At 41.7% G+C, this 70827-nt stretch overlaps 3 protein-coding genes and 2 long non-coding RNA genes across 8 annotated transcripts in view; 2 read left to right on the forward strand and 3 right to left on the reverse strand.

Moving 5' to 3' along the window:
* The first annotated feature begins 7475 nt into the window (after positions 1–7475).
* On the forward strand, positions 7476–16599 carry PHAX (phosphorylated adaptor for RNA export). 2 transcript variants are annotated; one of them, XM_057378254.1, is made up of 5 exons: positions 7476–7606; positions 9788–10404; positions 11700–11820; positions 13551–13634; positions 14654–16599. In XM_057378254.1, exons 1-5 carry the CDS (start codon positions 7505–7507, stop codon positions 14921–14923), a joined length of 1194 nt encoding a protein of 397 aa, XP_057234237.1. In that variant the 5' UTR covers positions 7476–7504; the 3' UTR covers positions 14924–16599. The 2 variants fall into 2 exon arrangements, with proteins under 2 accessions (XP_057234237.1, XP_057234238.1); XM_057378255.1 differs by having other exon boundaries at positions 7476–7600.
* A 903-nt stretch (positions 16600–17502) lies between these two features.
* Positions 17503–24917, reverse strand: LOC130580637 (uncharacterized). The gene is made up of 3 exons (XR_008966138.1): positions 24868–24917; positions 19910–20066; positions 17503–17563 (listed from the first exon to the last, which is right to left on the reverse strand). It is a non-coding gene; the product is annotated as an uncharacterized LOC130580637 (long non-coding RNA).
* A 4768-nt stretch (positions 24918–29685) lies between these two features.
* Positions 29686–33646, reverse strand: LOC130580635 (uncharacterized). Of its 3 annotated transcripts, XR_008966137.1 has the most exons (4): positions 32589–33646; positions 31561–31668; positions 31021–31107; positions 29686–30934 (listed from the first exon to the last, which is right to left on the reverse strand). It is a non-coding gene; the product is annotated as an uncharacterized LOC130580635 (long non-coding RNA). The 3 variants fall into 3 exon arrangements; XR_008966136.1 differs by lacking the exon at positions 31021–31107; XR_008966135.1 differs by having other exon boundaries at positions 29686–31107.
* A 315-nt stretch (positions 33647–33961) lies between these two features.
* Positions 33962–56924, forward strand: LMNB1 (lamin B1). The gene is made up of 11 exons (XM_057378253.1): positions 33962–34305; positions 42959–43115; positions 43944–44069; positions 45029–45199; positions 46536–46661; positions 49104–49324; positions 50495–50720; positions 53070–53174; positions 53589–53708; positions 54861–54974; positions 56197–56924. The coding sequence occupies exons 1-11, from the start codon at positions 33962–33964 to the stop codon at positions 56236–56238; spliced, it is 1752 nt and encodes a 583-aa protein (XP_057234236.1). The 3' UTR covers positions 56239–56924.
* A 6624-nt stretch (positions 56925–63548) lies between these two features.
* MARCHF3 (membrane associated ring-CH-type finger 3) overlaps positions 63549–70827 on the reverse strand; it is a 17457-nt gene continuing 10178 nt past the window's right edge. Inside the window, exons 3-4 of the mRNA XM_057378248.1 lie at positions 67059–67268; positions 63549–64257 (exon numbers count right to left, since the gene is read on the reverse strand). Coding sequence (XP_057234231.1) covers positions 64096–64257; positions 67059–67268 — 372 coding nt within the window. The 3' untranslated portion in view covers positions 63549–64095. The remainder of the gene's footprint in view (positions 64258–67058; positions 67269–70827) is intronic.

Below are 70827 nucleotides of genomic sequence, written 5' to 3' on the forward strand. Positions count from 1 at the left end.
TCGATCAATAGCTGAAGAACAAAATTCAATACAGAATGGTTTAATGGTTATCATACAAYCAGAGATGAATTAGATGTCATAGAACAAGAAAGATATTTTGGGAGAGTTGAGGGTCAAAGGCCTATGCACCCAAAAAAAATTGATTAATACACTGGAGGTGCAGCAAGGGAGCCCCTTCAGGGGTTTGTACACCCCAGAAAACTTAATCAATGGAAATTGTCTAACCAGGGCAGAAAATTTAATAAAGCACTGGATAAAACTTGGGTTATCCATTAAACAAGGATAGAGGATATGTTCTGGTAATAAATAACACAAATAACTGTACCATGATGCAATACATTGGGAGAGACTCTACAAAAAAATTTGTATTTTATAGTGTATATGACTGCTTGAAAATTGTTGGTTTTTCAAAAATATCTATGGCAAATAAATTTGAACTATTTTTCTGATTTTGACTCAAAATTGTTATTAGGAATGTTAATCTAACAGCTTTTTTCTCTTAGATTTAAAACTCTTTCGTTCAGACTTCTTACACAGCTGCCTCCTCTGTCTCCAGTCTCTGACAGAAGTAACACAAAAATTTATGAAGAGATGAACATATTTAAGGGAGCTGCACAAGCTTTCCTGCTCTTCAATTACTGGACAGAAACATTTGTATTCTGATAATCAAACTCTGTATGGCTCTGTAATGTATGCGAGGACATCACCCTGCTTGACCGCGAAATGTTCTTATTTCTCACTCACATATTTGAGCAGCTCATTTGTCAGAGTTCTCCGTGTTCCCATTTCAAGGCCAGCTCCAAGCAACATCTGCTGCTGTGAGCACACTGAACACTTGAGAGATCCAAGATCCTGACACAAATGAAGGTCATTTTCTTTTCCTTTTTTCAGCCACGGAACATGGCATTCTGTGCAGCAGGCTTTTTCTTCCAGAGGCCAACAAGAAAAAGAGAGTCAGGATAAACACCTACAGGCACAGGAACAGCCCTTCACCCCAAGRTGTCAGAAAGATCAGAGGAGGCGAGCTCAAGAACAATTGCAGGTGTGATTTCCTCAAAATGTTTTGCACTATAACTCACCTCAGGCTAGAAAGAAAACAGGTGAAGGGAAAAAAAAAAAAGCCAGACATTAGCTTATTTATTTATTCATATGCATTGCAAAATCATCTTTTCTTGTTTCATTTTATTTCAGAGCAGCAGTGAGTGCACAGTAAATCCCTTCAGGTTTTACCAAAAGAGTTTGAATGGGAATGGTTTAAGAGAGAAACCAAAACTTTCACCTCTGAATAGCTCTGATCAGTTAGGCTGGTTTTGTTAGTGAATATAAAGTAGACTTGATTGTCCATGCTTATGATGAAGAAAGAAGTTCTGTTTAGGTCAATATATTGTCATTAGAATTCATCTCAATTTAATAGAAAATTATTATCATCATCATCATCATTATTAGCCATTCATTATTGTTATTCATTATATTATTGTTCATTATTATTCATTATTATTATTCTTTATTATTCATTCTTTTTCATTGTCATTATTATCAAAAGCATTATTTCAGTATAAAGTAAGATGTGTATCTGGAAAACCCATAAGAACTTCTCTTATTCCCCCCCACTTCACTGCAAGAGCATTCTTAAAAAAGAAAAAAAAAAAAAGGATGTTGAAAGAGAATAGAAGGAAGCAAAATGAAAACTTTTCATTGTCACAAAAACTCTTACTTCAAGATCTTACAATCTACAGCAGTGAGATGCTGCTCTTTTATCCCAGTTAATTTTTTCTACATCCACTGTAACATGAGCTGTGAAATTCCTTCTCAATGAGAAAATCCTTTTCTTTTCACAGCTATGCATTTGACTGACAAAATTTAAACATATCCATTCATTCTCCAATGGCACTGGAATAGAAAATAATGGACATAATATTTTTCTTTCATGGGATGTAATATTTTACTTGCATGAAATTGTTAATTCTTCTGTTCCAGAGGGAGACAAAAGTCAACTACAGGCTCTTCTCAGAGACTCATCTCATCATGGAATAACTGGATATGACCTAATAAAAGTATGAAAATACATTTTGATATTTTGACAATGGCAAGCTCACAGAGCAGCTCAGTTACCTCCCTCAATGTCACAGCCCGGTGTCATCTTCTGACTTCAGTCAGATTTTGTGACTTGGACTGTCTGAAAAACTCCCAACAGTGAAGCACCAAAAGTCCAAATCAGTGTTTACTTTACCAGGAGCAATCCACACAAAACATTACAAAAATCTCCAAAGTTTTTGGGTTCACTTAATTGTTTTACAGTTACTGGAGCACTCTAAGAAAAAAATTAAATATTTTCGCAATTTACAATCCGTTTCCCATTGGACCTATTTCATCTAAATGTGGCACATCTGTGCTATCAACAATGACTCAGCTTTGGTGAGCATTGTTAAAAGTTCAGCTTAATGAGTTAATAATTGCCTATTTCTTTCCAAGTGCAAACATTTAATCCATCTTTTTTAATATGCTACAATGATTACAATAAATTAATGCCTGTCCAAGTCTTAGATAGAGTGACCAGGTTCATTTTGCCTTCCTGCTCACATATATTTATCAGCTAACAATTAACTTTTAATATCTGCTTTATTGAAACCAAAYACTTATTTGTGAGAGTACATTTGGAATGAAAACATTCTTCTCCAGAATTTCTGTCTGTTTCACAGAATTTTTCAATTAAATKCTTTTTTATGCAGCCTTTCAGGCCCCATTCACAAAGGATAACAATGATGTGAATAATAATACAAGATGCACTGGGAAGAAAATATTGAATGTAAATAGAAAAGCTGCCAATAGCTTAAATTAAATAGATTAAATAAATTTCTCAGTGAGATCAGGACTGAGATTGACTTCTGTGGTGGGTTGGCCTTTGCTGGGCCCCAGGTGCTCTATCACTTCCACAGGAARGAAAGGTGAAGAAAATAAAATGATCATGGGTTAAGATGGAGACAGAGATTACTTATCAACTGGCAAAACAGACTAGGCTTGGGGGAATAAATTTAGTTTACTGCCCATTAATTGTAACAGAATAGGATAGTCAGAAATTACAAAATAAGAATTAAAAACAAAACAAAAGCAAAGTATAAAACAAAAACACCCAACCAAACAAAAAAAAACACACACCAAAAGGCAAACAAGAAAAGCACACCCCCCAAAAAAACAAAAAAAAAACCAAAAAAAAAAAAAAAAACACACAAAAAAACCCCACAAAAACCTACACACACACAACAAAAAGTCCTTCCACATTAGAATACCTCTAACCTTCCATACCTACAAACCAGAAAATCTCCTCATGAAGCACTAGGAGATGGCTTCACATGCACTTCTCATGCCTCTGTGCATATTCATCTCTTTCAGTTTRTGACCCCTTTAAAGGATTTCACTTTCACCAGGATTTCACGGTTGCATGGTGCTAATGCATTGGAAGAGTTTAATTTTTACTAAGTGGCATCATAAAAGTCTTCTCTTAATGCAGCTCTTTGTCACTGATATTTCTAGGTTTGTACATTTGTATGCTTTTAAAGTGTTTTGATTAGTGCTATAAACCAAGAAGTACTTAATTAAACAAATCCTATTGGAAAAGAAACCACTGAGAATATTCTTGCTGTTGTGTTTCAAAGCCACACTGAGGATGTAACACCCTGGCATGCCGCCTACATCTCAGGAATTCATGGCTTTTAAAAACAGGTATTTGCAGTGCTGGAGTCAAAGTGGGAGGATGAATGCTGATGACAAATAACTGGGATTAGCTGGAAAGTGTCTGCACTTTTTTAGGTAAACTAAACTCATCTTTCATCCAGTGGAAGCACAGAGGACAAGCATCAGGTTACTGCACCCCTCCACGAGGTTCAGCTCCATGCCCAGGAGCAGAAATGTTCCTGAATAATGCCCTTTCCAAGAGAACATCCTTTGGGCTGGGACATACTGTGCTGCCAAACAGATTGTTTAGTCTTATCAACACCGATTGAACTCTTGCAAAAAAAAAAAAAAAAAAATCCTGGAGGAGTCAAGAGTCTTTTCTATTGTGAATTCAGCTGGCAATGAGGTAAAGAAGCCATGACGACCTTGGTTACTTTAATCAAAAGTACACCTCGAAATAAACAATTTCCATCTGTTTGACTTGCTCATTAGGGCAGGAAAAACAGAATGGATTTCACAAAAAAAATCAGCTAATTAAGTSACATTTTCTGAAACTGATGCACCTTATCCTACAGCTAACAAATGTAAAGCAACCACAGAGATTGTCACAAGGAATCCCAAACAAAGTCACTGCTGCAAGACAATCCACCAGAGCAGCGGGGGAGTAATTTCCCACAACTTATTCAACCTGGTTTAAATAATACTGCACATTTTGTTTCCATACACATGAAATGTCCTCAGTAGGACTCTGTTTACACAAAATAAACCTTCTACAGTCAGAGATGGATTTTCTGAACCTTATCTGGAACTATACTGATGAGGCTCCAGTCACACAAAACAGCAGCAACACAATAGAGAGTAGCTGCAGGCTGGCATAAACCAGGATTGTGCTTAGCTCCACTTGATTACATGATTTTTAAGCCTACTTGGAAGTGATATTTTGAAGGYGATACACTCATCCAAAGGGTGTTTATTAAGCTTTCTCTGTCAACTTAGTTGGTTTTGCTAAAGGGAAAACTGAAGGTGTGCAAAAAAATTCAAGGAGAACATGACTAATATTAGTGTTTATCCAAGAATATCTCTGTTGCCCAGCAGGGTCTTGCCTATAGTCCTTACTATGCTTGAAGGCAGAAAACAAAATGACATTTAAGAGCTGAGCCTGCATTAAAGGTGAAGATGAGAAGACATATTTCAATACAGAAAATTCATATAGGAAATCCATATACATGTTGTGACTCAACTGGCTTAGCTTTTTGCTTTTTTTTCTTTTTTTTGCTTTTTTTTCTTTTGGGGTTTTGGTTTTTTGAGTAAACGGTTCTGATATCTGATTTATCTTCTTAGTCCTGTTTCTGGCCTGCTTCTGGGCATTTTAAGAAGTTTACCTTCTGAAGATAAACACAGAGCTTGGTAGTGTTCTTGTGGGGTTTGTTCAGTGCCATATACAAGTTATGCTGACACAGAGAACTTGTCCATGGGAGTTACTGGAGTATTACATTTCCCCTGTTCCACAGTTCCACTTGACTTCAGCCCAGGAACTCCCTGTAACTCAGTGAAATTATTTAATTGCAAACATGATAAAACCAGCCTTTTTTGCAGAACAGARTGTTACTAGCAAGTGCTCTGCATCATTACACTCAAAGGGAAATGAGGTGAGAACAACACAGAAAGAAGCATGCTATGATTTATCTCTTCTTCATTAGATATCTTGAATAATTCTGAAGCACTGCAACAGGAGTGTCATGAGGGACCAAACAGGGAAGGGGCTTTGACTGTTCCTGGTCTTTCTTCAGCTTTGAGCCTTTTCTTCTTCCAAGGGTAGACAACAGGAAATTTAAGCCCGGGAATGAGATTTTTAAGGAAAGTAGCCATCCAAAGAAGCAGAAAAATGTCAAGAGGGGTYTTCAAAGGCCTGACTGGATAACTGATAATGAGGATGGCTAATTGATAAGTGATTTTCATTGCAGTTAACTGTCCAAGCAYTTAAAATCCAATTAGACCACAACAGGGATTTAGAATGAGGCACTACAGCACTGGTACTTTTCACATCTCAGGTAAGATGATCTAAAATACATAAAGGAAAAACTGTGTCCATGAATGGGCCTATTAATGGTGGGAGTGAAAAACTGCATCTCTTAAATACATTGGGTCTTCAAGCTCATGTCACCAAAACCCTAAATGCTTAGCTGTGATGTATCTCTTCTCAGAAAAATCACATCTGTGTTTGTTTTCCTGGAGTCAAATGCGTAAAGATGTTTCCAGTAGAAATTATTTATCATCTGTGCTGTTTTATTTTAATTAAAATCTACCTATCTAGTAGCTGATACATGGTGAAGAATTGTGAGGTATCTGCTTGGATTTTTTTTTTCCTCACTCAGTACTTAACAACACCTTGAGCCCTTTAGTAATTTGTCTAAACCATCCCCTTAAAGCTTGTTAGTTCCCAGATGTCCTTGAGCAGGAGATGGTAACTGGTATCTATTCTAGTGCAGGATCACAGGATGGCAGGGTTGGAAGGGCCTTCTGGAGATCATCCAGATCAATCCAACTCCCTACCCAGGAAGGGTCACCAAGAGCAGGTGACAGAGGAATGTGTCCAGGTGGGTTTGTGGTACTTCCAGAGGGGGAGACTCCCTGGGCAACTCTTCCAGGGCTCTGCCACCCTCAGTGGAAAGCTCTTCCTYATRTTGAGGTGSAATTTCTTGTGKTTTAGTTTATGGYCACTGCTCCTTGTCCTGTCTCTGGGCACCACTGAACAGAGTCTGGGACCATCCCCTTAGGAACTGCCTTGGAGTGATGCCTAGACAACTTGGGCCAAAGTTACAAGATGCTTTCATTAGCTTGATTTACAATATACCTATATGACCCAGATCATAGCTTTCCATACAGTGTMATAGCTAATACATGGTTAACTAGCTGCTAAGAGCTTGAATAGATAAAAAACTCGCCAGGCGGATGGTCTCAAAACAGACAAGCATAGCTATATTAAGAAGTAGCAGGATGTACTAAGGARAAAYTGGCAAATATAAAGCCAATTGGCCACAAAATGAAGAATTTAGACCAATYAGAGCCAKAAAAAACAAAGAACACCATGACTGCACATGCTCTGAAGGARAAGTGTGAAAARGTCAGMAGTGAGGAAGACCTTGAGCCTTCATCGAAGAAGACCCCCAGGATCRCCTAAATTGGGGCAGCACAAGCGCGTTTATAGAACTGCTACATAACCAATATGCTATTTAGTTCTGCGCCCATAAATAACAATGTTATTATACTGAGCAATACCTACTGTATAAATAAACCACAGCACTTAACAGAGGTGGGTGAGATAGGTGCAGAAATCCCCCTCACCTCCWGCGCTGCAATAAACAAACACCCGCTTTACAGACACGGGTCCATGGGGTTTTATTTCTCGCCTATCTTTTCGGGCATCAGAAGATATTTATACGCATTAAAGTACATCCTTAAAGCTTGTTGTCAGTTCCAGGATGTCCCTGACTGCGGGACGGTTCTGCTGCCTGTGCGATTGAAGAGAACGAACCTCTTTAATCTCCTGATCAGGCTTGAAAGCACACCGAGACGTCACCCCATGGAACACSCGGCTTTAAGGGAATCCCGCATCCCACACCCCGCAACGCTTCTGCCGAGCATCCCAGGCCCCACCATTCCCCCGGGACACTACACACGGCCGGTAATTCGCGCCCTCCTCCCACAACCAGCCATCCCACAGGGAAAGAGCCGGGAAGGAGGAGCCGCGGCCGGGCCAGCCCGCAGCATCCCCGCCCCGGACAGACGCGCTGTCCCGCCCCGCCACCGCGCTCCGCCCTTCCGCCGGGACATGGCGCAGGAGCTGCGGGACATGGACGGCGACTTGGAGGACGGCGAGCTGTCCGGCTCCGACTCGGACATGCCCGGCGCCGGCTCCCCCGGACAGGTGTGGGTGGGCAGCAGCCGGAGCGCTGGGCCGGGGGGCCCGGGGCGCGGGGCCGGGGCTGAGGGACGGAGAGGCCGCAGAGGCCGCGCCTGAGGAGCCTTTCCCGGCGTGGAGCGCTCCTGCGGGACTGAGCACTTCTCCCTGGGGTGGTGGCTTCTCCCTGTGGCTTCTCCCTGACCTTGTGGCTTCTCCCGGGGCCGGAGCCTCCCCGGGGAGCCGCTCGGAGCCGGGCACTTGGCGTGCGCGGGAACAATGGGGGCGGGGGTGGCAGCGGGGACCCGGGCGGTAATGGGGACGGTAATGGGGACGGTAATGAGGACGGTAATGAGGACGGTAATGGGGGCGGTAATGAGGACGGTAATGGGGGCGGTGGGGGCGGGAGCGGTAACGGGGACGGTGGCGGCAGCGGGGAAGGGAGCGGCAGTGGGGGCGAATCGCTGTGACCACGGGAGAGAGCCCTGAGCGCTGCCAGCCCCGGAGCCCTGCGGCTCGCCCGCGTCTCTCCGTGCCCGCATTGAGATGCCAGCGCTGTCYCCCSGGCTTTCCCCGTTGTGTCCCCCGTYGCCACCTGCAGAGCTGCCCCAGCCCTCCCGTGGGGCCAGCACTGCAGGGACCTGGAGCTGCTGGAGCCAGGCCAGAGGAAGCGCCAGGATGGTCAGAGGAATGGAGCAGCTCTGCTGGGAGGAAAGGCTGGGAGAGCTGGGATTGTTCAGTCTGGAGAGGAGAAGCTTTGGGTGATCTCACTGTGGCCTTGCAGKGCCTGAAGGAGCTGCAGGAAAGATGGAGAGAGACAATGGACAAGGGCTGCAGGGACAGGGAATGGTTTCAAACGGACAGAGGGCAGGGTTAGATCAGATATTAGGAAGGAATTGTTCCYTATGRGGGTGTTGAGGCCCTGGCAGGGTTGCCCAGAGAAGCTGTGGCTGCCCCATCCCTGGAAATGTACAACGCCAGGTTGGATGGGGCTTGAGCAACCTGAAGTAGTGGAAGGTGTCCCTGCCAGTGGCAGGGGATGGGCTTTAGGGGCCCTCCCAAACCAAACAAGTCTGTGATTCTTGGAGGATACGAGCTACTTTGTAAGGAATTTGTACTGAAAGTATGAGGTATTCATGGCCGTGTACAGGCAGGAAGATTTCAAACTAAGATCAGTGTGTGACATTGTATGTGTAAGGAATTTTATTTTTATCCAGTTATTTTGATCTTTGTTCTGAGAAATGAAGCATAAAATAAGTAAGTTTTTACAGAAGTGTTTGGTCTTTTTTTATTTATGCTGGTTTGGGGTTTTTTTGCAGTACACTCAGTATGTGTTTCATAACATCATATGTTGAATACTTCTCTTTTCTGTTCACTATTTGGAGAAAGAAGAAATAACACCCATGTTGACAAGAGCACTAAGGCTAAAGAAAGAATTTTCATTTCACCTAAAAGTGAAGAAACATCTTATTTTTAAAGATCATGGCACAGCATATAACTTTACGATAAGAAATCAGCTGAGGAATAACTGGAATTGACTAAAAGCATTTCTTGAGTATTTATATATCAATGGGATGATTTTTTTGGGGGAGGTGCTTAATTAATRAGCCGTAGTTAATCCATGGTGTCTGATTGATTTAAAAAAGAGAAAACAGGTAGTTCTGTAAGGTCCTGCTGTCCCCAGCTGGTCATGTGCTGTCCTGACTGAGCCAGGGTCACAGTGCACTCAAGTCTGAGCAACATCCCAGTTTTGTGTGTTTGGTTTTGGGGTATATTTTTGGTCATTTGGTCTTGTCATTGAGACTCCAGAGAGATTGCTAACTTCTCTGCTGTTAAACAAACCTCTGGTACGTTGCTGTGCTGTTTTGGTATTTCACTCTTAGAGCTGCTGTGCAATCTTGTGTCTTTGGCCACTTTGGGAATATTCACCATTTTTCCAGTCTCATAATAATTTTCACTCAGCAAAGTTTGCCTTAAGGAGAAAAGTGATTCCTGACTTTGTKTTTCTGTGTCAGCCATGGTGTCTTTCATGCACTCAAAATACAGGAGTTTCAAGGGAAGCTCCTGTCAGCTGTGGCCCAAGAGATGCGTCTGGAGGACTGCTCAGCCATATGGGTCAGAATTACTTATTTCAGCTGATCAATGACTTGATAGCTCTTCTAATTTTCATGAATAATTTAAGCTAATGGGCATCAATTTACTGTTTAATCCCAGAAGCCGCACACTGGCAGTGATTCATGCAGACCTTTCCAGAGCAGCATCTCATCCTGTGCTCCCAGCGTTCCCTACAGGACCACCAAGAGCGTGGATTCCAGCGAGGAGAGCGGCTCCGACTCTGACGATGACTGCCTGTGGAAGCGAAAGAGGCAGAAGTGCTTCAACTCCTTCCCTGCCAAACCTGAGCCTTTCCAGTTCAGCCAGAGCCACCAAAAACAGACTGACCTGCGTGGCAAGAAGGTCAACAACATCTGGGGTGCGGTGCTCCAGGAGCAGAACCAGGACGCGGTGGCCACTGAGCTTGGGATTCTGGGCATGGAAGGTTCTATTGACAGGAGCAGGCAGTCTGAGACTTACAACTACCTGCTGGCTAAAAGGCTGATGAAGGAAGCCCAGCAGAAGGAGGCAGAGACTTTAGACAAAGAGCTCGATGAGTACATGCACGATGACAAGAAGGCTTTGCCGGCAGAGGAGGGAAACGGGCACAGCTTCCTCAAACGGAAGCGGCCGGTGAGAGACAGACTGGGAGAAAGGCAAGAGATGAAATACAAGGGGCGGTATGAGATAACAGACGAAGACTCAGAGGAAAAAGTGGCAGATGAAATTGCRTATCGGTGAGTTTAATGATGGTACTTCTTCACTAAGTATTGGTGGATGATGGCAAGAAGAGGGGGTAAAGCTTCCCTGCTGCGAAATTTGTAARATGTCACACCAGATCACAAAAATTACAAGTGGCTCATGTGTTCCCAAAATCCTGGGATAAAAATGCATCATGATGGCTGGGGTCTTGCAGGAACATCCAGTTAATACTTTCTGTTTCTTTTAATTTTTATATTTTTAAAGATCCACCAGAATGGTTTGTTATTTGAGAACAGTGACAAGAAAAAATACTGCTTCTCATTATAGAGGTTTAGTAGTGGCTTTTTTTAGGAAATTCCCTGTGCTTGTYTAGAGTCAGACACAAATGCATACATGCTGTGGTCACCTTGAAAATCTAAGTTCTAAACCTTTGAAACTGTAGATAATAGTAGACAGTGCAGTGTTTTAGACTGAGTCAAACTGCCACTCTCTTCCAGTGGTACAGGGAAAGAAAATAACTTTAAACAGGGAGCAAGACTTCGGTTTACTATCAGTTAGCTTGACATTTTAATAAAACCTGGGTTTATTGGTCATAGTTGTTTTTTTATACGTGGTATTACTTCAAAATCTGGCAATACTAAGCAGTTAAGCATTTATTAATGCTGTTAACAGTTCTGGGTAGTTTATTATTTATTGTTTTGAAAACTTTGAACAGATCTCTTGCAATAAATATCTTTTTGTTGTATAGAGTTTTGTTGAAATAGGGCAGAGGCCTCTTTTTCCTAATTGTTCATAGTAGTGGTGGCATTGAGCTGTATCAGTAGAGTTCTAGTTATAGTGTATTATTTTTTCATGTTTGCTTTTTATAGGTTATCATAGTTCAGTCAACAAACTGATTTCTTTTTGTTATGTACGTTTCTCTGAATGGCACATGATACAGGGAAACTTTTACACTTCCCATTTTTTCCAGTTTCTGATTTAACTGTAAACAGTTAATTTTAATTGTTAAATGCACAAGAAGCTTTTATACTTTTGATTTCAGAGGTTTATGCAGTTTCATATTTAGGTTGGTATTTCACACATAAATAGAAGAAAAATAATCACTTGAGGCATTTTCATTGAAACAAGGTTTAAAAATGCAGGCTCTAGGGAAAAAAATACCTCTCAGAAGCTCAGTATTTTGAAATGTGCTTCAACAAACCATTAACACATTTGAATGCAGAGACTCTTCAGCACAAAATGAATTATTCATTGTGGAAGTTCCACAGTTAGTTATACTCAAGGAATTACCCTGACAATAAATGTGCCTTTTTTTTTTCCCTCCATCCAGACTTTGTGAGCCAAAGAAAGACTTAATTGCTCGAGTAGTGAAAATAATTGGGAAGAGAAAAGCCATCGAGCTGCTCATGGAAACAGCTGAAGTAGAACAGAATGGTGGACTGTTCATCGTGGTAAGGAAAACGTCATCCTGTGGGTTTGCCAGGGACAGGGAGGGCAACACAACTTTTTGCTTGTAGARTATTCACACAGTGCTGGATGTGTTCTCTCAGAGTTTTATGACCTTYCCTTGCCATGAAATTCCCTTAATAAACACTCATGTAACCTTCCAGAGGGATTTGAGCAGCGAGGTGGAATGAACCTGGAAATCACCCAGGCTCCTGTGCTGAGATTGGTGTCTGATTTGCAGGGATAACGCTGTGTCTGTTGCTGAGGTTTCCCTTGGGACCTTTCCCTCACAGACTTGAAACTGAAGGATTCTCAAACTTGAATAAAAACCAGCATTTCCCATACCCCATTTGTAGAGTAACTCCCAGAATGAAAACTGCTGGCTTTGTTAGAAAACCATTGGCTTATGTATCAGCAGAGCAAAATTGAGTAATGATTTCTGTTACAAATCATGGTCAAAAACCCTATACTCCATGGTCAATTTATCAATTTCTTGGTGGTTTTGTTTTTGTTCTTGTTAAACAATGAGCCTCCGTGCAAAAAAACACAGTGGATGAGAAAAGCTGTGGGTGAGAACCAGGAAATACTTTCATTTGATTACAATTTACGTCTTATAAACTCCATCATCTGGAAGCAGAGAGGAGGGGAAAAACAAGTAGAAACACAATCTCAAGAAAATCAACCAGAATAAATTAAAAGAATATAAACACCACCACCTCCCTCCCTCAAAAAAGGCAGCAAATTCCATCTAGCTAGTAGTTTTAGACGTGCTCTGTTGCCGTGAAAGGTGAGTTAATAAGTGTTTCCAGAGGAAGTGAAAGGACAGTTCCTGGTGGCACAGATTGCTTTGGGTGCAAATCAGACACTCTTTGAAAGGCAGAATCATAAAAGGCTCTATGAAGCAGCAGATGCTAAAAAAGCTGTTTCAAGAACCTACTTAAAACCTGACCTTCTCTGTTCTTGAAATTTTTAGATTGTGTAGTACATTATTTGTCAGAGGGGTGTCACATTCTGTACAGTACCATCCAGTTTTTACTGGAGTAAAAGTAGTGTTTTATACTAAAATTTCAATTGGGTATGATAATTAGTACTTAAAATTTACAGAGGTTTCAAAGTTGAGCCCTTTCCATGCTTTAGCATTACTGTATCACTGCTGCTGCACTGAAAACTGCTTGGGTCTAATATGTGGTGAAGAGAAATATTAAAATACAGGTTGTGTTTCATGTGCCTTCAGCAGAATTGCAGAATCCTGTAGATAACACAGACAAGTTGTAGCATGTCTRAGCACAATTTAAAAAAAAAAAATTGAGATCAACATTTTATTAAATTCATTTTAGACATTTTACTGGGCTGATGTATTAAGAATTACCTGAATATTTAACCTAGTGCATAACATGTTGCAGATAGCTGTGAGAGTAGTTAGAGTACTACTCAATTTTTGTTTCTTCACTACCAAAATCAGATTTAGTTTTAATTTTAGCAATTAYGTTCTGAAGGATTTTTTTTTGTTTCTTCATTATTCTTCTACCCAAATGTAGCATGCTTATTGACCTTCTTATTACTAATCCAGTCAAAAATAAGACATAGCCAGGATTATTTTCATGTGATATTTGACACAGCCAAACTTAAATTGGTTTTATTCTGTCTCAGCAGTGAGTGTTGCCTTAGAAGCTATCTTTTTTGTCAACACTTAGAATTAAGCTTGTTATTCCTAATTTCCTCTCTCCCTTTTAAGAATGGCACCAGGAGAAGAACACCTGGGGGCGTTTATTTAAACTTGCTGAAGAATACACCGAGCATCAAAGAAGAGCAAATCAAGGTAAAAATATCAAGAGTCCAAACATATATTTCYGTTTGGGTCTTTTTTTTCCTCCTAGAAAAGTCATGATTGAAGCTCTCTAGCTTCTAGCAAATTTAACTCTATTCCATTGAAGCCAGGCTTTCACATTCAAAATATGGGCAATAAAATGAAAGATTTTTGAGTTGCGATTAACTCTTAAGCAGAGAGAACTCACTTTTATGTGTTGCCAGTCACAAACAGCTGTTGAGGAAGATGAGATTGTAGAGTCTGCCAGAGGTAAATGTTAGATTTTCCTTAATTTATATATWTGTATTCCTTACAGCAGTTATCCATGTCATGTCTCTGCCTTTGGAGCTCTGTGTTGTTGTGCATGGATTGAATGCAGTTCTCTTAATAGAATATTTCTGTCCTATATAGCTCCAGCTGCAGCACCAGGCAGAATTTCTCATTAAGTCAGATCATGATCTGAGCCTAATCTGAATTGTCCACTGGCCTCTTCTGTGATGCTCTCTAATTCRGTTTTGTAAGCTTGTAAACATCATTTCTCTGAGATTGTTAAAAGTAAAAAAACCGCAACCTTTTCTTTTTTTTCTTTTTTTTTTTTTTGGTGGCATTTGCTACTTTAATAGCACTTTTCTGCAAAAAAAAAAGTATTTTATTTTGCTTGTAGGTGGCTACAGGTCACTGCAAACACTTCTAGTGTCTGGAAATGGGAAATAAGAAAGAAATCAATGTACATTCTGATTGTTTATGTTGAAAAAAAAATAAACTGGAAAAGAAAACCCCAACAACCTTTYATGGTTTACAGTGGTCACAAAAACTTTGAAAGATTACAAGATTGATCACTTTACACTATTACAAAAGAAATTTTCTGTTCTACCCCTCTTCCTTAAATGCAGTCTTTTCTCATAGTTCTGTTGTCAATTACAAGTAGTTAAATATTGGCCACCTTTTGTAACAATTCTTTTTTTGCAATTTCTTTAGGAAGTACTAATTAAATTAATATGCAATTTTTTATTCTCTTGTTTTCTTTAAAGGAAATATTCTATCTGGAAAATCAAAAGGAGTATGAAAACAAAAAAGCTGCCAAGAAGAGGAGGATACAAGTTCTGGGGAAGAAGATGAAAAAGGCCATCAAGGGGCTTAACCTGCAGGAATACGATGATGCATCTCGAGAGACTTTTGCCAGTGATACAAATGAGGCTCTGGCGTCCCTGGATGACCTACAGGAGGGGCACCACGAGGCAAAGATGGAACCTGAAGATACCATTGAAATCGATAATGCCCATGATTTGGAGATATTTTAGTCACTAATGTTCTTGATAACAGGGTCTCTTGAAAACATGTTAAGTGAGCCTTTCTTGTAATCCCGTGGCTTCTTGTTTTCAAAATAYGGGAAATACTTGATGCTGAAGAACAGGGTGTAATTCTTAGCTAAATTTAACAGCATGAAAGAACTTCTAATTGTCCTGTTACTTGTTTGCTGAGTCCTGAGAAACTGTTAAGATTTTTCTAGATAACAGCCCTGCCTCACTATGTYCCTTAGGAAGTGTTTCTAGTCACATGTTAGGTTTAGGAGTTAAGGCTATGTTTTAATCAAATACTTCTTATTTAATTTGCTGAAGCTCACAAAGCCATCAAATGAGCAATGCTCTTTACTACAGATGAACAGAAAAAACAGTATAAATTCAGTCTTGATGTAAAGATCATGTATTATCAATGTGGCAGTGTATTGACAAAACCAGCAGTATTTATAGGATAAAGACCTGTAAAAGCATATTGGCTCGCAAAATAAACTTAATTTTAGTGGTCAGCGACCTTTGAATAACAACCTTGTAAATAAGCAGTATTGAGCAATGCATATTTTAGATTTCTGCAGCAGTTTTATCCTTTGTATTTTAGTGGTGACTTGAGCTTCCTACCTGATTTGTCTAGACATTTTCCATGATAAGACACAGACCCCAGTTCCATGGATCTTTTTGTTTGAAGACAAACATAAAAAGCTTTGAGAGTAGTGAGATTGTAATGAGCTGTGTTCCCTTCAAGGGTCTGTAGACTACAGGTTTATCCCTGTAGACATGCAGGTATAAACCCTTTACCTTAAAGTTCTTATTTCTGTCCTCCTCATGTGTGCAGTGAGATAATGTGCAGCTTGCAGAAAATCTTGCAGAAGGAGTTATTCTGTGCTGACTCCTCCAGGGGATTTTTTTTTTTACTTGATGCAGAAGATTGTTGTCTAGTTTGTTAGTTCAGATGAAAACTAGTTTTATGTTGAATGTTGTTTTTGATATAGATGAACATGTGCAACACTGATACGTATGATGTCTAAAATACTTTGTAAGTTGTGGCTTTTTTTTGTGTTTGGACTGACCATTTAACACAACTTTTGCACACAAATTTTGTTCACCTTTAAGTCCTTGAGTTTCAGAAGTAAAGTGTATCACTAAAGCACACAATCAGTTTATAACATTGAGCAATTCATGACTGTCAAGAGGTGGCATTTAAAGGATTGCAGTTTTTGAAGAAACACTTCTTACTCATGCAGCACATTCCATTACCTGCCTTACTAAATATGAATTTTGACTTTACCACTTATATTCTGTTCATGTCAGAGSTCCTAATTGTTAAAAAGTTACTCATCAGATGTGCAGCATGCCTCTGCTGGTCGTAGTTACAGTTGCTCTTGCAGAAATAAGGAAATTTGTCATTTTTTCATTAATTTTCCTAACCATTGGTGGTCAGARTATACTGGTAACTCCTGTAAGTGAAACAGAGTTTTGTGCTGTTTAACTGCTTTGGGACTGTACCATTTGATCCTGGTTTTGGGATCTGCTTGGGGATATGTCTAAACCATTTTCTGGATAGAATCAGCAAATTGTAATGTTGGTTTAAATAATTTTTTATCGTTATGTAATTTGCACTGTGTATTTTTCTAATGTTAATATTTTTAACGTTGATTTCCCAGGCAAGGGGTACTGACATGATGTGTAAAGTGTTGTCTTTAACAAAAGGGTGATACATGAAGCTGCTGGAGAGGGCAGTGGGGATGGGGAGGGGTCTGGAGAGGGAGACTGTTCAGCTGGGGAATAGAAAACTGAGGGGAGACCTCAGTGGAGTCTTCAGCACCCTCACAAGGGCAAGAGGAGGGGCAGGTAGAGATCTTCTGACCAGTGACAGGGCTCCMGGGAATGGCCTGAAGGCTGATTCAGGGTTTTCAGGTTGAAGTTGGATTCAGGAAAGGTTCTTCCCCCAGAGGGTGGCTGGGTTCTGGGATGGGCTCCCCGGGGAAGTGGTGATGACAGTAATCCTGACAGAGTTCAGGGAGTGTTTGGACAATGTTCTCAGGGRTGCACTGAGTGGAATTGTTTGGGGTGCCTGTGCAGGGCCAGGAGCTGGACTGGATGATCCCTTCCAACTCAGCAGATTCTGTGGTTCAGGTACCTCACAGTGTCTCAATTGGTCATCCTTTACTTACCTTGTGTTTTTTTTATTTTCCCTGGCTTTCAACAGAGTCCGTCCAAAAGCAAGCCAGGTCAAAATGATGAGTASCCAAATCACTCCTGTTCCACCAGCAATTTCCCTCAAATCAAACAGGTTGTATTTAGCAGTGTCAGTTTTTGTGCCAGTTGAGACAGTTTTTCTGTCTCAGCTCCCACTTAATGAATTCCAGTCTGTCCTGGGCTGACCTTTGCAGAGAGAGCAGCCCTGTGGTTGACTGTRAGCTGGGTTTTGTCTGGGAACAGAKCTGTCTGGTTAATTTTGGTAGCTGATGTTCTGCAGACAAAAATGCAAGCACAAGGGTTGGGGTTTGTGCTCTTGGGTTTCTCTGGTGAGCAGGTGTGTTCRAGGCGTTATCTTTGCTGTAAATAAAGAATCTTGGCTGCTGGTACAAACATCATCCTCCGTCCCATGAACTGTAGCAGCATAATGTGCCACTTCTGCTGTGCCTGAAGCAGATGGTTAAAAAATGAGGGAAATGTGCTTTGGTCTAAAAACACAAAGCCTGTTTACAACCAAAGACCTTTTGCTACCATACATCCAGAATTCAAATTAGAAAATGATTCTTGGTACCACTGGAAAAAAATCATTATTGGTTCAGTTTTACAGTGGATCTTGAAAGCATCATTTGAAGTACAATTGCAATTTTACAGATTATCCTTCCCTTTCCAAGAAGATGATCTCATTAAGATGTTCTTAGGCCCTTTTGGCTTATTAACTGCTGTTTCCCAAAATTCCCAAGCAAGTGTGGAAATGACGCAGCTCAAGGTATAAAAGGTGATCAGAAAAGGAGATTTTATTAATTATGATATTTCCTGATATAGAGAAGATGAATTCCTTGTTTTTCTCAGAGTAAAGGTGGTGTAGACTGAGTAATAAAGACAATTCTTGAGTTTGTTGTAAAATTCTGAGGTTTTATCAGTCATAAATCTTCAGTATGACAACCTTCAATATTTTTCCCCTTAACTTAGGCAATCCTATGACTCAGAAGGGTTTGTCAGAGCCGATATTAAAAAAAAGAAAAAGTTTATTTCAGTGTACAGAGGAGAATTCATGGCTCCASTGAATACATGCTTACTTGATGCCCCACTCCTGCTCCTAATTCTTACTGATCAGCAGCAYCTCAGAGATCCAAGCCTTTTTCGGAACCACTGTAGGGCTTCGATGGATCTGGGAATATCCAGTCTTAGAGCTTTAGCATCACAGTTAAGGGATTTGGGAATGGGGCAGAGACAAAGACTGCATCTTTCTGGGCCACCTTGGGTTCAGCAGGCAGCTGGAAAACATGCGACCACCTTTGCAGCAGCTGCAGCCTCTGGGTGATTTGGGACCTAATGCATCCCATCTTATCTAAGACCTAGGAAGTTCTTGCAAGACAAAGCTTTATTTACAAATTACATAACTGAAGGTTTCTCATCCCTCCATCTRCAATACTGATAGATGCCACTTTGTCAGAGGTGTGGGAGGAGCACTTAACTGTGGTACATTTAATATTGCCTACTCATACATTTCCAGGATCATGAACATCTGKACCTGAATACTGGCAAAAATCAGGAATGTGTACCTGAAGTTACAACTCTCCACACAAGTTAGCTGTTCTAGATACTTTCCAGGTTGTTAGGGTTCTCGTTTCTTTTTTTTTGCTTGAGCAGAGAGATTGTTTTTCAGTTATGTAAAAAAAAAAAAAAAAGCGCAAAACCACAGTTTTGTATCTAAAAAAATACATACAGAAAAAAAAATTAAAAAGCTTATTATGTTGAAAACTTCCCCAGAAAGGAAGTTTTAACTGAAAACATATCAGTAATTCAGAATATCAGCATTCTTGTTTACAACATAATCCTTTGMAAGGTATTCTCATTTTCCTGCAGAGGTTGCACTTGCTTAGTTTGTCGTCTGAATTTTTCATTTGTTCTGTCATGTGGTTATTGGTGTTCAGCTGTTCCTTTTGTCCCCCAATTTACAGTACAGATATTTACAATAATTATTTTACATTTGCTGTTTAGTTACTACTGATGAGTTTTGTATTGAACATTTTCAGCCACAGGAATGCCTTTATTAGGCATKCAGAACTGGCTGAAATAGATTCTGGAATATCATTCTCTTAGAGCACCAGGAGAGACTGTGCATGGAGCTAAAATAAAAATATAAACGCCCTGGGAAATTTTGGTTGCTGATCTCCTCACACATTCCCCTGTTTCCAGATGCTGGGCAGCTGTGATTGCTTTTCCATGTGGAAAATTCATGAGCTGCTTTTTCTTCTGGAACAGAATAGTTTGTAATGTTTAAATGGAATACAAAATTGCACCACACTGTTTTGTGGACTATTTTCTTTATAAAGAAAAGTAATTTTTAAAAACCCCACCAACTCACCTTAATATTGACATGCTCTCCTTAGTAAAGCATATGACAACCTAAAATATTTAAGATTGAAGGTTTTGGTGGAAAACCAGAATGTCTGTGTTGATGTACAGGAGCTACGCAGCAGCCCAATCTTCCTGCTTTYCCCTAAACAGTCTCAAATCTAAAAAAAAATCCATTTATGTTTACTTAGGAAAATACATAAAATACATCTTGCACCCTTGTTGTTGCTCCCTGAAGTATTTTTGTCATGGTGGATGAAGATCTATGATTGATAAAACCTTTTTTACATTAGATGCTACTAATACTGATGCAATATTTCCATGCTTTGAGAAAATATAACACCTTTTCCTCTCAGCTTTTATTTGTTGGTTTTTTTGTTTTTTTTTTAATGCTGTTCCTCTGAACTGTTTTCTGGAAAATGCTTAATTTCTTACCTTATACTGATGTTCCCCAATGAGGCATTCACATTGAGTTTCTGTGCCAGAAGATCCTCAGTACCTCTTGAAAGAAGRCTTTTGCAAGCTTGGATGCCCCAGTTTAGCCAGAAGAGTAGATGAACATCCAAGCATCACAGCTGTAAAGTGCAATAATCTACAATTTTAAGAATGGTGGATGAAAAGATCAGCATGCCAAGCAAGCAGATAAAAAAAGGGGTTTTAGGATTCCCTTAACTGAAGATATATTTTCCTGGGTTCTGTCTGCCCTGACTGCCTGCCTTGGCTCTGAGGAACACTGCTCAGCAGCCAGCTCTGGCAGTGACTCCCTCCAGGAGTTTCCTGTAGATAGGTCTGAAAGCATTTATGGGATAAGGTATTTGCCAAGGGCCCAGGCCCCTCGGGACACTACTTCCTCTTTCCCTTCCGTCCTCTCTGCTGCAGGTTTGTTTATTCTCTTCACAAATGAAAAGAGGGAGTGAGATGTAGACCTGCTGCAACTTTCTCTGTACAGCAGCCCTGCAGAGAATGGAGGACTGTGTGCATGTGAGACAAGCCATAAAGTAATTCTAAGAGTCATCTCAGCAGTTACATGGGGAGTTAAACAAATGAGATTAAAGCAGGCATGAAAGAGGCTGTTCATGTAAGTAATATATCACTCTGATGGTATCTACAAAACCATAGTCCCTGCGCTAGAGATAACTAAGAGCGAAATCAACAGGTTCCTCCAGCAAGCCCTTAAAAAAGTGGGGAATAGAATAGAATAGAATAGAATAGAATAGAATAGAATAGAATAGAATAGAATAGAATAGAATAGAATAGAATAGAATAGAATAGAATAGAATANAATAGAATAGAATAGAATAGAATAGAATAGAATAGAATAGAATAGAATAGAATAGAATAGAATAGAATAGAATAGAATAGAATAGAATAGAATAGTTTCTGGTAGAAGGGAAATTAAAATCATCTAGTTCAACTGCCTAAGCACTCCAGAATGGAACAAAAGTTAAAACCTTTTATTAAGCTCATTGCCCAAATACTTCTTTTTAAGGCACAGTCAGGCATGAGGTATCCATCATCTCTGTAGGAACCCTCCTCCGAAGCAGCTTGGAACCATTCCCACCCATCCTGCAGCTGAATCCCAAGATCTGCAGCTCCCTCTCCACATCCCCTCCTCAGGAAGCTGCAGAGAGCCACAAGGTTGTCCCTCCAAACAGGACAAACCCAAAGTCCTCAGCTACTCCTTGTAGRACATTCCTGCCACCCCTTTCATCAGCTCAGCTGCCTGTCTCTGGATGCATTCAAGCACGTTCGTATGCTCCTTAAATTGTGCCCAGAACTGCGCTAAGAAATCTCCACAATGCTCCTTTGGCCTCTCTGGAGCTTTTAAGAGCTGCCAGTTTTAYGCAGGGAAACTTAAGTCTTCCAGCAGTGAACAGGAACTGATAATGCTGCTAAACTGCCTCTGTGAAATTCCTTGATATAAGTAATAAAGTAATAAAATAATTACTTTATTAGGGAATTAGTTTAAGTGGKTAAAGCAGAATTTGCTTCTCTGAAGATGTAATTACAGGCAATTTTCAAACAGGCAGACTTTCAGTGTGTTTCAGAAATTCCTAAAAATGACTGAAAATAGAGTCCTGTGCCTTGATAGTTACAGGTGAAGTAGGTAGATGTTAACGGCTCAATATGTTATTGAGCTTTTAGCCTCTAAATTGAGACCACCACACAAGTAGGATTTAATGAGCCTCTTTCAAAAGCCTAAAATTATCTATARACTGCAGGCCAGAGCTGGTTTTACTGGAGGAAACAAGGCTGTGCCGCAGCTTTCCTTTATTAAAATGTCTTTGATTTGCACTGGGTAGAAAAAAAAAAAAAAAAAAAAAAAACATTTCCATTGTAATGTAACCCAGTGATTGATTCTTGATGGCAGGAGTAATTAATTCTACTTGAAGTATTTCCCCACTACTCAGGGGAGGGGAAGAGGGCTTTAAGAGCAACAGGTGACAAAACGTCACCTGTAATTTACCTACTCCTTGCATGGCTATTTCTGCATGRCCACAACTCCTTCCAAAATATTGCTATTTAGCACTGTGATTGTCCCTAATTTCTCTTCCCCACACAAGAACAGCAAAGCGTTTGCCTCAGTTGTMACTAAGCATGATCAGACTTCACCAGCAGAATGCAGATAGCTAGGATATCCCAAATGTTTCAAAACTATCAGAGCAATGGTTTCTACCCTGTTTATTRTACAGTATTTTTGGAGAGTTAGACCTTGCAGGAGGTGGAGTTCAGCCTCACCTAGGAGTGAGTTTACTCTCCATTGCTGGGAAAAAAGGTGAAACATTATAAGTCTCTGAGCTAAGAGTATTTGGAAATTTTCAGAGGTCATTCAGGAGACCTGAGAGAAAGCGGCTGGGTTTTGTTAAACTGAAAGATACATAGGAAAGAATTGGGTTCAGTGACTGGTGCTTCAAAGATGTCGGAATGGGACCAAATTGAGCAGTTGCATCCATGAAGGAAATCMTCTGCAGGTGCTGGATAATGTCTGTGAATCAGGAATGTGAGGCAGCCAGAAGGAAACCTGGATCTGGTGTGCACTGCGYGGACAAGCTTCCCCAGAGGAGGAGTAAATAGAGGAAATAGCAGTCTGAYGTCTGAGAAGTTAGGGAGGTGTTATCAGCAGGACCTGGAGCCAAACTCAGCAAGCCCCTCATCCAAAGTGATCCTGGGGGCTCACTGAAATCCAGATAGAAGCACCGACCATATCCTTGCCTCAGCATGGGCAGGAAAATTATACATATATATATTTATATCCAAGACTAATTTTAAGAAATGCTGGCAAAGTGTGTCATCTCTCCCCTCCTCTAAGTGTCGCTCCTGCCCCAAGCATTTCCAAGAGAAGGACAGGCATGAAAATAGCTTCTTCTCAGGAGCTGGCTGTGGGGTTATTTGTGCAGGTTGAATGTGCTTATCTGGCACCAACAGTATTTACTTTTAAGAATAATGATAATATCAAAGATAACACGCTAGCATTGCTTTGTGTTTCTGAGCCACTCCTTTGAAGGCAGCTTTATGATGTTTGTAAAACTGTAATTTTCACCTTTAAAACTCAGTCAGGTAATTTTGTAAAAATTACCAGGGAAGGAGGAAGGAATAATGACTTTTATGTCCTAAACAATGCAAATGCWGCTTTCAAGTTCAAAGACTTACAGTAAATAAATCAATTGATCAATGAAGGTAAGTATGAATTAGACTTTTCAGGTATCTTTGGGTAGTATAGTCCTTTTCTACTTGGACTTGGCAGTTGATTCAAAGTGAAGCATGAATTTTATCATATTCAAAGTGAAGCATGAATAAAAAATAAATTACTTCCTTATTCTTTCTTAGTTGTTTCTGTACATCGTATTTCTCCAGCATAATATTTTTTCATATTGGTACACACAAGAGGAAGTGGCATTTTGCCAGGGCATATTTAGGGGAAATCACAGGCAAGAAAAATTAGCTACACCCTGAAAGGAAAGGCAGGGGAGGAAGAAACAGGTTTTGTTGCTTTAGGTCTCTAGCCCAGAACTCTGGAGAGGATATCTTGCAGGTCCACTATTGCCTATGTGCATGCATATTTTCAGAACTAAGTCATCTCTGCAAGATGTTCAAGCAATTTTTGGCATAARGCCTGAAATAATCATTCATTCAATGCCTTTAAACTTTTGGAACCAGCAGACTACTATTTGAGCCTTYGAGAAGTCTGGAAGATGATAAGCAGATGCTTAGAGTTCAAGAAAGAATAGGAGTTTTCTTTTGTMGACAGCACATCAATATCTTAGCTATTACCTTATTTGCATTACACTACTYTCCTTATAAGAACCTACAAGGAAGTGTTTTATCCTTTAAAAAGCTTTGCTATCAAAGTTGTTTTTCCCACTCRTAGGCTACAAGGCAGAGCACCTTTCATTCATGAGATAAGATTTCTGTCTGCTAATTCCAAAATGTTTTTTTATCAGTAAGAATATTAGTTCAAGTTCTTTTCCCATACCCTTAGAAGCATTTAACATTGTTTGCCATTTCAACAATGCTCAAGAGAAGCACAAAGTATTCATTTTTGCAAATGGGCACAGAATGAAGTAAAAGGCTTCTGTGAAATTCTGTCCTCTGCTGAGCAGAGCAGATCACATTAAAGTTGGCATGGATGAGCAGTCATTTATCCCTGGATGGAATTTGGCCCTTTGTGAGATGCCATTTGGAATTAATACCTAAATCTCTTAAACCATGAGGAACTAAGCTTTAGGATTCCAAAAATTCTTCGTTTGCAAGGCAGCCAATGATCACTGTAAAATTATTTCATTTATTATTGTAAAATAGTTTTATCATGATGCAAGTAGAAATATGACCCTGKAGAAAATGAGCAGAAGACCTGATACTTCTGGAGGTGTGACTTTACAATACTAATTCTCTGCTCATCCTGCTTAGGGAAATTTCTAAAGGTAACATGATTTTAAATGTAGTTTGTAGTAGTTAAAGAAAGGAGCACTGTAATGACCACGTGCACTCAGTATACACAGTGCAAACATGAAGCTGATTTGGGGAAATTAATGCAAACAGTGTCACTTTGGTGACAGCTAAAGTCCGAATTCCCCACAAAACACTCACAGACCCTGAAAGACTTCTATTTGGACCCTTATCTGACAGGGAAAAAAAAAAATACAGGAGCATGAATCTACAAGTATACTTATAAGGCTCATTGAAAACAGTTGCAGATTAAAAAAAAACAAACCTCAAAACCTCCATAAACAAAAGGATTCTCATTACAGAACAAATAATCCTATCTTTAGTCAGTGCTTTGTTAATTTAGCACTGAGGGGACTGGTAAAGTTTTACCCTCCCATCTCCACCGCAGGAGAGATCCCCAAGCTGAAAGATCAGATTTTATATAGCTGGACCTTSGTTTATCTCACCTTAATTCCTTATTTCATGGTGGGGCAGTAAGCTCATTTCTCAGGGAATTTTCTTGAAGGACACTAGAGGCAAACACACAACCTCCCTTTAGTCACTAAAGCCAAGCAGAAAGAAGCAACTTTTTATTTCTTGTAGTTAACTTTAGGATGTTCTTGCACCATTTATAACGGATGTAGAGAAACTTCAAGAAGTGTTATACCATGAGCAAAACTATTCTGTTAAAGGCAGTTATTAATAAAAATTATAAGGTGAGATCAGTCTTGCTGGAGTACTCAGGATCTGTACAATAAAACTCCACACCCTGGTATAARTTTGTCACACAATATCTGTGCAAAGATGTTATAATGTTGTTACTGGTAATTTAAAAGGTAAGAACCTGCCATAAGGTGCATTTTCCTCAAGAAGTAAGAAGCAGCATGTCAAAATAAAATAGAGCCACAGTTAAAAAACAGTTAATTTCAGGAAAAAAAATGTCAAAATAAAATAGAGCCACAGTTAAAAAACAGTTAATTTCAGGAAAAAAAAATAAAACTAAAAATAATTTTTCAAAAAAATTGTAAACCTTCTTAAACTTGCAGAACTGAAATTCTCCTATACTTGTAGTTACAAGAAATAATTCCCAGAGCTAGAACCTTATAATGAAATACATGTTGAAACTTCCTTCTCCAGTTTTGGCGAATCCTTGTATTTGTTCTCAAAGATTTTTTTTTTTTTTTCCTAAAAAGACTACTTGAGTTCTTGTACGGTTTTCTGGGGACCCATAACCCCTTTTGACTTAGGACCACAAATAGGTGGGCTATGAAAAGACACTGCTATAACAGTTTTGAAATCGTTGGTTTTTTCCTCTGCCAAGCAAGATCGAGGACAGTTTGACAGATACAGCTAAAGCAACACTTAAAAATGGAAGAGGTTTCAGCTAACAGCTTGAGGAGTCTGAGCAAGTCTCCCTTATTCTGAATCTTCAGAAAAGTCATTAAAAACACTGAATTTCCACCAGAGGGATACTGTAAGATAGTATTACAYAGCTAAGAAATCAAGTTTTCTTCTGCGCTTAGGAGGAAGACTAGCCTTTATTGCACTGAAATTGTTTTGTGGCTTATCTTTTATATATCATATTTTCCTTATCTCAGTGTTCTAGAGAAATCCCTTGACATCATTTCCTAACTCTGAAACAGCACAATTTGCACAAGGCTTTTTCATGAATRTGATTTTTAAAGAATAATTCTACAACCAAGATGCCAAACTTTTAAATCATAATYACTACCTTGCTGACAAGGTAGTAATAAGGCCTTTATACACCTCTGTGTCCTCAAAGTATTAAAACTGGTGTTTCCAATGCCTGCAACACCCTTAGAACAAACTCTAACACTCCTTATCTTTCCAGCCACATAAAAGACGCTATTGGTATAAAACTAAATATAAGGGCAGGTCTGCACCTGAAATCTGCTGGGTGTTTATATTTGCACCGTCACCCACAGCAACTCCTGCAGGAGCAGACAGACTGTCCATACTCTCAGGTTTGAGTGCTTCCACTGAAGGTCTGAGAAACCACCCTACCCCATCCTAATTCCAGCAGCTCCAGGTCCCTCCTGCGCTGGCCCCAGGGCTGGGGGAGTTCTGCAGGTGGGGTCTCACCTGAGTGGGRCAGAGGGGCAGAATCCCCCCTTCCCTGCTGCCCATGTGGAGCTCAGCCCAGGACACATTTGGCTTTTTGGGCTGTAAAATAAATAATTTGCTTTATTTCTGTAAACAGAGTTAGTTTGCCAGCCTTAATCCTGTGATTAACTCAATGAAACCTGCGTGATCCCTTAGACAAGAACTGCTGACCAGCCCTGAGGCTGGGGTGGGAATCTCCTGTCTGAGAAGGACTTCAGAAAGCCTGGGGATCCTTTCTGCCACTCGTGGTACAGCAGGAGGGTCTCCTGGTGCTTATAATGCCAAGGYTGTGGCTTGAATCCTGTATGYSCCATYGCCTGGACTCGKATGATCCTTCCAGGTCCCTTCCAAATCGGAGCATTCTGTGGGTCTGTGAAACCTTGTCTGAAGCTCACACCCTACCAGCCCCTTGCTCAGTGGCAGAACAGCCCTTGCAGGGAGCATCCTTTCCTCCACTGCTTCCTCAGGCTCCGCAGGATCACGGCATCTGAGCTGCCAAGATAGACACGGTGCCATCGACRTCCACCTTCAGGGCCCAAAGAAACAGAGCCGAGATCAATCCCTGCATCTGCAGAGCCCCTCCTGGCTGTCCTCAGGCCTCGCTCCGCACTCACCCGTGGAGATGGGAGTCAGCTTCTCCTCAGCCGGTGCCTCAGGTGCCCCAGGGCAGCCCTGGGCACAGCGCTCCGTGATTCCCCGCTCCAAGCGCGCTCCCGGCGGCTCCCACGCCCTGCCCTCGTCCCGGCTTCCAGCCCAGCGAACACGGGCTGTCCCCGGGGGTGACAGTGGGCGAGGTGGCCGCYGAGCCCGGCTCTGAGGGCAGAAGCAGCAGGAGGAGGCTGAGGCCCTGCCCGGGGCGACCCCCTGGGCTCGGGAGGGACGGGAGCCGGGCTGCCCGAGAGGGATCCTTCTCCAGAGTCTGGGACTGCTTCTCCCACACACTGAGGGTGTCCCTGACAAGGGCATGTCCTGCAGCATTCCTCGGATCTAGCGTCCAGAGAGTCTCAGGATTCCTCTGCCTGTGGGGAAGAAGCCCTCGGGGCTGTTAGGGCCACCTTTTATGTGGTTCCACAAAGATCAGCACGCTGTGGACGAGTTTCCAGGGGCACTCGAGAGCCAGTRTAACAGGCAGGGCAACCAGGCTCTCCACTGCTGACGCTGTGTTGGTGTGCTCCAAGATTTCTWGGCTGCAGTTCACAATTTATGGAATCTGGAGGGGCCACAGGTGAGGGTGGTGCTGTCCCTGGAGAGYAGCCTTGTCCTCGGCTGCCCTTCCCATCCCTCTGTGCTGCCTTCAGGTGGCTTCAGGTGCACCTGGGCTTGGGAAGGAGGCAGGGCTGGGCTCATGGACACAGGGCACTCTGTCTCGCTGGCGAGCAGGAGGATTGGAACTCTGCTGGGACACCAGTGTTCCCTGCTCAGGGACAGTAGGAACCCTACCCTCCGGGGACAGCCCTGCCCCTTTTCCACTGCGGTGGGTGTAAGTCCCTCCATGGRGGTGACAGAGGTGACACTGCAGCAGAGAGAGGAGAGGGCCAACCCCCTGTCCAGCAGTCCCGTGCAGGCAGAGGGGTGGGGGAGRTGTCTGTGTGAAATTTGGGGTTTCCCCAAACCCTCTGGACCCACCCCATAGCCATCCAGTCCAAGACCTACTGGAGAAGTTTGCTTTCCTCCCCAACTGCTATTTTTTKGGGGTACAAACACAATACCAATGGTTGTGCTGAATAATTATAAAACAGTAGATAATGACAATCTGCCAGATGTGGGAAAGTGAAAGTGAGACACTTTCACCCCAGAAAAAGCATTAAATTATTTTTTAGAGGAGCAGCTCTGGAAGTTAAACCTTTCAAAGCCCCCAGCTTTCCAGATGTCTATAAAAACAGAAGAGATGATCTCTGACTGGCAAGAGAGCACTGTATGTGAGAGACAAACAGGCTATTAAAGACTCATTTTCTGAAATTCTGTGCTGTACTTGTCCAGAGGACTGGAACACATCAGCTACACAAGCACTCACCTTAACTCAGAGAATCTGGGAAACTTACCATGCCTGCTGTTACCTGTCACATGCCAGATTAGACTTAGGGCAAGTGTTTAATTTTCTTTAAGGTGTTTAATTTTGCACTGACTCACACAACAGGTTTGCTTTCTTTTCCCCTGCCTGTAAGGGGACAAAGATCTGTTAACTGAGACTTGGAGTTGTGATTAATATGACAAATTCATATAATTAGCCTTTGGAAACAAAGCCGACAGTTTCAYAAAACTAATTACAAAATCTCAGAAGCTGGCAATAATTGATGTATTCTCTAAGAATGCATTTAATTCACTTACAAAGTGAATTAAAGTTGTCCTGTTACCAGCTAGAACAAAGCGSTCTCATGTACTACTAAGGTTAATACCTCTGTAACTTCATGGCAAAAACTTTTTTAACCAAAAATTACTACTTGWGTTTAAGCATAAGCCACCTATGCTAACAACTGAGTCCTTCAGCAAAGAGATCCTGTATTTATAGTTTGTTTYGTAGCCCGTTCTGCAGAAATGCAACTTTTCCAGTTTTGCAGTCTTTGTTAAAGTGAGCTTAATCAGACCTTCATGTGGAATTGTGTAATTGTGAGTTCCTACTTCTCCTTTACCTTCCCCAGCTTCTCTCTCTCTCTTTTGGGGTTTTGCAATCACTGTGGGGTGTGATTTCAACCACAGCCAACAGCCATATCACTGCATCTCCCCCGTGGGTAGCTCAGCAGTGTGGGTAGAAATTTTCTGGGCTGTTCTCAGCCAAAACCCAACGCCCACCCCATGTTTGCATTCCTTCAAACACACACTGAAGAGTGGTGGTTTAGATGACAAAAACCAGTGCAGTGCAGTTCTTGYGATGGTTCTCTTTGATTCTGCTGTTCCTGCTCTGCTTCCCCTGCCTCGATCTTGCAGTTGTCACGGGCACACACTACGTGTCCAAGTCCAAACTGTGCTTATTCATCCTATTGAGGCTTCTCCTGAAGAAAGAGGCCCCTCAGAACGCTGAGCATAGTTTTTGAAGAAAGTTTTCAGTGTGAAAGATTCAGCAGAAATGAAAAACAGTGTTTCCGTTGTACCTTAAACAAAAAAAAAATTGCTGATTTTTTAAATTTTAAATTTCATTTTTTAATTTTCATTTTTATGCTCACTTATCTCAAACAATATTGATGGCTCTGTTTGAATCCTCTTAAGACACAGTGCTAAATTAAAATTTTAGATTGTTTTAGGAAAGGCTTCARGTTCTGCATGAGGGAACTTATGAAGTGCAGTGTAGTATACTTAAGTTCTTGCTATACAGAGCAGCAGTCAGAAGCACATGAACCATGCAGCACTCACAGTTATAATTTTCAGGTTATTGAAGCCAAAAAACAGGGAGGAGTATTACTATTACCCCATCTGCTCCTGTGAGGAGCCTCCAGATTTTGCTCTTTCTAAACAGCTGCAGACAACCCGTGCTCTCTCCTCCTGCCATGAAGGTTACAGAAAAAACATTTCTATTCTTTTTGTTTGTTTGTTTGTTTGTTTTATTTTGTCTATTAAAAGCACAGACTGAAGCATGTACTCTTTTTGACTCTTCTTCAGCAAACATTCCCCAGGTGGAAGCAAACAGACAATATTTTCTCATAAATACTCAGGAAAGGTAATGTAAAGTTAAATATTTGTCCATTTCTAATTTTGGAGAATAATATTTAAATCACTGAGGTAACCCTTAGACTATGGACACATTAGCAGAATGTATTCACTGTGATTCTCACCCACTCTAAAAGCCAATATGGTATAAATACAAATTATTGTATGTATATATAAAATCTATTTTAGCAATACAAAACTGGCAACAGCAAAAACTGCTCACTTACTAAGAATTACAGGATCAATGCAAATTTCACACAGATTTTTCCAGACTCTAGAATTTTACTTAAATCAGCATACATGGAAAACTTTCACTTTTAAATGGTGCCTGATAGAAGGCTTTTGTTAAAAAAATATCTCAGGTATTGAAACACTTTGAACATTTAGAAGAGGTGAGTCCAAGAGGTATAGTCTGCTGACTCTGTAAATTGTGTACATGCCCCATATATACAATTCACTCTGACTGCAAAATTAGTAAATTAAAATTAAAATTAATAAATCCTTGCTGCGGTGGCATTTTGAAGCCATGTGAAAAGTAGTTGTGATGCATTTCAGAGGTGTGTCAGATTCAGGGCTGAGTCACATGGGTAAACATCACATTCCTTTTATTTTGGTTTGGGTTTCGGAGGGGAAGAAATTACTCCAGATCTTCAGTCATTGTGACCATCTAAGCATTGGATTTCTGGTAGTTCGAGCCCTGGCACTCTCAGGCTCTTCTGGACACGGGATGTTCATCCCATGCATGCCCAGCATCAGGCCAGAGCTGCCCTGAGTAAAGAGGAACAATGCTGATATTCAGTTTCRTTAGCCTGACATCAGGCCAGGCACAGTTTGAAGACCCATATTTTACTCACTTCCTTTTTCRGCCTAATCCAGCAGGAAGAATTCAGCCACATAAGCCCCAGAAACAAATCTCAAATGCAAGCAAAAGGCGGGGAAATCTGGCAGCAGCAAAGATAACTGAAAATTAACTTGTTTCTTTATGGAAGCAGGTCTTGCTTTTGAAACTAACTAAACTTCATATTTTTTTAACAATGAGATATTAATAGATTCAACTATTATAATTTTTAATGTGTATAGGCAATGTTACATCAACCTATTTTTTTTTAATAATTAGATGGAAGCAGCAACCTGAAAATGCAGACTGAAAAACAAGCATGGAATTGGCAAGATCAACATTTAGTTTTTTCACTAGGTAATTACAATAAGCAGATTGATCTGGCCAGCTGCTTCTACTACAATATTTGTTTCCATTTAATTTTTATAGCATTAGCCAACCCTGTCTGCTAAGCATCATTTAGTTTAATCTCATGTGGTAGACTGGAAAGCAATGTTTTTAATAAAAGAAAAGTTAAATCTTGARGCTTCTGAGGGGGAAAGGAAGGCGTCCTTACCAACAGCTTCAATTTTAAACACATTCTTTAAATTTGGGAGGTGAAATGGAGCACATCACACCCATTCCTCTGTCAGGAGAGAAAAGTACTTTGCTGCAGGCRCACCAACTGCAAGACAAATAGCAGGGGTTGGGGAAGGGATAATAAGACACTTTTTTATTATTAAATGAAAACTCKTGATTTAAAACCAAGCACTAAACTAAATTCTGGAAGCAGACAGAATCAAAGCCAGCACTAAACACCTGGAGAGAGCTCAGTTTGTCCACCAATAAAACCTCCCAAACTTTGTCTCTTGTACAGCCCGTGAACACAGATCCTTTCACACTAGTGCCAGCTGCAGTGTAAAACTACCCTGGGTTATAATCCTGCTGCGCTGACAATTTTATGTTCCAGCAGGTGCTGTAGAATTTTTTTCCCAGCTGCTATTACTCTTGTTACCCAGCTTTTCTGTTKTTCCAAAGGGGCTGGAAAGAAGCAAATTCTAATAACTGGCAATGAAGGAAAAAACAGATAATGGTTTGTATCAACAAAGGCATCACGTGGGAAAAGTAGGAGCTCCCCACTATGACTAAATTACTTTAGTTAAATACATCCCTGTGATTGGAAGAGATTTTTTTTCCCCTTTGAGTGGCTGTCATCTAACAGTGGGAATTTGCAAAAGGATTCCTGTTTTTCCTGAAGAATTAATTTTCAGCGTGAAAGTGAGCGCTTCTCACTAGCAGCAAACTTCAGGAGCCAGACTGACATCAAACAAGGAATATGAAAATGCAGACTCCAAAGTGGGGCTGACTCAACCTGAGGAATAGCGCTCAGAGTGCTGAAATGAGCAAACTGAGAGAATGATGGAACCAGGTTAGAAACGAGCTCTGAGCTCATCGAGTCCAGCATATGACCGAACACCACTTTGTCACCCAGAYCATGGCACTGAGTGCCACTTCCAGTCTTTCCTTATGCACCTCCAGTGCCAGTGACTTCATCACCTCCCTTTCCAACCTTTTCTGTAAAAACAAGTCCTCCTAATGTCCCACCTGAATCTCCCCTGGTGCATCTTAAGGCTRTCCTCTCATCCTATAGCTGCTGACCTGGGAGATCCCTGTATATCAAACACCATCAAAGCAGCCCCACACCGGGGCACTCAGGCAGAGCCAGGAGCCGACACTGTCCACACAGCGACACAGAGAGCAGCCTGCAAGAGAGGGAGGAGTAAATTCAGAATAAGAAACATCTGGCACAGCAAAATCTCTTATTTTTGAGGGATTTATAGCTGCAGCTGAACATGCATGGCTGAACGTGGTGCCCAGGCAGCCTGGGGTGCCCAGGTGGCCCAGACGGCCGATGGCCCCTGGACTGTCCCAGCCATGGGGTGGCAGCAGGAGCAGGGCAGTGACCGTCCCTGTGCTGGGCACTGCTGAGGCCGCACCGGCTGTGTCCGGTTCTGGGCTCCTCACGACACGAAATTGAGGGGCTGGAGCGCGTCCAGGGAAGGGAACTGAGCTGGGGAAGGGTCTGGAGCCCCAGGAGTGGCTGAKGGAGCTGGGAAAGGGGCTCAGCCTGGAGCAAARGAGGCTCAGGGGGGACCTTGTGGTTCTGCACAACTCCCTGACAAGAGGGGACRGCCGGGGGTGGGGSAAGGTGTGGAGCTGGGGCCGMGGTTCGGGCTCTGCTTTCAGGGCACAAGGGCAAGAGGAAATGGCCTGAAGCTGTACCGGKGGGGTTAGGTTGGACWCCAGGAGGARTTTCTTCATAGGAAAGGGTGGTGAGGCATTGGAATGGGCTGTCCAGGGARGTGCTGGAGTCACCATCCCTGGCGGTACTTAAGGAAAGCCTGAACGCGGCGTTTAGTGCCACGGTGTTGTTGACAGGATGGTGTCCGGTCATAGGTTGGGAGCGACCATCCCAGCCTGATTTATTCCGCGATTCTGTAATTTATAGCCACACCGCCAGCCGAGCGCATCTCCCCCCGACGGCGCAGCCAAGCGAGGGGCACTGTGGGGAGACCCTGCGGGAACCCCAGGGCGCGGCAGCGAGAGGGGACGCGGGCTTCGGGTCCCTTTGTCCGGGGCCGTGGGCGGGAGCGAGGGGAGGGAATGAGGGGCGGGAACGCGCGCGGGGCGTGGGCGTGTCCCAGGGGGGCGTGGTCTCCGTGGCGCGCCCGCYGGCCGTTGGCGGGTTTTGAATTTAGCCCGCGGCAGAAAGCGGCTCGCGATTGGCTGGCGAGTGGTCACGTGGGCGGCAGGGCCGCGAGCGCGGTCCGGCGCGGCGGGGCGGGCGTGCGGCCATATTGGATCGGTGCGGAGCCGGCGGAGGAGGAGGAGGCGGCGGTTGGTCCGTGCGTCCGTCCGCCCGTCCGTCGGTCCCCGCCCGGTCTCCGCCCCGCCGGTGTCTTCCCCGCCCGTGCTCCATGGCAGACCCCGCGCCGCGGACCCGCGGCCTAGCCGCCGCGATGCCGCAGAGCCCGACGCGCATCTCCCGCCTGCAGGAGAAGGAGGAGCTGCGGCAGCTGAACGACCGGCTGGCCGTGTACATCGACAAGGTGCGGAGCTTGGAGACGGAGAACAGCGCGCTGCAGCTGCAGGTGACCCAGCGGGAGGAGGTGCGGGGCCGCGAGGTCACCGGGCTCAAGGCGATCTACGAGGCGGAGCTGGCGGACGCGCGGCGGGCGCTGGACGACACGGCGCGGGAGCGCGCCAAGCTGCAGATCGAGCTGGGCAAGCTGCGCGCCGAGCACGAGCAGCTGCTGGGCAGGTGGGCAGCGGAGAGAGGGCCGGAGAGCATCCGTGGAGGGGGGATGGAGACGGGGATGCGGGCGGASATGCAGGCGGAGCGGTGGCCGCCGGCGGAGGCACCTGCGGAGCGCGCYCTGCGCTGCCGCTCTCCCGTCCCTTGCCCGCTCCGCCGCGGGATGCGCGGCCGGGAATGAATGAGGGAATGAACGAGGCACGGGCAGCGCTGCCGCTCCGCCCCGGCGGGAAGCGCCGGCCCCGAGCGCCGCCCCTGCCGGGTGCGAGTGCCCCGATCCCCGCAGCATCCGCGGCCGGTCCGGCGCTCAGATGCCCGTCAGGATGGCTTAGATCGGTGCAGACGGAAAGAGGGGCAAGTTTTGGTTAGACAGGTTAGGTGTTAGGTAGAAATTCCTTACTGTGCAGGTGGTGAGGCGCTGAAACAGGTTGCCCAGGGGAGTTGACTCTTAAAAAATGAAGTAAAGTGATCTGATTGCCACCCGCAATAAGAGAGACCTTAGAGTGTCTTCCTGTAACTCAAGAAGACTGGAAGGAGATTTTGACAGGGGCATGGAGTGATAAGACAAGGTGGGAACGGCTTTAAACTGAAGACGAGCAGGTTTAGATGTCATACTGGGAAGAAATTCTTTGCTGTGAGAATGATGAGGTCCTGACACAGGTTGTCCAGGGAGTTCGTGGATGTCCCGTCCCTGGAAGTGTTCCGGGCGAGGCTGGACGGGGCCCTGAGAAAGCTGCTCTAGTGAGTAGAGCATCCCTGCCCCTGTCTGGCGGCTTGGGACTAGATGGGCTTTAGAGTCCATTCCAATCCCTCAAAATTCTTTGATTCCATGACTGTTCACCACCCCTTTATGGGCAGGAGGCTGTCTTTAAGGCTCAAGCTGCGAAAGGATGAAAAATAGACTGTTCTGAAACACAGTAACTTCATAAAATGAAAATACTCGAGAGGGCAGTAAGGTGGGACACGCTTAAAAACAAAAGAGAACTGTAATTCGTGTGCGTCTTCCAGGATGTTCCAATGTTACAAAAGGTAGAATTTGTGTCCACATAGCCTCCAGATTGACGGCTTTGTGGCACAGTGCCAGGATCTCTGCCCTTGCAGTGAACTGATTTCTTGACACTAGATTTTGCTTYTTATACATTTGACTTGATTCAGTTGTTTATTTGGTTCCTTGTTTGTGCTTACCTTCAATTTGATTTATTTGACTGCTGTGGTTTTAGGCTTCYGAGCTTTTAGTCTTGGAATTACAAGGAGTATCCATATTGAGGGGAAAAAAACCTCCAGAGTTGTTAATCTTGCTCTGCTACTGTGTAACCTGCTAGATTTCCTMAATGCCCTCTCAGCCCTGATTTTTCATGGTGAAAACGGACACTTCACCTGTTACAAGCCTGTTGTTGTTTCCATGCGTCTGCAGACAGCTCTGGTATCTTTTCGACCCTTGTTATTTAAAAAAACTATACCCGTGAGCTTCTAATTAGCGAGACTGGTTGTTCTTGGAGTTATCTCTTGCTGCCTTATGAAGATCTTAAATCAAAGYGGTCATTGACAGTGATAGGGAAAGCCAGGTGTAGCTGCAGACAGGCATCAACATCACTTGACTCCAAGGTCGAGGTAGGAATTTCCATCTCTTTGTGATTTTATTGAGGAAAACACACTCTTCTGCCAGCTTCTTACAAGAGGGAGAATTGGGGGATTGGGGGATTAGGCTCTCGATGCAATCTGTAGTGGATTCTCTTTTCATGGCTGGAACCAAGGCATTAATAATGTGGGCATGGAGTTTCTTCATATTCTGTTGTGCGTTTTTGTGATGGGACAGTTGGCAAAAAGCTGATGATTTGGTGGTGACAGAGGATTGATTGCTCTTACGCTGAAGCCGTGACCTTTGTGGAGAGTGGTTTCACTGCCTGGTAGCCAATGCACGTCTCAAACAGGTCAATTTTGTACCCCATGGAACACAGGTGAYAGATCTGGATTAGAATTCCTGGATAGTTTAGTAAAACAAACACTTAAAGCTGTTTGAGGCTCCTGGATTCTGCTTGTTTGTGGCTATTTGGTGTTGTTTGGTGGCAGATCTCACAAAGGGCGTGCAGTTGCTTTGTCGCCTTTGAGTGTTGTTAAGATGGATATCTTGGGGATATCAAAGCTAATCTGTAATTCTATTTGCGAAGTCTTAAAAAGGAGCAAAGGCTTTTTTCATTTGAACTGGAGCACACACCCTCATGGCTTCTTAAAGCGGTTAAGTCATATTATAACCTGATAAGAAATACTCTTAAAAACACTTTGGATAAGTGTGTGTAGGAGCGCTGTAAATATTTGAAAGGTAGGATGAAAATGTGTGCTCTCAACAGAATTTTCCTTGCCCACTCAGAAAGCTGGACTGCAGTGTGATGTATGTGCTGGCTTTAGTTTAAATGTGAGTATGTAGTCATTTGGATCTAACAGAGTCACTTGGGTAAAAAAAAATTTTAAAAGAAGTTTCCTAGCATGTTTGGTTTGTGTGGTTTAGGTATTCTGGTATCCATGTCATAACACTCAAATCAGTGATGGCTTTAGTTCCTTCCAGAGCCAGTGGAGATAAATGTTAGAAGAAACTGCTCTCAAGGTGTTCTGGGTCTGCGGAGGGAGCACAGATGATTTCCCACTTAGTTATCTGAAGTTGGGCAATAATTCATGGTCTTGCTGTCCTTCTTGTGGTGTTTGAATATTTTTGCAGTTGTTGTTCTTGTGCAACTCTGAATAACAGTTCTCTAATTAGCATGACATCCTTAATTGCAGTTGTCATTCCAGTTGTCTTTCAGTCAGTCTTCGAATTAGTGCACCAAACTCAAGCTTCTAGCTACTTCCAAAGTGCTGTAGGATTTTTCCTATTCTTTATGGAAATTAAAGATCCAGTCACCTGTTTGTTGGATATGTTGACTTCAGTGCCATCTATATGGTGTGATGCACCAAAAGCTTGCTCTGTTCGTGCTTTTAATCCCGCAAGAAAAATTGCATTTGTTTCTATGGTTGATGCTGCTATATATAGCAGACTTGTTGCATGCTCTCCTTCTAGAGTGCYTGCCATGCAGTGAGTTCTGTAGTGCTGTAGCTAAATGTGAAGGCTTCCCTTGATGCCTCAAATCTTAATTGGGGGGGGGGAGCGAGATAAGAAACCAGCCTTCCTATTTCTGTTCTGGGCAGGGGATAGGAAAATGATATAATTGTGTAGGTAGGAAGCTTGTGATGGGTAGAATGGAGATGAAAAATAAATCTCTGTCTCTCAAGACTTGGGGGAAAAAAAACCCATGTAATTTGAGTTTAGCTGTATAGACCTCTTGGATAGCTCTTGGGAGGTAGAGAAGAGGGAGMTCTTTCTTCCATAATTTGTGAAAGTTCTGAGAGATCATACCAATTTCACTGTATTTCTAGTTTATTTTCTCATTCTTGATGAAATAAGACTTTATCATGTGCTTTGCCACTGGCGATAGCTGTTGTGGAGACATCCCTTAACTTCCTTCCTTTAAATAAATAGTGTAGTTAATTGTGACCACTAAAATTATGCAATCAAGGGCTGTGGAAGACACCAGCAGTAGTTCAATAGAAAAAGATGTCTGTTCACATGGATTGCCATCTACTGGACTTGCTCGTGGACAGTGAAGGTGAAAGTGGCTAGTTTTCTGGATCATCAGCTGAAGTCTCAAAATGTGTGATGATACAATTAGCAACAAATTATTTTGGGGTAGTAACTCCTGGTAGAGTGCACTTCCTTCTACAGAGCCGTGTTGCCTTGGCTGGGACTTCAGATTGCTGCARATTTTGTGTTTCTTGAGAAAAGGGTTAAATAGACAAGGTGTACAAGGCAGTGAAAGATGTGATCCTCTGCCAAGTCATAAAAGTCATCATTGAAGCAGCAGGTCCCAGTTGTTCCATTACATTCTACCGACTGGATAAAGCCTCTCCTTTTGGGGGGAAGTGTACTATGAGTTCATTTTCCTCAACAGCACACCAGGGAGAAGTGCAGAGCCAAGATGGTGGAGGGGAAGAGTCTCCTGTGTCACTTGAGCCATTAACTTAACAAGGGTGCACATTGTGGAGTTTGGCACAGCTGTGTCACCAAGCCGTGTTGAACAAGGGCCGTTCAGAGAGCCAGGCTGGCTCTTGTGTTATGTGGCTCTGCTCATGGCTCTGGTTTCAGCACCATTTTCCATTGGTGGGAATGGTTTCCAAGATAAGAAAATTTATTTTAAAGAATGTTTGTGATGAGGTCTTAATTAAGTGCAATGCAGGTCAGAAATCCCTGTCTGGAGTTGTCCAGGTTCTGATTGTTCTTGTGAGGAAATTGTGTTGTTTAGGAAGCATAAGCTGGTGTTACTACTAATTCATTTAGGAAACCCATTGTTTACATTTGTCTTTGGCAGGCTGAGGTTTCATGGTGGCAGTTTTCCAGTGCTGAGGGACAGGACATCTGCTCTCCTGGAAGAGGAGACAGTGTGATTCAAGTAACTTTTGAGAATATTGTCTGTTTTATTGAAGATGTTGGTAAAGGATTTAATCTTCCTTTATTATCTTCAGGTATTTTGTAGATTTGTACATTAATACCAAATGTAATTGCGGTGAGGAACTAAACTTTAAGTTTAAATATCAAAGAGATTATTTATCTGTCTGTCTTGCTTTGTATCCCCAAGTAGCCCTTCCTTCCCATCTACATTCTGAAGCACATTTCTGCATTGAGATTAGGTAATAAAACAAATAGCAGTAACACTTCCCATCAGCCTGTGGCTTGAATTTCTGTGTGAGTGTGTGGCACGCTGCAGCTGGTGCCCTGAGCAGCTACACAGAACCATGTGGTGTTGGTGCAGGCAGAGATGTGACACCTGTTCCAGGGTTTTCTGTGGTTCATATGTGCCATTAGGAGCTAGGGAGGAACTGTGGAAAGGAAATTTCACTGCAATTTCAGAGCACCCAGGGGTAGGGATTAGGTTGATCAACTTGTTGCAAAATAATTTAAGCCGCTGAAATATAAGAATTTATATTCTCAAGTAAGCCTGTCTTCTGTGCAGTGTAGGATATATTATATTTGGTGTCCAATATGTGGACATTGATGACGGCAAGGTAGTGGGCAGTGATATGCGTATGCTGCATATGTGTAGGACCTGTCTAGAGGTGTGGTTGCAGTCTTGGGATTCACACAAATGGCCATGAACTTCAGGGTTTGTGACTTCAAGCAGGGCCACGGTTGCAGAGCAGTCTGTGACTTGAGATGATGTGCTGCTGTTGGTTTCAAACACTACATTTAAATAAAGTGAGTGAAATGAGACAAGCTGATACCACATTACCTATATTTATTTTACAGGAAAATTAAGCTTGTCCAGTTACTCTTATTTTCATGTTGATCTCTGTACAAAAACTTGAATGCTATTAGGCAGGTGTTTCTTAACGTTGTTTTAAATAATTTCCTTGCAAAACACAATCTTACTGTTTTGTCTTCTATAGGGGAAAAATATGGGAAACGGACTGCTAGCTAAATAAAACATAAAACATTAATGACTAAAGCTGAGTTTAAAAATTATTTTCATATTTCCCTACAACTGGAGTGGAAAACCAGCTCACTGTGCAGTAATAGTAATTTTATGTGGACCTAAATATAGGCTGCATTATCAGGAATTACGACACGTGTGTATCTCTGTCATGACTTGGCTGAAAGCCAATGCTTTTCAAGGAGGGTTTGATTAATGTTGGTAATGTTTAGCTTTGTGATCAGACTCTTAAGTACTGTCAGAAAGGAGTGGGTGGGGTGTGGGAGGTGAGAAGAGTCTTGTGCAGGGTAGTGACACCCTGCTCTTGGTTCAAAGGAACTGTTAAATTATATCTCCCCAGGTCTGGCTACTGACTCCTTGCCTTGCATTGGGTGAGTAGTTTGTCTGGCTCCAGATGGTCACTTCAACTTATTAAACTGCTTGGAAATGATTTCTTGRTTTGTTTGTTTTTTTGGGTTTTTGTGGGGGTTTTTTTGTTGGTTTTGTTTTGTTTTGTTTTTTTCCTGCATCGCTCTCCTATTAATTTAGCAAGAAGTTTAAGAGATTATGGGAAATGCTATGTTGTTGTTCACAATTCAGTGGGTAAGAAAATCCACACACTTTGAAGTCAAAAGAGGGAAAACCAAGCTGCTTCTTTGAAGAAGGTGCAAGTCAGCAATTATTTCTTTGCTTTTATTTTCCTTTCATGAGTCAAACTACTTGAAAAGGAGTACAGTTCTAATTTCTGATTTACCTAATTTCTGAACACTGTAACAGGAAGGCGTTTGAGGTTTTTTTTATTTGTTGTATTCAGATGTAGCTTTGGCTTTCTTGGGGAGGAAGAAGCCAGCTATTGTCAAGAGGCTGAAGTTCTCCCTGGTGAAAATTAGTGGGTGTGAGAGTGAAGTGTGTGTTGTGTACATTAGTGTTTGTTTTTATAAATCACAGAGGCTTTTCTGATCTTTCCCTCCTTTCCTGTATTCCCTTTAGGGCTGGGATGATGCTGCTGAGTTGCTGAGATTTCATCTGGCTCTCAGCGTTTGAAGTGGAGCTCCAGTTTCTGTTTTCTCCCTGAGAATGTATTCACATGAGCTGTCTCGTAGTCAGACAACTCATGACATTAACAACTAATAGTGCTTAATTTTAATTCTCCACCCACCCACCACCAACCCCCCTTGCTGTGGCTTTTGTTGGATTAAATTATAGTATGGCTTCTCAGACAGTCTGGTTGCAAACAAGCCAGAAAGGGCTGATCTAACTGGTAATAGTTACTCTTTGTGGTACAGGTGCTACATTGGATTTTAATCATGTTGTTGTTGCTAGCCCACTTCTATGACCTTTTTTTCTCTGCTGATGTGCGGCAAGAAAGCTCATCTCAGCTGTCTTCCAGTCTGTAAAAGCATTTAAAAGGTATTTGCATTGAAAGAATTTAAAATCCAAGTAGTTTTAAGATATCCACACTCTTTGGATGGTGGTGTATTTTTGGGAGTCTCGGTATTTCAGAATCCAGGATAATTTGGGTCGGCCTGGGGAGCATCTGTGGCTGTGGCTCTGCAACTTTCCCATTTCAGGATCTGGCTTTCTAGGCTTGGTTTCAGCATGAGAGAAGCAGTTTTGTCGTGTTTTGATTTAGGCTTTTTCTCGCAGTKATCAAACCTCAAATGTCTGCTGTAGGCCCTTGTGCTTCCTAATGGGTGATGAAGAAAATTGTTCTTACAGACATACCAAAGCAAGACACCTTTCCTTCCCTCTTTTTGCTCTTCTTCCTTGCATGCTGAAGCTTCAACAGCTCCCTGGGTGGGAGAGGAAGGACAGGACAGAACTCCAGTGAATAATGCAGRGAGTTGGAAGCCCTAAATGTATCCAAACCCTAAATCCTGTGCATTTGTTTGAGCTGTGGGTCTGAGCATTGAAATGCCACAAAGGGGCTGGGTGGTGYGGGGCAGCAGGAAACAGCTGAGTGCAGGGGAGTGTGTTTTTCGTGTCTCAGGGGCTGCCAGGCTGGCCCTTGGATGCCACGGGGGAGCAGGTGCTAATCCCACGGGGTCGGGATTAGCGAGCGCTAAGTCTGTTGCGTAAAGCCTGCCATGTGGCGTGGCTGTGGTGCAGAAACTTCCAGACATCCCTGAATCCCTCTCACTGCAGGCACCTCTCCTGAGCGTGATGTTAAGTGCAGGTAATCTTGGGGGGTAAAAAGCCTTTTAAATATTTTAGAATCTTTTAAAATCCTGTTGATTTTGCATTAGGTCTCTTTTGTCATGAAGCGTTGTTGTGTTTTATAAGCTGTACAGTAATTAAAAAGAGTGGTGGATGTATTCTGAATCAATCTTTATCCAATTTTAAGTCTTCTCAGCATTATGTTGTTAGTTCTGCTTTTTTTTTTTTAATTTTAGGGGTTTTTTTCACATCCTGAAAGTAAAGTGTGACACCTGAAGAAGGATGTGCCAGCTGTGGTATTGACCCTAAACCTGTCCATTCCTGTTAAATGTTCGTAGTTCAATTAAAACTATTCTAGGACTTCTGAGTGCTGCTGCTCTTGATAGAGAAATGGGAATATTCCAGGGAGAAAAAGGATGAACACCAAGGTGGAATAACTTGTACATTTAAACATAGCTGTTTGTGCCATCTGAGGACAGCAAATATTTTTATTCATGAATATGGGTTTTCTTTCTCCTGCTTTTGGTAGTAGTCTGTAGCATTATTTGTAGATAGTAAACTTAGCCTGAAGAGTGTGGGGTTGTGTTCATGTGGCATTACTTCATTTTTTTTACCCCGTTCCATTTCTCTGTTTGAACATGCTGCTTTAGGTATAARCACCTAGAAACTGCTTGACTGCTTGCATAGACACAAAACCTAATTTGAAGGTAGTTTCAAAAGCTTGTGTGCTTGCCTTCATAAAGAAATCACATTCACCTCTGCCCCAGTGCAGCTTTCCATGATGGCCAGTATTGTTGTGTAGACAGAATTTGGGTCTGTTCCTTCAGGTCTGTGGAACTTTGCCATTAATGTGTGATTAGAAGGGTGCTGCAAAGCACAGTGAATTTAGCTAAGACAAAATATTTTTGCCAGATGTTTCTTAGGTTTGAGATTCAGATTGCTTTGTTAGTTAGCATTTTTGGGGGCATTTCTAGATTTTCTTAACCACCTTCTCTGGTTTATTCCAGCTATGCAAAAAAGGAATCTGACCTCAATGGAGCCCAAGTCAAACTTCGTGAATATGAGGCTGCCCTGAATTCTAAAGAAGCTGCACTGGCCACAGCCCTTGGTGATAAGAAAAGTCTGGAGGGTGAAACTGAAGATTTGAAAGAGCAAATTAGAGAGGTGAGAAAAAAAAATATTTAACCATCAGGTTCTGTGAGCAGGTGAGGTGGTTTTCTATATTGTGAACTGCTGTTGTGATTAAATATAACTTTGTAACCCAAAAACAGCTTGAAAATGTATCCTCTTAGTCACAGGAAGAACAAATTGTGCTACACTTTCAACACTAGAACCAGTGCTGAGTAGGTTTCTGAGTCCTTTACTGTTAATAACATGAATGATGGAAGAGAGAGCTCTTCAAATTGCAGATGCTGAAATTGCCAGGGATGTTAAAAGAAAGCAGGTCGAGATTGGAAGTACAKTTGGCACATTTCAGAAGTGTTTTGGGGGCAGGCTGACTTCATAAGAACAGATAATAACTGACAGGTAACRGTGATTCTCTCTGCCCTCCTTTTGGTTCTGCCTGTGGTTCTCCATATTGTCATGGAACAATGAGGGAAAAAACCTCCTGTCCTAGTTTTGTTAGCCTTTYGATTTGTGATCTTGAGCAACACCACCTCGAGAGGACAGATTGTGGAGACCAGGAAATTGGTGTTTGCCATGTATTAGAAGTTATGATCTGTAAAGAAAATTAATAAGAATTCATTTTAATTTAAGAATTAATAATAACAATTTTAATGCCAGTTACTGACATGAAATATATAGAACTCACTTGTATAAGCAACTGTAAAAATGTGTGTGTAATATGTAATATTGGTAAATATTGGTAAATATTGGGATTCGATTGTAAAGTTAAGTATGTAACTAACTGAGGCTCTGTGAGGCTGAGGTCACTGTGTTGTGTGAATTCTGCTGCATAATTTTTGCATCAATTCTTTTTATTTCCTAAAGCTTGAGGCTTCTTTAGCTGCTGCCAAGGACCAGCTTATCAATGAAACCTTGCAGAAGGTGGACCTTGAAAACCGTTGTCAGAGCCTCATTGAGGACCTGGAATTCCGTAAAAATATGTATGAAGAGGTAAATACTTCAGTCTCAGGAATTAATATTTTGAAAGGGARGAAGACAACTGGGAAGTCATTCTCGAATAGGAAAATGGTTTAGGTTGGGAGGCACCTCTGCTAGTTGTCTGATCTCTTGCACAAAGCAGGGCTTACCTCTGCTCTAGCATGAAGATTTCTTACTTCCTTTTTCCAGGAAACATTATTTTAACTCTGAATTGGTGTGGTAAAATAACTTCATGTTGTTGTTTCGTCGTGTTTTTTCATGTTAAATTCTTATCATGGTATGCAATGCACATGTCCTTTCTTGGTAATGAGAAACCAGGTTAGTGATTTCCCACATAATCCATTATGAGAAATAAAGTGGAGGGGAACACTCMAACAGGTATGGTGGACCTGAAGTCCTTTTAATCAAACCTTTCTAAAAGGATGCTTTTGAATAATGAAACAAAAATCGATGAGTAGTTGTCTTTTAGAATCTTTTCTTGCCATCTTCCCTTTTACCTGTAGCAGTTGAGGCTTTCCAGGAGAAAAAGTATTCCTGTTCCGTGAGTACTTTTTCTTGCTAGTGGTATTTCCAGCTTTATTTCATGTTGTTGGAATCCCTTTCTTTCCAGAGAAAGCACAGACAAGCACACAAGTTAATGGGGAAAATGGAGAGACTGTTCYGTTTGGCAACAGTTTGATTTTGTGCAAGCGACAGAGGATACCTCAAGAAATCAGGGATGGGTTTCTAAAATCTAATGATACTGAGGTGTAGTTGTCGAAAGTTCAGACAACTCTTAGAAAAAAATACTGATGGTATCYTAGCTCTTATTTTACTGGCTGGCTATTGCAAAACAAGACTGGGGAGACTGTTTCTACTGAAAGTTTCATGTCAAAATAATGTAATGCTAGAACCTGCATTACTCTTTATTCAGCAGGATAATCTTATAAAATTTTTGTCCTGAATGTGTCTTGTTTTACTGGCCCTCACAGGAAATCAATGAGACAAGAAGGAAGCATGAAACTCGTCTAGTTGAGGTGGATTCTGGGCGTCAGATTGAATATGAGCACAAACTGGCCCAAGCCCTGAATGAAATCAGAGAGCAGCACGATGCACAAGTGAAGCTGTACAAAGAGGAGCTCGAAGAGACTTACCATTCCAAAGTGAGAACATGTTTTCACACAGCTGCTTGATGTACTTTGTTTTTGTTTTGCTTAATACCATAATTAGTGGCTTTATGAGGGAGCTTGGTGTGCAATTAGCCTGCGTTTGAGTTTGAATTTGCATTTTTACATCTCGCTTTGGGAGCAGGTTTAATCCTCATCAAGTACAATAACAGAAGGGATAGAAGCATTGTGCAAAGATGATCTGGGGGGAAAAGTGATTAATGCTGGGATTGCTGTGAATTCACAGAAAGTTCATGAATCTTGTTGTTAAGTATGATACTGAAAAAAGATCAGTGAAGTGTCCTGTATTTTGTGTAAAAATTCATAGTAGAACCTGTTGAGAAAGTAGAGTCCTGTGACCCTGTACAAAACATGGGGAAGTCTTACAAGGCCCAGCAACTTCTGTTTTTCACTCATCTAGACAGAAAGCTGAAATCAGTTATACTTCATCATTTCCTTCCTCTGCTGTTATTCAGCATTTACATCAAGAGGCACTCTGATGTCTCAACTGGACCTGGTTTTTGTGGCTGTAATTTTTGCAGTTAGTATTTTTTGAAAGCAAGATGGTACAGCAGAAAAAGTTAATGCAAAAGGAATTTATTATCATAGATTTTGGTCTTTTCAGCCTGCTTATCTCCAGTCTAGCTTGGGAAAGATTATTTAAGTTAAGATCTAGCCAAAAATGCATCTTCTCATTGCTTTCTTGATTTTTCTCRTCAGGAATACTTTCCTGTGTATTTGGAATCTTATTTAAATAAAAAAATTAGATTCCTTTGCATCATCATCATCATCAATTTCAGTAAGTCTGTGGTGCAACTTAAAGGGGTGTGTGGCAGGAATGATTTAGTTATTTTATAGAAAGTACTTTATAGAAGTTGTTTTATAAAGTTATTTGAGATTGAAATGATAGAATGAAGGAGCAGTGATTTAGGGCACTGGTACTGTAATCTGAAGGCACATTATCAATTTATTTATAATGGCTGAAGGTTAACAAGCTTGCTTATTTTTAGAGAATTGGTWATTTCAGTTTAGCTTCTTCAGTTTAAGCATATTAAATGAACTGTGGCCAGCATGAAAACTGAACTCAATAGCTTGACTTTACTAATGCCTACTAGGGAAGGTTTTAATCCTAAAGTAAATATTCAGAGAATTGGAATTCCAAGCAGGGCAATCCAGTATGGGAACCATATTTTACCCCTAAGGAAAGAAATGTTTCACTGTGTGCAGAGAGGAACTTGGTGGCTTAGCGTTGCTTGTGGGTTTTTAGTGATTCATTTTTTCCTTCTAGTGAAAGTTACTTTGCAGCTGATGTCTTAATTTTGGTGTCCTGCAGCTGGAGAGTGCCAGGCTGTCCTCGGAGATGAGCAGCTCTGCGGCCAACACCATCAGGGAGCAGCTGAATGAGAGCCGCATCCGCATTGACAGCCTGTCCTCCCACATTGCCAGCCTCCAGAAAGAGGTAACCTTGGCTCTGCCTCCTCSGTCCTGCTAATCACAGCTGCTGATTTCTGTGTTAAAGGACTTTCTTTCCATTACAGTTGTTGATTTTTGTATTTAAGGTCTCTCTTTCCTTYAACTTTTAAGGATGTTCAGCATCACAACTTGAATTTGTCTTCTCTACTAGTWTTCTGTACTTTTACAAATTCCTCAATGTCTCCTTTTGACCTTAATTTTTTTTGCTGTTCAGTAGTCTGCTGCAAAGCTGGTATTTGAAACGGGATGGTGTTAACTGACTTTTGTGAAAATTCTGGTGCGTAGATGAGGCAATTTGAGACAAAACTGTATTAAAAATTCTTGACACTCTGAGCACTTCAGTATTGACTGGGCAGCCCACTGTAGAACTCTACAAAGCACCACTCAAAGCCAGAACTGGAATGTGCAGTTTCTTTTCAGTGTCCCTTTTCATCCTAGATCCAGTTTGCATCTAGACATCTAAAAAAAACCCCTAAGTTACATTTCCCAGATTACGGATATGAGACTGAGTAAATACATCAAATAACTGTACTTGAGCATTTTTAGAGGAGGAATTGGTTATTCCTACATTACAGAGGGCATAGATCACACCCAGAGAAGTATGACAAGTRGTATGTTCAGTACTGGCCCGTTTGTAACTTTGTGTGCACTGCAGTGGGAAATTCAGAGTGAAAATGGAAAATGTTCGGCCTTGGTTCAGCAGTAAGCTTTTGTAACTGTCTTGAAAATGCAACAAAAAGTTTAAATTTTTTAAAGAATATAAAATACTGCTACTGTTTGATTCTTTCTGTGATACATTTCGAACTATRTTCCTCCTGTACAGTAGACTGCAGCAGGACATAAAAATTCTGTGCATTTCAAGTGAAAAATGTAAGGGCAGGGGACATTATTTCCTAATTTTCCATCTAAACTGGCAGATCCTAGTACGAGACTTCCTTTTATATAGTCAAGTTGGTCTCTGGAAAAGATCAGGTGGTGTAATGAATGTGCATGAGATTACACAGGAACTGGGTGGAAAGTTTTGGCCACTTGGATCTTGTTTCTGCCTTTAGATTGCCATYATCTTTTCTGGGGATTCAGTCAACAGATTTTTCACTTAATTACCTCTGACCTGTTACTTCAGGAGTGACAGCCTGGTTCAGAGAGCTGGCAGCGGTGTTTGTGTGAAAATCAACTTCTGTCAGTTAGGCTGTGATTTTCTACCAAAGAAACTTTTATCTGTCTGTMTGGGGGGTTTGTTTTGGTAATGTTTGTGATGTCAATTAGTACAATTTCATCTTCCATTTTGTTAACACTAAGTTAAGCTTTAGTTTCTTGAAGAAAAGAAAGAACACTGATCCCTGGTGCTGGTCTGGTTTGAGTTGCCAGCACTGAGCTCTGTAGTAGTTTCTGCCGTGATACTCCACATGACACACAACCCCATTTATTAAATTCCTTATCTGACAACCAGTTGCACTGGTCCCCATGTGTCAGACATGTAGACTCTCTGCTCTCTCTCCATGGATTGGGATGATTTCCCAAACTGGGTGCATGCAAAGCAAACTTGGTGATTGTGGGGTGATTGGTTCCCGCGTCTGTCCTTTAATTAAAAAAAAAAATTAAAAATTAAGTCTCAGGGGGCTATCAAACAGATGAAAGCTTATGGAAAGTAAACYCTACAGCTGCCATCGCTTGGCCTCTCTTTGATAAACATTCCAGAGCCAGCAATTTAAGATGTGCTGGCTCTGATAGAATTTCTGAAGCAGGAGACAGGTTTCTAGGTTTCTTCAAGGAGTGCTTATCACCACACTGTGAGCAAGCCTTGGAGGCTCTGGTGATAGGCAAGCAGGTTTTCACTGACAACAACCCCTGTTCCTTCAGAGGAGCTGCCTCCCAGAATTCAGGATTGRCAGCAGTCAGCTAAAGCACAAAACAGACATCTGGAAACCACAAAGCACTTAAACACCTCCAGGGCTGGTGACTCCACCTCCTGCCCCCTGGGCTGCCCATTCCAATGTCCAACCATCTTTTCTCTGAAGAAATTCACAGGAATTCACATCCTAATGTCCAGCCTAAACCTCCCCYGATGCGGCTTAAGACTATTCCTATGTTCAGTCTGGCACGTGTTAAACAGCTTAACTCTTAAGCTCAATTTTTCTTTGCTGGGTGATTTCAAGTATAATAACATATTTTCAGACCTCAGAAAAATGGAGCAAGTAGCTGTTTTTCCAAGGATTTGCAGGTTTTATTGGAGCTTGAAGTGTTTGTGTTTCTGGTAGGCTGAAGTGCAGAGCAGGAAGTTGAATACGGGTGAGTTGGAGTTCAGAAATAGGGGAGGATGTGTAACGGTGTTTTGAATTCCGTGTTGCCTGAATATCAGAGCACGTGGAGGCTTGGGTGGGCTTTCCTTTGCACTGTCACTGACATTTTCAATGCTTTTTTTTCCCAGTCTAGAGCTTGGCAGGACAGAGCACAGGAGCTGGAGAGCAGCCTGGCCCAGGAACAGGAGAACTGCCGCAAAACACTGGTGGAGAAAGAGAAGGAAATTGCCGAGATAAGAAATCAGATGCAGGAGCAGCTGACTGACTATGAGCAGCTCCTGGATGTCAAACTGGCACTTGACATGGAGATCAATGCATACCGGAAATTGCTAGAGGGGGAAGAGGAGAGGTAGGAAAGAAAGCAGCAACAAATTGCAGTGTCTCTGTTATCTCTGTGCTCCCTCACTTGTCTGTTTTTCTGTTAAAAARATGATTTTAGTGGTGCTTGGCTGCTTTCCAGGGCACTGTTTTTGCCCCCTCCTGTCTGACATGGTTCTAAGTCACCTTGAAACCAAGCACACTGAGTATTAGACCAGYCCTCAAGGCAGCAAACATATTTCTTTTTAGATAATATCCAGCACARAAGAAGTAATTGTCATTTGTATTCCTATTTGGTGACATGGTTAATATCCTTTTTCAAAATTAATTGCAAGGTTATTTAATTGTTAGCCAAATTTCTGTAAGGAAAGAATAATTAAAACAAATTAATAGCCATTGTGATTGCCCAGCTTTTCAACTAGCAGCATTTCCCATATCTGGCCTCAAGAGTTTATGAGTACTGGGATTTTCACYTCTATCACAGCTGTATTCTGAGCTGCTCAAGGCTGATTCTTCTCAACTGTGCAGATGAAATAGCCAAAGCTTTTATGCCCATTGGGTTTTTGCATAAATTTCCCACAGTGGCTTAAGTCTTCCTAGGGTTTTTGGTTCTTTAACAAATGCACAGAAATGCCTTTATGCTCTTAATGTAGTAGTCCACCAGTATTCTCTGCCCCAGGAACATTAATCAGCTGTTTGACAATGTTTTGTTCACATCTTAAGTACTTAAGGCTTTACTTCTTCATGTAACACACTTTGTTTACTATMTTGCTGCATAAATCTACAGGAAGGCGGTGGAAGAAAGTTTATTTAAAAAAAGGTGAAAAAAATCAAATCGTGGAATCATTGAGGTTGGAAAAGATTTGAGTCCAGTGCTGCCCTGTTCAGCACTGAGCTGTGCCCCAAGTGCCACATCCACCTGTGTTTCCAACACTTCCAGGGATGGCGATGCCACTGCTTCCCTGGGTGATGCCTGACTGCCTTTCCAGTGAAGAGATTCCTCCTGGTACCCAGTGTAAAYCTCCCCTGGCACAACCTGAGTTTTTCCTCTCACCCTGTCCCACCTTCCCTGCAAGCAGAGCCTGACCCCATCTCGCTTCACCCTCCTGCCAGGTTGTTGTGCAGAGCACAAAGGCCACTCCCTGAGCCTCCTTTTCTCTGCTGTGATAYTTCTGTGTGTTTCCCCCCTTCCCCAACCCAGGCTGAAGCTCTCGCCCAGCCCCTCCTCCCGGGTGACCGTCTCGCGGGCCTCGTCCAGCCGCAGYGTCCGCACAACCGGCGGCAAGAGGAAGAGGATTGACGTGGAGGAGTCGGAAGCCAGCAGCAGCGTGACCATCTCCCACTCAGCCTCCGCCACGGGAAACGTGTCCATCGAGGAGATCGACGTGGATGGGAAGTTCATCCGCTTGAAGAACACCTCTGAACAGGTTTGGAAGTGMCACCACGCATGTCACGAGTAGAGGGACGGGGGCGTCCTCGGCGTCCTCTCAGCTCCTGGGCTCTGTTGACCCTGGAGCTTGTGGCATGAAGGAACTGGTGTGCCTCTAAGAAAGCTTTCAGACACTGTTTTGTGCTGATGGTGACTTTATCCTGATGGTTTTCAGTGCTTTTGTTTCACTGCAAGGTGACCCACCCGCCCACCACATTGTTACCTTGCACTTCAGAGCTCTGCCCTGCAAGYGATGTACCTGTGAAATTTTACAGACTGCATTGTTCTTGGCAAAAAATTCTGCAAGCAGACACCAGGCTTCTTCAGGAGCCTGTTCAGCACTTTCTCTGCCTTAAAAAGGCCCCAAAGAAATACTTACTGATGCAGAATAAATGTCTAAATTAAATTAATTGCCAGTGTCCCTTGTATCTGCATGCATAGTTTTTCTTCTTGGCTGCACCCACAAGCCAAGCCCTCAGTTCCCATGCCAAAGTCACTGTTACAGTGACTGCTGAGATTGTCATTTATCAAAGGGTTCTTCGTTGGAGCAGGTATTTGTATCCTCCAAATATAAACTCCAACCTGTTCACAGAATCAAACAATCACAACTTTTCCTTATGTTGCCCTCAAAATTATGCTGTTCTGTACATTTCCACCTTTTGCCTTTACTCCACTGACATAATTTGTAATTTTTGCTTAAGAAAAGCCCAAGTTCTATGCTATATAAACTCCACAAGTCATCACAGGAGGGTTGGAGTTTGTGGACTCTTAAATTCTCAAATCCTTTGTCTGGGAGAAGAGATAATTGAGCATTGTCTCACTGGGACACCAGGATTACAAGAYCTGATTTCTTGCAGCCTTGATTTCAGGGAAGGTTTCAGTAATTCTTGCCTGTGCCACCTGTGCCTCAGCTGTGTGCAGAGGTGTGCACAGCTGCATTCTGTCCTTTCGTCTTCACTAAAAGGCTGCTCCTGGTGATGATTTAGGTGACAAAGGCTGGCCTGGTTCCAAGTGTCCCCATCCCCTCTAATCAGTGAGGACATGAATAGGCTCCTCCAGATAATGTGGATTGTAATTACCGCGCCTGGAGAGTGATGGTCTCATTCAGTGAATTCAAGAAACCTTGACAACTTTCTTCTTCYAGACACTCTAGTGTTTAGATGACTCAATTTTAATAATAAACCACTTAATATAAATTTTATACTATRTAATATAAATAATATATATTTTGACATAATTATATAATATAGTAATTATAAATATATAATAATAATATATAATATGAACTATTCAACATAAATTTTAGTTATCAACTACTTCCATTGAGTCAGAACCTCCCTTTTTTTTTTTGCTTTTTTGAGGTTTTTTTGGGCTTCCCCCCTGACACACATATTTGTTTGCTACATAGATTTTTTTCCTGCTTTTTATTTGATTTGCCTACACATTAATTGTTTTATAAGGAAGGAGAGGCATCTGTTTTGTTCCCAGTAACCATGGGTGGTTAGCACATTTCTAGGGGGTCTAGATTTGAGGAACTCCCTGCTATGCAGTTTGTTAAGCTGTACTTGGGGAACCTTCACAAGTGCTTGGCAGTTTCTGCAAATAAATAGATTGAAAAGATGTATAAAATCCTTTTTAAGTATTGTATGTTTTGGTGCAGTGACAAACCAAACGTCAGCATCCATTAAGATATGTAAGATTTGTTTATTTTAGATAATTTTAACCGGGTGGAATCCAGTAGCAACTGTTAGATGATGCTAAACTGTTGGTGGAAGAATTTAAAAAGTACTACTGCTCTTATTTTGGATTTCAAAAATACCTACTCTTGCTTTGGAGCAGTCATTTTGTAAGGATGACTTCTATGTGGTTCGTTAATGCTTTTTGAGTAGTTGATAGGAAAAAAATAATGTAGATCTTGCAAGGSAGTATATGGTGGCAGGTGGCTTATATCAAAATATTTCAAGCATACTAACAGCAATATTTTGTTTTCTAGGAAGCCTGCTTGCCAAGCTTTCTGTACTTCCAAAAACATTAAAAAATTGTAAGGGGATTTTAATATTTAATACATATTACTAATAAGTACTTTTCTGGACCAAGTGATGCAAATCATAAACATTAGTTAAGTTAATATCAGAACTCAAAAGYGGGATGTATTAAGCTTTAGCTTCATAAAAGAGGTAAGATAAATATACCTAAAATTACTGTAATTCYATGCTGAGGATCAAGTGATAATAAACCCTTTTACTGAAAGTTTTACTGGAAGTGTCACAACCTCAAAGATAAAATACCCTGCACACAYAAGAGAAAATGAATGCTGATGGAAATTTTTTTTTCTCTCTTTTCTTAGGATCAACCCATGGGAGGTTGGGAGATGATCAGAAAAATAGGAGACACTTCTGCAAGTTACAGATATACCTCAAGATATGTACTAAAAGCGGGCCAGACTGTGACAGTAAGTTGTCAAGCTTCAGCTGCTCACCTGAAATGGATTTTAGGCCAACTTGTGTGGGTCAGAATGACCCACTAAGTTTTTTAGTTTTGTCCTTTCTATGTACATGTTCAAAAAAATAATCAGCTGTCTTTGTGTAGGGCACARTTAGGTGTGTCAGTAGCTGGGACAATACAGAGAGGTGTTTTTCAGAACTTACTCTCTGTATGAAGCTGTAACTTTCACTATATACAGGTGTCCTTACATATTCAACAACTCTGCATTAAAACATGTGTTTTATTGCACAAGGCTTTGGAAGATGGTTTTCATAGCTAGAAGAGATTCACAAGTGCCCTTCAAAAAAAAAATTAACTGAATAACTAATCTGGGAACGTGTGAGACTGGCAGACATTGCTCATGTGTGACTTCTGTTGACAGATCTGGGCTGCAAATGCTGGAGTGACTGCAAGCCCTCCCACTGACCTCATCTGGAAGAACCAGAACTCCTGGGGCACTGGTGAAGATGTGAAAGTTGTACTGAAAAACTCTCAGGGAGAGGTAAAGTACCTCAGATCTGTCTGAGCCTCTTCTGTGGTGGCACTGTTGCCTTTTTCAGCCTAGAAATGAAACTGGAGATGATTTTAGTAAAGGGGGGAATATAAAATTGGGTCTTTATTGGAGCTCCAGGGGCACTCATGGAAAAATATTCACCAAAGCCCTCCCCCACAGGGGTGATTGCAGTTTGATAGGTTGTAGGAAATTAGCATAGTTGTAAAAAATACCGATTAGGAGGCCAAGTGGGGATGCAATTCCCCCAGGTCAAACCTCTTCTCTGCAGCCTCCCACCCTTGTTTATGAAAATGAGACCTGAAGACCTTCCAGGTGTTCCAGGTCCMCAGGAGGAACCAAGATAGGACAGGGACCTTGTGCCCCCTGGGACTTGGAGCTCTGGAATGTGTTTGTTCATGAAGCTGGGTAAAAGGGTAGGGAAAAGTACTGGGAATGTTACAAATACATAAAAGGAAAAAGGCAAAAATCASTCTGTGATCAGCATCACCTCCAAAGATGCAGGTTAGGGCTTCACACAGGAATGCKCTGCAGCATTCAGTAAAGGTTTCCCATTTTGGAGAATTAGCTGCAGTTTAGAAATGCCTCTCATTGAAGCTTGTGATTTTTTTTTCCTCTGTATCGAGTCTAAGTATTAAAAAAATAACTTGTTCAGACACCTTCCTCGTGCCAGGGGTTGAGCAGTGCCTTAGAACATGCTTTGAAAAGAAAGTTTCAGTAAACTCTTCAGTAATTTGTCTTCTAAATTGGTTTTCCTTAAGCTTGCGTGCTTATGAGGAGTGAGGATTGTTGCAGTGAAATTCACTTGGAGCAGTGAGGGGGTTAATTCAAGAAAGGTGTCTTTCAAAACTTGGAATGGCATAATTACTGTGGTATGCTGCAATCAAAAGAAAATATTTAAATGTATATGAAAAATGCAGATTTTGGAAAAGCTTGATGAGTTTTTTTGTTAGAAAGACTCCTTTTAATCATTAAGACATTTAAAACTAAGCTGTTTATGCTCAGCAAATACCTGAAAAGCATACAAACAAAATGAGTAGAAACAGCTTTTCCAGCTGCAGGTGCTTTCATTTCTCAAAGCTGGAAGCAGGTGAGCAACAGAAGATTTATTTTGAATGGTCAAGTCTCAAAAATGTGTTGCAGGAGGTTGCTCAGAGAAGCACTGTGTTCAAAACAACAGCACGTAAAGGGGAAGATGAAGAAGTTGAGGAAGAAGCAGCTGAAGCTCTGGAAGAGGAAGACATTTACCGCCAGCAGGTATTTTCTCTTCGGGTTAWCAGGGTCATTTATGTTGGAAAAAAATGGAGAAATAAGTCATGAATTCTTAAAAAAATTAGAGATCAAGTGTGGATTTTTTAATTCAGTGATTAATGAAAGCRTGGAGCTGTGTTACTGGAACCAGTGTAAAAATATTGCTTAATATATCTCCTTGCAGAGAAGAACATTTCTTTAAAAGTTTAAAGAGACGGGATTTTTTTTTTCCCTTGAACTCTGTTCCTGATCAGATTTCCCCCCCATGCCATTTTTTTATAGTGAAGTTTGGCTTAAACTGGTACACCAAAATTTACTGAAGGTTTTGAGAATTCAAATCTCTATATTTCTGATACAGAACATTATGTTAGTGTCTTCTGTTAACGTATTTTCTCTGATTTAGAAAACTTGAGATTTGAAAACACTGTGAGAGAAAATGTCCCTTGCATGCTGAAAAAATGAAATTTTGTAGCCCAAAAAAAATGGACTGCTTTGGAAATAATTTTTTTTTGCAACCATGACTACAGACCTGTGACTAAATCATACTTTTGTGGCGTGGAGAGTAGTCAGGTTTTTATTGCAGGGTGTTCTCAAGTGCATCCACCTGCTCGTGTGGTGTCTGGAGTTGTGTAGTTCACCTGCAGGGAGAGTTTTTTGSCAATTTCACTCACAGAAAGCTACAGAGATGTGAGATTTCTTTAGATAAAACTTCTCAAAGTGCTTGCACATGCTCCCTGATTCAAACATGGCAATTATTTGTGTTTCTTGTGGTACCTGTCCTTTGTTACCCCATATAGGAAAGGACATGTAATATTAATTCCAGGATATAACTGGTTGTACAGCTTTGTTGACTCTTGCTTGCACCACACCAGGCCAATAATTTAATATATTAAAAATAATTATTTCTTCTAATATATTTACAGATTTCTTTAAATAATAAATGTTGATTTGTAAATAATTCCATACAGTAGATTTTTTTGAGTAGGAGAATACTTCGTGCTGGATATTTTTGTTGTTGTTGGGTTTGGGGCGGTTTGATTGTTTGTTTTTTGGGGTTTTTTGTTTTGTTTTATTTTTGGTTTTTTGGTAGATTTTTCTGGGTTTTGGGGGTGGTTTTTCAATTTTTGTGTTTATTTTTTGGGTTTGTTTTGTTTTTGTTTTTTTTGAGGGATTTGTTTTGGGTATTTTTTTTTTGTTTGTTTTAAATTATTCTCTCTGTCTGCAACAGGCAGAGCAAAGAGCATCCAACAGAAGCTGCGTGGTCATGTGAAATTCCAGCCACTCCAGGTTCCTCCMCCCGTGGTAATCCCTGCCTGCAGAACAGAGCCTTCTGAGAAGCACAACGTTCTATTTTTCCTGTCTGTGAATTTTTAAAGCTGCGAGTCTGATGGCCTTAATTTCCTCTGCCACTGAAACGAAAAGGAAGGTTTGTTACAAGTATCTTACACTTCCTCGCAGGACATGAGCTGGTGGCTCCYCACAGGGAGCTGTGTGAGAATTCTTGTCTCTCTCAGATTTACATGCCAGTCTCTTTTTATTGAAACCTTGCTGGAGTAGAAATATTCCAGTGTGTTTTGGGGATCGATTTTTTTTTAGATTTTACCACTCTAGGTTAGTTGCTACGACCTCTTTGTATTTAGGTGCTGTYGGGGATTGGATTAGAGATTTTATTCTGGAAGAGGATTCATGTTACACCTTGTAGTTGTGTTGTTTAAGATAGTGTTACCAGCTTACATTTTCTTATGTGTTTTTTTCTAACAAATTAGGAGGCTGTTTTAATATGGATTGCCTTACTTGTTTACAATTTGTAGTAAAAAAAACAAAGTCACTAGAGGTCTAGTCTACATTTGTATGGGAAACAGTTGTAATTTTGCCAATGTTGAAAGTTTTTTCTGTCCTTTTCACATTATTCTGATGTCTGAAAAAAAGGTTTAATAAAGCATCTCTGTGTTACAAAGTAAAGTTTTTGGAATTTGTTCATTTCTAGAACTGAGCAAGGAATGTTGAATCCTTGGTGGGCTTTGGAGCTACAGGAACATTCGTGTAAAAATGGAGCAGTGGCATTTGAGATACAAAGAGTTCTGAATAATGACTAACATGACTTCACATTCTTTAGAATTTAGAATTCTTTAGAAATCAATTCTTTAGAACTTTATTCACTCCCTGTTGCATTTGTGCTCATCTTTGTTCACGGGTCTGTTCTTACTGGACTGGCTTTTTTACTTCATCATGCAAGAACCAGGCTGAGCAGTCTAAGCAGGCACAATAACATAAAGAGAAACTTAAAAGAGAAACTGTAAAATAGTTACCTTTGGCATAGTCTGAATGTATTTTTAAATGCATGGCCAGATTTTTTGAAGTTGACTGGAAAGCTGAGGGTTTTTATCTTTTTTTTTTTTATATTGTTTCAGTTTTGGGGATTTTCTTTCTGTTTTTTTGGTAGGGTTTATCTTGTTTGTTTGGGTTTTTTGGGTTTTTTGTGTGGTTTTTGTGAGGTTTGTTTTTTTTGTGTTGGTGTTGGGTATTTTTTGTTTGGGGGGGTTTTGTTTTATTTGTTGCATTTTTTGTAATTGGGGGTTTTGTTTTGTTTTTGATGTAGGTGTATCTTTTGTTTGGGGTGGYTTGTTTTGGTTTTTRTTTAGTTTTTTTTTAAGAAAAAAATAGTTGGCTGTTTTTTTCATGGCAAAATTAACGTTTTTTATCATGGAAAAGCCCTTTTCTTGTGAACAACACAGTAGCATTTTTGTGCCAGCAGAAGCTGGAAACAAGGTTGAGGGACAATTCTTAGGTCATGGTAGGAACCTTCCTGTATAATCAAATTCTGGCTTGTAACATTTGTAGAACATGTTCTTTGATGACAGTGGGAGAAATACGGGTTTTAGAAGTGTGGTGGGTTTTTTCAGTTTTTTGTTTTGTTGCGTTTTTTTGTTTGTTTTTTTTTAATTTTTTTTTCTGTGACAAGAATTCCTGTAAATTAGCAGAAGGAGTTTTGAGAAAAAAAAAACTGTCTGGTGTGGAATGTGAGTTTGCATCTGTGCACACCCTCGCAGTGAAACATCCTGCCACAAGGTGGAGGGCTTGTTTTATTTGTCTCTTTAATATTTGTGCAGCAACAACCTGACACCTCCTGCCCTTCCAGAGTTCCACAAATTCTGTTTTATTGATCAGGGCAGCTTGTCTTTTCAAGACCCTAAAGCCCAGAAGTTCATTTTGATGACTGCCAAAGGAARGTTGGACTGAAAAACATCATCCTCAAGCTTGTGGAGAGAGGTGTTTTACACCACTGCATGGAGAAAATGCCAACTTTTATCATAATTTTTTGTCATCCTTTGGTGTTCTACAGAGCTGCTCTTCCTGTTAGTTTGGAGCTGCTTTCAGAATTCACCCYCTCCTGTTGTGGCTGCTGCCAAAATTACTCCAATACAGGTGGATTTTGGAAAGGGATCCAACCACCCTCCTGGAAAATTACCTCTTTTGCTCTGTGTGTGGAATGTGTTYATGTTTTCTGGGGGCAGTTCACCAGGAAATGAGACCAGAAGAATATCCCAGTTTGTTTTACAGAAGTGTTCAGCTCGTGCTTAAAATTTTGGTGTCTCTTTTTATTGCTACTTTTACATCAATAATTTTTAGGTGCATCCAGCCCTTCCTAGAGCTGGCAAAATATCTTGGTTATCCTTGTCTGATACTGGCATAAGACACAAATTGCATCGCTCTTCAGGTGAAAACCCTTTAGCAATTTACTGCTTGTAACTGGATAAACACTTTTACCAGGAATGTTTCACACTCATGCCTGCAACAAAACTGATGAGGAATTTGTTTAGGAAACAAGTGGTTTGACCTGTGCAGCAAATCTGTAAATTGCCTTCTTTTGTTGACAGTTGACATGATAAAAGCCCTGGTGTGATCAGAATCGGTGCAAATTAGTTTGCAGAGTTATTGACAGCAGTTTTGTGCTAAAAATTGTCTTTTGCTCTGGATTTCCTTGTCCCTGATTCTTACACCTGCATCACATTTGTCCAAGCAGAGAGCAGCATATGTTCAAAGAAATTAATATGTGAATTCTGTTCAACAGATGCTAATTATTAATTTCCTTCTGTAAATTATGCAATTTTATACGCTGGTCCCAGTTTTAATTTTTCCGTGAATGATTTGTCTTATCAGTGTATCATTTTGATACTAATTTGAGGGTTTCTGGATTGAAAAGGATGGTTTTTATCTGTGAAAGAGTGCCTTTCATATTCATACTGCACTGTAAGCAGTATCTGTACTTTAGTAGGAAAAAAAAATGCTGCTGCTTTTGCAGAAATGGCCACGTGATAACTATGAAGTGTTTTTCTCCAGGCAAAGAAAGCAAGTATTCGATGAAGAATAGAAGTTTTTAAAGCCCTTGTCCCAATGGGGACAACAGGTAAGAATTGGTGATTTTTTAGAAAGGGAGTGGAGGMTGTGTGTGATGGATATGAATGCCTCTTTAGCCTTTCCAGGCATATGAAATGCTGGAACACTTTATTATTTATAATACTCAACTAGATCCATGACAGGATTATGGTAGAAGTTGGCTATTTTATTCCAGGTTTTGCCTGGTGTGCATTTATTGCTCAATCTTTTGCTGCTCTCCTGTTTTCTTTTTTGTGGGTTTGCATAAAAACCCACTTGAGTGTGACAAAAACACAATGTGATTAATCCTGAAGAAAAGTTACATTTGGGGGATCAATAAAGGAAGGCACACTGCAGCTTGAGCTGTTTGATTGATAGAATTTTCCTGCATTTAACTCCTGGATGTGAATTTTCATAGCTATTGTGCAGTTTCAGACCAAAAAGAATTATTGGCAAGCAAATCTTAACTTGCTTGCCAATATACATATTTTATATATAAAAAATATATGTATAACCTGTGTAATAAAAGCCATGGGATGATTTTGTAACACTGGTTTTTCCCCTGCAACTGCAGCATCTTGGTTTTGAAGGTGGCATGTTTTGCTGTTGCTTCTGAGGSCGTTTTGTGCAGAGAATGTCAACCTTAATTCTCTTTTTTTGCTAGATTTTATTGGGAAAGTATTTGGTATAGTTAGAATGTGAGTTGCAGGAAATTCCTGTCAGTTCTATAATCTTTCAACACCAAAGTGGGGGACACGTTTTGTTGCCACAAACAGGTGTGRCGAGGCAGTCAGGAAAAAGATTTAAGACTTGAAAGCAATTTTAGGACTGAAATATGCAGCTCTGGGTTTCTGGAAAAGCTGTATTACATGGAAATGCACCTGAAACTGAATTTGGTATGTGGAATAACGCTGTGGATTAGTGTTGTGCCATCATCAGGATGTGCTGCTCTGGGACAAGGTGTGTTTATTACCTTTATTGGTCTGGAGGAGGGGGTGGAGGGCTCTGCAGGGGGCTCTGGACAGGCTGGGCCCTGCCCTCGGGTCACAACAACACCCCTGCCATGCCAGACCAGGTTCAAACTGGACATTAGGGAAAACTTMACTGAAAGGGTGGAATGGGCTKCYCAGGGATGTTCAAAAAACCTGCRKGTGTGGCACTTGTGGACATGGTTTKGGGTGAATGTGGTAGTGCTGGGTCAGAGGTGGGACTCGATCTTASAGGTCTTTTCCAGCCTTAACTGTGAGAAGTTCGCCCTGCAGCTTTTAAAGATGCTTCTGAATACCCAATATTCAGTTCTGTAGCAAGGATATGCCTCTTTAATTAACCAGTTCTGTGTAAAATGAAGTGCCAGCTCATAAAAAGTAACAAGTGAAGAGATTTTATTATTAATACGATTTTTTTTTAAAAGGGAGAGCTTCTTTAGCTCTTTCAGTGTGTGAGTCTGTCTCAGTATCTGTCCTTATATCCCTTTCTGATGGTACCTATAGCATCAAAGGTCAGTTGCACATATTGGCTCCAAGTTCCTTTTTGCAGAGCTGTCACTTTGCCCTGTGTGACCGTACTGGTACAAAGCTGGTTTTAGTAAATGAAAGGTAAATGRCAGTTTGAGTTCTCAGTCTGACAGAACCACAAAGTTGAGCAACAAAAAAAAAAAAACCCAAACAACACCAAAACTTTAAGTATCTTTAATACTGCATCTGTTGTGACTTCCTTCCAGCGGAACAGAAAGCTGTGGTGATTCTAAATCTTTATTTAATTAAATAGGCTAGTCCTGCAGGGAAAGGAGCATGTAAAAAAGGTAAAACTTCCTCACTTTGCACTGCACTCTCCACAGTGAATCAGAATAAGTTGTTTTTATCMCTTGCAGCTTGAAATACTTACTCAAACACTGTTGAGTGCTGTTCCTTCTATATAACTTCTTATCTGGAAAAGGAAGGTTAATGACAAGGTCAGCTGCATGAGAAGGAAACAAAATTGCTCAGAGGGAAGTTGGATGACATTTTAAATTAAAAAAAAAGGCTGTCACTCATCCTTTCATTAATTAATTTTTGTTCTTTAATTAATTTTTTTAAGGAGAGCAGAACAGAGGTGTTGTATTGCCAGGAGCTCTGCAGGCTGTGGCTTCTGCTGCGGTTGATTTTGTCTTTCACTTTGTTCAGATAAAATTGGGTATTGCTGYTGCTGTGGAACATTTGTTATGATGATCCAGTTTTAATGGAAATTTTGAGCTTGATGTGACAGCACGGTCAGCTCATGGAAGAAACAGCAGCTCCCATCTGGCAGATCCTTTTGTCTGTAAATCTTGAGAAGTGGGATTAAGAAGTAACATCTCTCATCTCCCTGTTCTTGTGTTGTAGGAAAAGSAAGAATACCCTTTTTTTTTTTTTCTGCATGGGTTTGATGCAATGGTAGCAGTCTGAGTGGATCTTTTCCTGCCACTTTTCTTTCCTCAAGAAAACCCACAGGACACTTCTGGTGGCTTCACCAAACAGTTCTGCTGTGCTTCTGCACCAAGCACACAAACTGGGTTAGTTATGCAGTGCTAAACTGGACTTTACTCTCAGTCTGCTCCAATACGCCTTCTTTAGAGAAAGAAAGTGTCTTTAYACACAAAAAAGAAAAATAGAAAGATGAGCTGGGCCGAACCTCTGGGCTGATCTGTGTGCACAGACTTGAGTAAATATTTTCCTGAATATTTTGCTGTTTAATTCTGTATCACCCTAATTTTTGGTTTCATGAAACAAACCCAACAACAGTGTGCTCACTGAGAATAACAATTCTTTCAGGGAAGCGAGAGCAGAAATAAAATTCTGAAGAAAGCTCACCAAAAGTGCTATGTGTAGGCATTAAAACACTGTCCTAAMCCAGCCAGATTTCCTTTATTTCTGTGCCCCTGGCCAGCAGATTTTCTTCTAACCTGGAGCTCTGCTTAAGTGCATGTTCAGTCTTCCATCCAGATAGTTATTTACCTTTGGGAACAGGTTTAAAAATAAAAAAAAAAAAAAAGAAAAAGCAGCACTACAAGTTTTAGGCTATCACAAACTTTGTGATATCTGAATCTTCAGAGTCTTGTACATTTTCTCTGGAAGAGAAGCAGTTATTCACAGCCAAACATGACCAACCCCAGCCTTGTCAGACTGTTGGGTACAGATCTGCAGGTTCCTGATTTCTTACACACCTTGGCTTGTGCAAGAACCTTCCTGCTGGAATGAGGCTGTTTTTTCTTTATATCCCCATGGTTCTCCTATCCCCATGATTGACAAAGAACATTGTTAAATAACACAGCCTGACTCATGCACAGACATAATAAAGAAACTTAACAGATTTGGCTTTGTGTGCTAAGCTTTTTTACCCCCTGCTGAGCACGCAAAAAAACATCAAATAACTTCTTGTCTGATGGTGAACACCCAGAGTACCTTGAACTTTATGAATAACAAATTATTAGCCTTCCTGCTATGCCTTCCTTATGATTTTCAGTTCCTGCAGAGTTTGGAAAACAAAACACATGGTGGCGTTGCCATCCATGCATGRTTCTAAGAAATTCATCTGTGCAAAGGGGCTTTGTATCGATTTCTGGTTCTGGCAGCACTTGGTAATGAGATTTTCTGTCGTTATTTTAAAKAAGCCTATTTCTACATAAGTGTGTCTCTTCTGGGAGTGAAGAACTGCTGAACAAATTGGGCATAAACCCAAGGGGAAGTGGGTAAAGCCACCCAGGAATAAAGTCAGGTCTTTACTCTCCAAATTCGATTTGGTCACCACAGAATCTTGTGTTAAATTTTTTAAAAGGTGTCTCAGTGCTACCATGAGAGGTCAGGGTTTGCACACACTCTGCCAAATCCTGCCTGCCAAGCTGGAGTTTTCTGCTGCTTTWAGATAGTGCCACTTTTCATGCGAGATGAGTTCCTTTTTCCTAAAACTTATCTATGATCTCATTTAATTTGTATGCAAAAGCAGAGTGAAATTCAGCTTGGTGTAAATGCAGAGTAAATTGGCTGAGTTTGAACTCACACAAGCAGAATGTGCAYTTCAGGGAAGAATGTGGTGCCTAATTTGTTGCTTCTGCATGGAAAAGTACTTTTCTCCTGAGTGCAATGTACAATAATAYTTTTGATAGGAAAATTATTGCAATCTGCCTAATTTTACTTTGGCACGTGCTGAATTCATAACTGAAGGTCCTCTCAGACCTTYCCTCCCAAATGGGAAATGGGTAAGATAATTTTCTAATCAGTTTGTAGCATTTAAATAATGTGCCAATTTGTAGAACTTATTACACATGGATTTTAATGATCAAAACATTGGTGTAATGGACCTGCAGATAAAATCAAATGAAATGCCATTGCTGTGCTCTAGGACGCAGAAAGAAATATTGGTTACTGTCCAGCTGCCTAAAGGAATAGTACTGTAGGAACAAGAAATCATAAAAACAAAGCRCTTTTTTAACCTGTTTTGCATTGTTAATTACCACAGTTTAATACTTTAAACAATAAAAAAAAATCTGCATCACTACATGATGCAACAATTAACACGTCTGTAGAATCCATAGGGTCCCTGCTAACTAAACAAGTTTGGCAGCCCAGCAAATGTCACACGAGTGAGCAGCATCCAAGCCGACTTTGATTCCAGTGATTTATCCCTCTGTAAATCGAAATATCACACTACTGGGCTCCGGACGCTGCCCAGCCCTGACGAGTCCGACAAARAAAGCATCCTCAGTGCCCGTGTCCCACGGCGATCCGACCCCAGCTCACACGATTGTCTCCTTGGAGCTCCTCTTGAGGGGCTGCAGGCCCAGCAGGGACTGCTGSGCAGAGGGGACGGTGGTGGAGGACTTTGGGACGAGCAGCATCACGCGCTGGTTGTTGCGGCGCCACTCGCTGTAGAGCCGGCAGTGGTACCTGAAGGACACCTGGGGACACAGGGGACAGTGACCTTCAGCCGCTGGCATCCTGCAGGGWGGCACCTGGGGCTGAGAACGCCTTCCAGTGGGACAAAACAGGCAAAAAGTGGGGAAAAGAGGTAACTTGGCCCCATATTTTCAAAAAAGTGCTTTGCTGCTTGTTTTAGTGGCAGTAAAATGTTGTGGGAGACGTAGCTGTGTGAAAGGATGTATTTGTAAAGTTTAAAAAAAAAAGAATAAAACCAAAAACCAACAACGAAGTCCAAACTGGCTTGGCACCTTTGGGTAAAATGTGCCACACCATGATTTTTTGTGTTCTTGAGCTSTGGACAGGAGTTGACCCCTGTTCTGGATCCTTTCCTTATTGCAAAAAGAGTGCTTTTACCTAAGTAAATTTGCTTTTCAGTGATGTGCTGCAAGGGCTAAAAACATGCTTAAAAGAAATTATTATTATTTATATAATATTTTATTTACAATTTAATTTTCTAATTTTTTTTTTACCGCTGTCTGAGGGCAACTCTAAAGCTTKGGTTTACTAAGCAGTTTCCCAACTTCCCAACGTTTTGGGTGCACACACATAAAAAAAACAGTATAAATGCAACAGTGTTTTATGGGTAACTTGTCTGTTTTAGAAGGAGGGATAAAACAACTTGTGGGGTGCTAAAAATAACATTCCTCCTGTTCACTGCTCGTGGTGTGTAAATAATCCGTACGCCAGCTTTTGCCTCCAGAGAGGAAAATGAGGTTTTATTTCGCTCAATTTTCCCAGGAACTGAAGGAATGTTGTATCCTCCTGTGAGTATTTTACCCTGCAGCACTCAGCCTATTCCCTGCACAGCCGTGTAATGGCATTTTCCCCAATCCCAAAAGTCCCAAGGCTTCGCTGCTGCAGAATTTGATGGAATTAATATTTCTGTTTGTGATTCCACCCCTTCCTGCAGGGAAACCCAGGCTGGGGCTTTCCTGCATCACTGAGGGGAGTTTTGTGTCTCCAAAATTCAGTAATTTGGTGGTTCAGTTCCCTAAGAGGCTCCCAGGTGAGCTCCCTTAGCCCRTCCATCTCCTACTGCCCTGGATAATCAGAGTGGAGTTACCGCTGTCCACAACTGAGTGGGCATCAAAGACACTGAATTTTGATTAAATCATTTACATCAGGCTCACTATCAGCCCCAAACATGTCAGTAGCACATTTCTCTGCATGCTTTTGAAGGAGTAAGATTYATAAAGTGAATAAAAGGATTTTTTGCCTCTCACTCTGCAAATGCAATACCCAGGGACAGAAGCTGAGATGCTGCAGTAGTCTTAATAATCAAGGTTGGATGGTTAAGTCCACGTGTCACAGCTAATTAAATCCAACTAAAAATTGCATTTTACAGCTTCCAACAGCTTTGGTGGTGGTGAGTTAAGTGTATTAGGTAAATTGGCCAACGTTTTGGCTTTTGTCCTGTAGGATGTGGCCAYGCCAGCACCACTGATGCATTAGGATTTCAACTTCTGTATTTTTCATGTATCTGTAACCCTGTAATTCTTTAGAGTTTTAACTCCAGACTCCACAGACAGCGCTGAGCTCCTGCTCTCCCATTTTTACACAAAACAATTCCTCTGCAGCCCCAAACTCAAGGACACCTCACTGTGCCAGGCCCAAGAGATGGAAACAACAGAGAATTGGGGGAGCCAACGTGGAGTCAATGACTGCATTGGCTGAGCTGCAATTGGAGGATTCAGCCCCGATGTGCAAATGGACAAAAGTGAGAAAGGGCGAAAAACCCGTGAGCCACTGTCCATTGTGGGTGTGGGCTGGGACTGCCCTCAATGCACCTGAAGGCCCTGCAATAAATAAAACTGCTTTGGATTCTCTGAATTTTGTCCAGCCTGTTTTAGGTAGCCGGATTTAGGCTTCACTGCAGGCAGAGTGGCTCTCCCTGCCCCAGCAGCGCAGCCTGATCCTGTCACAGGCACTGCTGAGTGCTYCCCATCACCCACTCTGCCCTTCCCTGTCCCACACCACACTCAGAGGGATGTGAGATGCCAAACGAAGCAGGAACCTGGGATTTTCACTGAACTGCTTGACCGCGGCTTGATAAACACCGATTTTGGCAGCTGTCCCTTATGTCCCTTTCGTGCTGCTGGGCTAGCTGCAGGTCAGTGCCCTGAAAAAATGATCTCAGTGTCACAACCTGACACAGAACAAGTGTCTCTCAGGATGGACTGACTCGCAGGTGACCCACGATGTGGAGCAGGATGCACTTTAACCCGCACTGCAGGGTCTGCTGTGTTTGTACAGACCTGGCTGTGTCTGTATCCAGCTGAGCACCTCCTGCAGCACCACAAGCGTGAGGAGAAGTGTGGGATGCACCCACATCCAACACTTCTGGATTGTGAAACTGGCAAGATGTTCCATTAAAAAAAAATCTTCTGTGGCAGCCAAGCTGTTCACCTAAATCATTTTTTTTCATGCCCTGTGCCTTCACCCTTTGCACATTTCATTCCATCCAACTCCCTCCTGTAGCACCTTCGACTCTTCCATGCTCCCTGGCTCCTTCTTGCTGTCGCCACTGTGTTTGGGGCTTGAGAATCCCTACCCCGAAGCAAACTGGCCCAAGGAACTCGAATGGTGTGGGGAAAAAAGGTTTCTTGAAGGTTTAGTCAGCGCTTACCATCACAGGAGGCGAACAGGAGCAACGCTCTGTGCCACGGTCCACGCGTTCCCATGAGATTCCACAATTACACCCTGAGCAATTAACCTTCTCGTTYGCTCTTTCTCACAYCCCTGCGAGATAAATAAAYAAATAAAACCCCCTGATACTCACCAGTGTCCAGAAGAGGTAAATAGTGAAGAGTGCCACGGTGAGTGCAATGAGGCCGACAGCTTCCAGCCGACTGCTGAAGTGCAGGTGGTCCACGGCGCCGCGCAGGCACAGCCAGCCCGAGACAGTGGCCAGYGGGGTGATGAACAGGAAGCACACCACATCCCCAAAAAGGGTCCTCTTCTCGTGCTGGGGGCCTGGATTCCTCAGCCACTGCAGGCAGAATGCACACGCAAGGGTCAGCATGGGGAGGGTGTTTTGGGTGAGATGAGGGGATCATTGCAAAGCACCAGTGTGGGGTTTTGGATGTYCCCGGTGATGCCCAGAGGTCTTCAGCTTTTGTATTTTCAGCAAATATATAACAAACCTGTATTTGTAACTTTGTGGGGTTTTAATATATAATCATGTAGTTTCTGCTTTCTTGCCCTCCCTCATATTTTATGATAACAAGCTGACCCTTTCTGACACGCTCTTAAAATTCTGTTCAGTCTTATTCTCAAGAAAAGAACTTCTGACAGGAACACCTTGTTTTTCACCAGAATKTGAGMCATAACAAGATACAGGACAAACAAATCCCCTGGACTAAATCCAAGGACAGATCCTGGGTGAACTGATCTCCTGTTGGATGTATGTGCTGGATACACTCAATAATTAACATTGTAAAAACTGGAGAAATCCTGCATTGCGCCTGTGCATTCCTGCACCTGRAATATTTCATTAAAAACTGCTTTTAACTGTTTGCAAGGTTTTTCCTGTGTTTTTAGGCAGCACTAGAGACCTGAATCTCTGCCCCCTGCATCCTGCTGGTGTTCAGCTCTACCTGCATGCAYGACATCCTTTATTCAGCTGTGGTAAAGGCTGCCTCGAGAGGTGTTTTAAGCAGTGCAGCCCCTTGCACCTGCCCACTGCTCAGAAACTCCCTTCTCAATATGCAAACGAGTCTGCAGAAAATTTTTCCACATTCTGCATGCTATTTCAGGATTCTTTTTTTGCATTCCACTCGTAGTATTCGCAAACCCATTTTCATCTTGCTCTCAGATAACCACATTTAAGCAGAGTTCAGTGCACACAAGGTTATTTTTATTAAGAGGGAATTAATCTTGCTAAACAGAAAGTCATCTGCTGAAGCAAAGGTTGGGATTGAACCAAACCCCCACACCCACGTTTCTATAAACGGGATTTGAGGTGGCAGAGGTGAAAGACGTTCCTACAATAGCATATTTTTTAATTTAAAAAAAAATTCTTGTCACACGAGTCAATATTTGAACAGGAAGTCTACCCAGCCCTGTAATTTTTGCCAGTYCTGTAGGGTTTGGTCAAACCTGTTTTGCAGCATCCTTTTATGGGTTTTTCTGGACACCAGAACCAGGTGAGGGTCAGGCAATCCCTAAACAGTCTGGCCCTCTTATTTCTCCGAGTGTGCTACAGTGAAAGTCCAGTCTCTTCAGCTCCACCAGCTAGGGTTGAGGATGTAAGTTCATCTCTTCACCTGTTAATGCCCTAATTTCCAGCAGCCTTCTTAGGTTTTGTTTGGCTTTTGGGTTGTTTTTTTTTGTTTCACTGGTTGGTTATTATTGCATTTTTTGGTTGTGTTGGGGTTTTTTTTGTGTGGTTTTGGGGGTGGTATTTTTTTTGTCTGCTTGTTTGCTTTTTACATTTTTCTTTGTTTTGTCTGGGGATCTTTTTTCATTTTGGGGTGTTTTTTGGGTTTTTTTTGGTTGGTTGGTTGGGGTTTCTTTAGGGTTTTTTGTGTTTTTGGTTTTTTTTATTGGTGGGTTTTCTGTTGTTTGGAGGGGGTTTGTTTCAGTTTTTTGGGGTGTTTTTTTGGTTGGCTGGTTGGTTTTGGTTTTTTTGGTTTTTTGGGGTTTTTCAAAGTTTATTTTGTTCTTCCTTGTTACAGTCCTACAGCAGTGGCTTGGAGGAACAGCAGGACTCAGGAGTTTTCACAAGACTTTGTGCAAGCAAATGAATATTTCTCATCCAGGCATCCTGTCCATCTAATATTTCCAGCCTCTTCTTCATCGTTTCCCAATTTGCCCACACCATGAAAACAAATACAGTACTTATCTTTCCATCTTCATGAAAAACAGCCAGGAAATAGTGTCCAATCAGGCACTACTTTGGCAAAGTAGCAAACAAGACACAAATCAGCAGAAAAGTTTGCTTCAGCCTCACCATCTTCGAGGTGGAAATAATAAATAATCTATTTTTTTCTGTAAGGCCACGAAGTAACTCACCAGCCAAAGATCCATCCTTATGTACAACTCAAGAGTTTAGAATATAAAACATATGTTCATAAATAATTTTTTTTTCCAGAATGTAGGCTTTTAAGTTGCTTGAATATTTCTGAAAGGCTAAGGAWGCGTGAAGTGCTTTGTAACTACAGACTACAAGCAAGAAGTTGTAAAGGAAGATGCCATTAAAGAGGGAGGTTCAATACATTTTTTTCTTCCCTTATCCAGGAAAGAGAATAACCAGCCGTGGTGATTTCACCCCAAAAAGAAGCTGAGCCCCCACAGAGCGATTCCATCTCCCCTCCACCCCATCACCACAGGGAGAACAGCGAGAGGCTGCCAGCGGAGTTCGCTTCAGCAGAGATTGTACAAAATGAGCAGACACAYATTCACATTTGAACATCTTTTTATTTCACTGGAGCTTTCAAGAGAATGCTCAAAAGGGAGTGAAAGCCTTGCACTACTTCCCTCAGARCTTTCAATGCTTTTACTTAAAAACATCCCTGAGGGTTTTAGGCACAACATTTCCAGGTTATATTTGGTTCTAAGCAGGGCTGATTTCAACCTTCCCTGTGTTTTGCTTCCACAAGTCCCTGCAGTGTGAAAACCACCAAGGAAAGGAGAGGAATTGGAAGAACCTGGAATTTGAGATTTTTGTGCCTTGTGGCACATGAGTGAAGAGCCAAACCCAAGCGATTCAAACATCAGACGAGGCTGTGACAGGCAAGAGTGGTATTAAATAATGGATAAAGCCAYGGCCATCCTACATCCCAGCCTCAAAAAGCCAGAAGGGTTTCATTACCTTGCTCTGAAGGTGACTCAAAAGCAAAGATTGGGCGATTTTTCAGTGGTTGCACGGATTTCAGCTCTCATTTTGCAGTGCACACCTGCTTCTAAAACTGCTCCTGTTTCCAGGTTTCAGGTATTTGTTTTGGGGATTCAGTGGGCACTGTCAAGTCTCTTCACAGCTAAAAAGCTGAGTCAGCAAATCGCTTTTTGCAGCTGACACCCACACGGCGATCCCAGCGAGAACCTGAGCTGATTAATTGCTGTGGCAATGTGGTGTGGGCCACCCTGCCAAACAGGAGCAAGATGTAAGGCCAGATGAAGCTGCCATGAGGTGCTCTGTGGCACTCTGAAATCCTTCCTGTTAAAATGTGGCAGCCAGCCCAATTATTTCTCTGGTATATCGAGGCTCTCACTTGGGGGAAAAAAAAAAAAAAAAAAAAAGGTGATAAAAAGGTTGTGTTTGAAGTAAAATGCTGGCCTGCCTGGCATTTTGTCAAGTTTAGTGATGAAGTGATTGTGTTCCCTGTTCCTGATCCACAGGTGGAGAGCTGGAGGAACAAGACATGAAATTACTTCAGTCACGGCAATTCAAAAAACGGGTAAGTGCAGCACCCGATGTGAAAAASCCAATCTTGGCTCACGAGTGTGACAAGCCCAGAGAACCTTTGAGAATCCAGCCCCTCAGAGGGATAGGGGTCCCCATTTATCTCAGCAAAGACACCCTCCAAGGGCAACTYTGGAAAAGCCAG

Source organism: Malurus melanocephalus, unplaced genomic scaffold, assembly GCF_030028575.1.
Source record: "Malurus melanocephalus ecotype Western Australia unplaced genomic scaffold, MMel_1.1 scaffold_350, whole genome shotgun sequence".
In the NCBI taxonomy this organism is placed as follows: domain Eukaryota; kingdom Metazoa; phylum Chordata; class Aves; order Passeriformes; family Maluridae; genus Malurus; species Malurus melanocephalus.